General features: G+C 40.4%; 1 protein-coding gene, 1 non-coding gene and 1 pseudogene across 2 annotated transcripts; all 3 read left to right on the top strand.

Moving 5' to 3' along the window:
* On the top strand, positions 34,316–36,599 carry LOC109238691 (annotated as a pseudogene).
* Positions 40,330–45,179, top strand: LOC109230786. The gene is made up of 4 exons (XM_019396225.1): positions 40,330–41,111; positions 43,338–43,538; positions 44,110–44,187; positions 44,272–45,179. The coding sequence occupies exons 1-4, from the start codon at positions 40,599–40,601 to the stop codon at positions 44,995–44,997; spliced, it is 1,518 nt and encodes a 505-aa protein (XP_019251770.1). The 5' UTR covers positions 40,330–40,598; the 3' UTR covers positions 44,998–45,179.
* TRNAV-AAC lies at positions 47,688–47,761 on the top strand. Its single transcript has one exon. It is a non-coding gene; the product is annotated as a tRNA-Val (tRNA).

Here is a 72,089-nt window from a genome sequence, read left to right as displayed (position 1 = left end):
ATATTACAATCGGAAAGCTCATCTTAGGTACTTCAAGATTGGGGACTTCATACTCAATTTTTTTTTTCAATCATCAAAAGCGGCCAATGCAGGAAAATTGAGCCCAAATTGGGAAGGACCTTACAAGATTCGAGGTATTGCTGGAAAGGGCGCATATGAATTGGAAACAATGGAAGGCAAAGTAGTCACATCAAGATGGAATGTTGTTCATTTGAAGAAGTATTACTTCTGATAGGGAAAACCCCTGGTTAGGTATCGTTTATGCAAGGTTGAGATTTTTTTTTAATTATACCAACCATTTTAGATGATAGGCACGAAGCTAGCCCACACCAAATGATGATTTGAGAACTAAAAGACATGTGGGATGCAAAATCATCCTCGGTCTGGGTTGCAACCTTTCTGATGGAAATAAAAAGGGTTAAGCAGTCATCATCTAAAATTATACCTCCGAGTTCCGTATGTATTTTCCTTTTAAGGAAATGGACCAAATGGAACGAATGATCAAGTGGTCAAGATTTCATATTTCAAAGCTCTAACACTTGGGGGACTATAGATAGCAGGCAAAGAAGACTGCAAGTCAAAGAAGAAAGAAGATTGAAAGTCAGTTCAAGCCTGGATTGACCCAAAAATCAAAAGTTAAGAGCAATCAAAAGTAGAGCCAATCAAGATCCATGAAAGCAAGTCTGAATCAAAAACCTTTTGTATTAATCTTTCATAAAGTGTAAACAATAAATTATAAGATCCTATGAGTACTAAGGTTAAAGGCAATGTTTAGTTATGGGTTGCAAAAACTACCCTAGAATGTTAGAAATCTGTTATAAGAAAGACACTTATGAAAGAGTTGTAGATGTTAATTAAATAGTTGTGAAAGTACTATGTAATTTGAATGTTCAAGATATGAAACTTCCTCAAATTATTCATGAAACTCCTTCAAAATATGTATTTTCCTACTTCTCTTATATATTTACACCAAAATGAAGTAGAGACGTCTTCTTCATTAGTGTCATCTATAAAAGTTCCCTCTTTTATGAAATTCATGTCTATGCAAAAATCACGAAATATTAAAGCATTTTTAAATGCAAATTAAAGAGTTTAAACAAAAAACTCATAATATACAAAAGATCATATATTTGCTAAAACTAAGTATACACTTAGTTGAAACCAAAATGTTCAAACAAACCCCAAAAACAAACCAGGGGTAAAAACTAACCATCCGTTCCAAAAAAAAAACTTCTTATCAAGAGTTCCAAAAACAAACTAAGAACACTAAGGAGTAGAGTCCAACGCGACATTATCAACAGCGGGAGAGGTAGGATCCAATAAGGCATCATCAGTAGCGGGAGATGGTTCAACTTGAGTAGAAGAGGCTTGAATACCAACTTTAACAAGAGTAAGTTCATCACCTTCGGAAACACCGACCTTAGGTGAATAAAAGTCTTGACTTTGCTGAGTTTTCTCGATTGCTTCTTTAGCTTTAGTAATCTCAGCATTGAGATCAAAACCTTCCTGGCTAGCCTCCATCAAAGTCTCAAAGTGGGTATTCAAAAAAGCCCAACTTATATCAAGTGTCGATTTGTCTTCAAGGGCTTCACAATTTTTCTCCCCACTGGTCAATTTTAGCCTTCAACTCTTTTTTCTAGATCAAAGAGGCATCATAAGAGGTCTTCAGAGGCGTGAGGGAACTCTCCAAGAATTGGATCTTATCAGAAGAGACACAGAGATCTTCTTGAGCCTGAGTAAGTTTTTGAACCAGCTCCCCGACATAAGTCTCCTTCTGATTAAGGAGTTCTTTCAAACCCCTTATCTCCTCGATAGCATTAGAAAGTTGCTCTGCAAACGAAGACTCAGGGATGTCTTTATCTCTGCCAACTTGATTTGAAGAGGCCTTTCCAACTGCCAATTCCGCTGCCATCATCCTTACTTGTTGTTCCAAAGCACACTTCTCTTCAGCTAAAAGTTCTTTCTCTATCAGGTCCAATAGTACACACACACACACAGTAGTAATTAAATGGCAAGAGGAATTTTACGTGGAAAATTCCTAGCTCAATGAGATTAAAAACCACGACCTACCCTTGTAGGATTTCAACTTTACTACTGAGCAAATTTTAGATTACAACCTATGTAACCTAGGAATTAACCTCTTAATCCCTCACTAACTTGTAATACTCTATTACAAGCCACTTTGTAATAACTCTATTATAAAGACTTTACACCATGACTAACTCTAGCCAAGACTCAAACACACTAGTTTAAGGTTTACAAATGGGTTCCTATAGAATGTTTCTAAACAAGCTAGATAGGAATTACAATTAAAGAACTATTACAAAGTTAAAACTCAACTAAGGACATACAATAACTCTATGTGGGAACTGGTCTGTAGTTGTTTTGTTCTTTGTTCTTGAAGCACTTTGAAACTTGCTGGATGGTCACATTAATGAGCTTGTCAAAATGTTCAAGTGATTGTTATACCTCCCTTGCATGAATATATACATGTGTGACATCACTTACAATGATACAAGCAAGGTAGGTGAAAAGTATTCCTGGAAGGTTGACTGTAGAACTGTTCTGCACAGTAGCATGTGCAGGCAGCAACTTTCCAGCTGGAAAGTTGACTTCGTGTAGTCTCCTCGGGAACTGGTAGGGACCTGGTCCCTCAGCTGTTCCTTCCACTTCTGAAGAGTTGAATCATGTTCCCGGCTGAATCCCATCCTGGGATCTTATGAACTTAAGGTCTTGTGAATGTGTATCAGGTTCCTTATCTGGTTCTGGATAGTAAGTTTGTTAGATCATCAAAACATAAAGTGAAGTACTTATAACCAAAGTACATGTAACCTATCAATTTCCCCCTTTTGATGATGACAAACTTATAATTGAAAATCCTATAAGGAGCCAAAAAGGAACTAGATTGTAAACCAAAAAGACCTCAAGTTCCCCCTGAAGCTCTGCATTCCCCCTTAATCAGTGCAATTATTATTTCCCCTTTTGGCATCATAAAAAAGATCAGAGTCAGTTAAATAAGAAGGAAGTCTAGTTATAAGTTAACTCATGCCACATATGTGCACACAATCATGATTAAGAATAGAGCATAAAAGCACAATACAAACAACAACAAGGGAAAAGTTGGCATTAACAAAGTTTTGGATTTTACAGCAGGAGCAACATCAATGTTACTACTACATCCACATAGTAGAACAAACAAACAAAAGTACCACGAGATATCATCAGAAGAACTGACACTGAGAGACTGGACACTGAAGGGATAGAACCTAAGAGGCATTGGGAGGAGAAGGTTTGGAAGCAGAGGAAATTGTTTGGAGGACTAGATCCATACGAGCATTTGCTGACATTTGCTCATTGAGCAGTCTTTTTTTCAAGTTCTCCACTTGTTTCCTGAGATCAGTGTTCTCCTTAGTCAGGCTAGCAACCTCTTCATTCTGAGAATGACTGGAACCAGGTGTCTCTTGCAGCTGACTTATCTGAGTCTCAAGGATAGCGTTCCTTGCTTTCAATTGCCTTATCTCAGTAGTAGCACTGTTTTGAGCATTGATCAACTGAGAAATAGTTGAAGTGCTTACAACCCCTCTAAATTTTTCTATACATTCATATTCTTCAAGAGTGACTTTTGAGAAAGTTTGCTTCTTGCCACCCAGTTTAAATAATCCGAGAGGAACCTTGAAGTGTTCGAAGATCTTGGTAAGAAGAAACCCATATGGTAGCCCATGATTACCGTCTTTAAACTCAGTCACTTTGTTCATGTGCTCTATTATGATCCCAGGAAAATCGATGGTAGTAAAGTCATAAAGTGCTTCCATGAGGAACAGGTCTGCACGAGTGATGATGGATCGTCGCTCAGCTCGAGGCAGCAACACTTTGTTTACCATTTCAAATAGCAATTGGTAAACAGGAAGGAGGGCCTTCTTCTGAACTCATTCCCCTGCTGAACCACTCTGTCCTTCAAGATTACATTTTTGAAGTTCTGAGTACACATTCCTTGAATACTAGATAACCCTTCAGTGGGCACACCAAGAATAGATTACAGAAAGGCAACGTCCAATACCATATCAACACCATTTAACAAGGCGCAAATGTGAGCATCCTCAACCGTGTACAAGTTGGCATAAAAGCTTTGAACTTCTTCCTCATACACCCTAGCAGCATCACCTGTGAACAAGTGTGTCCATTGTTGGAAATCACATATTTCAACCAGTTGTCTCATACCAGCCTCCTCCAAGACATCATAGGCGAATATACGCCCCCATAGTACGTTTTGACTTCTCAATCTTTCTTTCCAAGCACATTCTGAATCATCAGCCTTGGCCTTTTTTGAGGAACCAGGTTCATCAGTAGTATCAGCCTTTCTCTTAGTAGTGTTGCGGATACCCTTCTTCTTGTTATCAGACTTTGTAGCTGAGTCTTTCTCCATAGTCTTAGTTGCAGTAGCATCAATAAGTCTAGTCCAACATTTCAAAGACATCCTTTTTTGGTTTGAGAAGACCATGCTTTTGTGACAACTTCCTAGTCAACTTACTAGGCTCACCCTCTTCTTCTTCATCCACACTCACAACAGGAACTAACTCCTCATTTACAGCTTTGTCATCTTTCACTAATTGTCTCCTCCTTGATTTAGTCTGACTGTTCTTAAGAGCAGACTCAAGAGCCTCTTTCTTTTGCAACCTTGTGTGGGTCGCTTAGAAGTGGTCTCGTCACCAACAGCTACTCTTCGCCTAGGTAGACTAGCGATTGGTAAGTCATCAAAATTTTCTTCACTATTCTCTTTTTGATTGTTAGACGCAGGACCTGTCTCAGGCATGATTACATTCGGAGTCTCAACGTCTAAATAAGGAGAGGGAGCAGGGTCAGTACTGACCTGGGGTTCCTGAACTGAAGGCGAATCAGGTCCTTCAATAGGTTCCCCAGTATTCCCCAGTATTTCCCCATGAGTCTTAAGACCATCCTCACTTCCTCCGACAAAAACCCCTTTATTTGCGATGTACAGCATATTTTGGATTGCTTCCTTTTCTTGCAGATTCATGAGAGGCTCAGAAGAAATAGGAGAGGCACCTGGGGACTGAGGTTCGGGAGCAGTCTCTCTTGAGTCGGTGACTTTATTACCCCCAGCTTGGTCTGCTTTTGACTTTTCTTCTATATGAGACTGGAGATTTTTTTGATTTCCTTCATTCTCAGCAATATTCGTGACATCCTTCTTTTCTGCGAGGTGACAGATGAGCTATGGGCAACACCTCCTGCGAGTGTTGATGCTGGGTAACTCTTGAGAGAGCAGGAACTTGGATGGGTAGGAGAGGAGATGAAGGGTGGGAGTGACTCTATTCTAGGGTTTTGGTCATCAATAGTGTGAGGAAAAGAGAGTGGTGCTGGTGCTTTGACTGGTGAGGACTCGATAGTACTAGAGATCGATTGATCTTCAGCCATGGTGATAGGAGGAGAAGATTTGGTGACCTGAAGAGAGGGTGAACAAGGAACAAGTTTGGAAGTGTTGATGTGTGAAGTGTGGTGACAGAGATGGATGTATTTATGATGACAGAGGGATTGGTTAGAAAAAGGGCGGCAAGTCTTGGGGGGTGGGTCGATCTTATAGCTGATGAGGCGTTTGGGTTTAAAAGATGCAAACTAAATGCTGACAAGCTGATGATGTGGCACTTGTTTTGATTGTTCAGAATTGTGCATGAGAGAACATAGAAACTACTAACCTGTGTCAGGAGAACCAGGTTCCCTGACTGATCTCTTGTTTGTAAACTTTACCCTTTTTACCAGTGTACAACTTCAACTGCTTATTTTCTCTGTAATCATCAAGCGTGTCTACCTGTAACTTTATAGAGATGAGTTAGACTTTACCAGAAAACACCTTTTATCTAAGTTTACCTGAATCTTTCTTTCATAGCCAATCATTGAGGGACCGGGTTCTTAATTGGGTTTTATCAACCCCAATGCCAGACAATTTTGCTCAAAGTGTTCTCTGCTAGGGCCTTGGTAAATATATCTGCAATTTGGTCTTAAGTGCTGCAGAATTTCATGCATATAAGCCCTTTCTCAACATTGTCTCTAAGGAAATGGTGACGTACATCAATGTGCTTTGTCCTCTTATGTTAAACTGGATTCTTCGCCATGTTGAGTGCACTAGTATTATCACATAGGAGAGGAACACAGTCTGAGAATACTTCGAAATCTTCCAATTTTTGCTTGATCCACAAAAGTTGAGAACAGCAAGAGGTAGCTGCTACATATTCAGCTTCTGCAGTTGAAAGTGCCACAGAATTTTGCTTCCTTGCACCCCATGAGATTAAGCAGGAACCTAGGAAGTGTGCCATCCCAGAAGTGCTTTTCCTATCCACCAGATATCCAGCATAATCAGCGTCAGCATACTCAATAAGATCAAAACTGTCTCCTGAACGATAATAGAGGACCAGGTCCTGTGTTCCTTTGAGATATCTCAGTATTCTCTTGGCAGCCTTCAGATGAGATTCCTTTGGATTGGATTGAAACCTTGCACAGAGACCCACGCTAAAAACAATGTCTGGTCTGCTTACAGTGAGATACAATAGTGACCCTATGATTCCTCTATACATGGTCTGGTTTACAGGGGAACCAGGTTCATCCATGCCTAGACGAGTAGCTGTTGCAATAGGCATGTTGATAACTTTTGAGGCTTCCATATCAAACCTTTTTAGCAGTACCTTGATGTACTTTTGCTGACTTATCAATGTTCCCTTCTTAGATTGCTTCACTTGAAGTCCTAGGAAGAAATTCAGTTCTCCCATCATACTCATCTCAAATTCACTCCCCCATGAGTTTAGCAAATTCTTCGCAGAGAGAGTCAACTGTGGCTCCAAAGATGATATCGTCAACATACACCTGAACAATGAGTAGTTTCCTCCCTCGTTTCTTTAGGAAAAGAGTGTTGTCAATCTTCCCTCTTGCAAAGCCATTTTCCAGAAGGAATTTTGACAATCTTTCATGTCAAGCCCTGGGAGCCTATTTTATCCCGTATAATGCCTTATCTAGTTTAAACACATGATCAGGGTGTTCGTGACACTCAAAACCAGGAGGCTGCTTGACATAGACTTCTTCTTTTAGATAGCCATTTAGAAATGCACTTTTGACATCCATTTGGAATGGAGTGAAATCCATATGAGATGCAAAGGCAATCAGAATTCTAATGGCTTCCGTTCGAGCTACACGAGCGAATGTTTCATCATAATCAATCCCTTCTTCCTGATTATAGCCTTGAACCACAAGTCTTGCCTTATTTCTTGTTGTATTTCCAAACTCATCAAGCTTGTTTCTGAATACCCACCTGGTTCTTCTAATGGTTCGATTAGCAGGTCGAGGAACCAGGTGACATACCTTATTCCTCTCAAATTGATGCAGCTCCTCTTGCATGGCTGTGATCCAGTCTGCATCTTTTAGCGCTCCTTTATATTTTTGGGCTCTATTTGGGAAAGAAAAGCTGAGAAGTCATGTTAGTTCCTTGATTTTGATCTGGTTTGAACTCCTGAGTCAAGAGGAGTGATTATGTTGTCAAGAGGATGTGAACTTTTGAACCTCCAATTTGGTGCCTGAGTCTCATTGGTAGAGGAACCAGGCACCTCTGACAGGGATTCTTGAGCGTTTCTTTCTTCACAGAGTGGGGTTCCTTGGACTGCATCGACAACTCTGTTTTCAGCTTCAATTGTTGTAATCGGGGGACCAGGTTCCTCTCCACTTGATGGAGAAGTATTTGCATCTTCTTCACTGGATTCCTTGACATGGCTCATTACGTCTGCCTTTCCATTTGCTATGTCAATTACTTCACCTAGCACAGATAAGGGCTCTCCATCTTAAGGCTGGCATGTGGGCCGGTTAGGCCCGGGATCGGCCCAGGCCCTCGAGCCCATATGGGTAGTGGGCCTAACCGGGCCTAACCATTTAAGCCCGAGACCAAGGGGTGTGCCTGCTAAGTGGGCCGATTACGTTCAATAGCCCGTTAGGACCGGACCGTTTAGTCCCGGGACCGGGTGCTAACTGGGCCGGTTCAACCGGTCCCAAACGGTCTCAAACGGGCCTAACAGCTAAATTTGAAAAACAAAATCCAAAAAATATTCTGACCGTTGGGGGATTTAAAATATGGTCGTTGGCCTGCAAAAATAGTCGTTTGGGCTTTGTAAAATAGCCATTTAACCTCCCAACTTTATTTTAACCCCAAACTTTTTATAATTATATTTTTTTCCTTTTTTTCAACTATAAATACCCCCTCATTCTTTCATTTTTCTCACAAAATCATCAATCTCTCTCTAACTTTCTTCTATAATTGGTTACTTTATTGTTGTAATTTGTGTGAAAAATTATGAAGTTGGTGAATTGAAGTATTCAAGTCTTCAAGTCTTCAACAATAAATAATTTTCAACAAGTTGTTCGTCAATTCGATAAACTCGTTCCAACTCTTTAGTTTTAATATTATAGTTTTGTTTGTTTTATTTACTTTGTATAATTATAATTAAGATAGCCTATTCCTTAAAAAAAGTGTTTACTAAAAACAAGGGAAAATTCAAGAGTGGTGAATCTAGTGGCCAATCTATTCCTCCTCTAATTCTCCGGGCTCCCCTACCCAAACCCCATACCCGCCCTCCATCTGCTCCTATTCTTGATAGTGATAATACTTTATTACAATTTACTGAGAGTCAATATGTGCATAATGTTGGAGGTGGTGAACACTTAGATCATGAATATATGAATTCTCTTTATGGTAATCCAACTATTGATGAAAAAGATGAGCAGGAAATAGATTTGGATGAAACGCAACCGGATGACGATACACCCACTAGTCCTGTTGCTGAAGTTAACCCAACTAATCCAAATGATACCCCGATTGACCCCCTGTTACTATCCCTACTTTTTCTAGACAACCTTCTAAGCGGGCCGAAACATCTCTTGTTTGGCCATTTTTATTCAAATAAGAGAAAAAAATAAAGCTAAATGTAAAACTTGTGGCAAAGAGTTAGCTTTTAACTATGCTACTCGGGGAGGGAGGGGGGGACGGGAAGTTTGAGGAGACACATAATGATACACCCTCAAGATAAAGTTAAATATTATCAAATGAAAGTTGCGGCCGGGGGGACAAGTCTACCTAGTCAGCCTGACCCTAGTACCGGGTCAAATCAATTTCAACCGGGAATTAACACCGTTACCGGTGGTATGTTATATTATGATCCAAGAAAAGATAGGGAAGAATTGGCAAAAATGGTTACTGTTATGTGCTTACCCTACAGTTTTTCGTCTAACCCTCACTTTGTGCATTGTATTAGAAAAGTTTTTAATCCTACTTATAAAGGATGGCCTCTCACAACCGTAAAGAGCGATATTTTTAAATATAAATATGAATATGAACAATATTTGCGCTATTTATTTACTCGTATTAATTGTCGTGTTGCTATTACTACTGATATTAGTAGAAGTGGTAATGACTGTGATTATCTTACCGTTACAAGTCATTGGATTGATGAGGATTGGATAATGCAAAAGCGCATTATTGCTTATAGAATAATTAATTCACGTCACGCAGGGCAGTTTATTTCTAGCACGGTTACAGATATTTGTAGATATTTTTGCATTAGTGATAAAATAATGTCAATTTTAATGGATAATGCAACTAGTAACACTAATGATGTAGCCTTGCTTACCACTACACTAAATCCTGCATTTAGTAACATTTTTCATGTTAGATGTATTTGTCATATTTACCATTTAATTGTGGGTGATGGTATGAGAATTTTAAATGTTGAAATTGAAAAGGTTAAAATGGCTCTTAACTGGCTTTTTTATTCAAACCGTAGAAGTAGACTTAGAGAATATTTTAAAAGATGCGATGAATTTGGCCTAAGAGAAAGAAAGGTTCCTAAAGCTTGTCCAACTAAATGGAATTACATGTATGAAAGTTTAGTTATTGCATATGAATATAGAAACCCCATAAACTCAACGTTTAATGCTAATGTAAGTGATGATGATGAGCACCTTACAAATGCGGATTGGGATAATGTTAAAATGCTTGTAGATTATTTAGAAAGATTTCATGTTACTACAAATGAATTTTCTGGGCAATATTATCCTACTATTCTAATTGCTTAGTTTATCTTGCAGAACTTGCAAATTTGTTTGCTTATTTTTCAGAGGGTGGGAAAATTTATGAAGAAGCTATTGATTCTATGAGAAAAAAATTAAAAAATATTTTTCCCTTTTCCCCCTATTTATGGTGTCCATCTTGATCAACATGTCTGTCTTTTCACAGGGGAGGTGAGCTTCATCAAAGATCACATGAATGCTTTCTTCAACACATTGAGTCCTTTTGTTGTAGACCTTGTAAGCTTTGGTTTGATGAGCATCCCAGGAAGATTCCTTCATCACTTTTGGCATCTAACTTCAGAAGATCTTCCTTACCATTGTTATGAACAAAGCAATTACACCCAAAAGTTCTTAGATGTGTCAGCTTGGGCTTCCTTCCATTCAGCAGTTCATATGGAGTTTTGTTCAGAACTGGACCGGATCATGCACCTGTTTACCAAATAGCACGCAGTATTGATAGTTTCTGCCCAGAAATATTCTGCTATCCCACTGTCAATTAGCATTGTTCTTTCCATGTCTTCAAGAGTTCTATTCTTCTTCTCCACAACACCATTTTGTTGAGGTATTCTTGGAGCAGAAAAATTGTGAGTGATGCCATTTTTAGTGCAGAATTCATCGAACTTGGCATTGTCAAACTCCATCCCATGATCAGACCTGATGCAGGCTACTTTATTACCCATATTCACTTGGATCTTTTTGACAAAGGCAACAAACACTTCAAAGGTTTCATCCTTGGTCCTAAAAAATAAGGTCTAGGTGAATCTGGAATAGTCATCGACTATTACAATGATGTACTTCTTTCCTCCTCTGCTTGGCACCCTCATAGGTCCACATAGATCCATGTGAAGGAGATCGAGTGGCCTTGCGGTGCTGACTTTCTTTTTGGGCTTGAACGAAGATCTGACTTGCTTCCCTTTTACACATGCATCACACACTTTGTGATCCTTGAAGCTTGATTTTGACAGACCACGAACCAGGTCCTTCCTTACTAATTTGTTCAACAGTGTGAAGTTTGCGTGACCTAACCTCCTGTGCCATAGCTCAGTATCATCATCAACAGTGCTTAGGCAACTTAAATCGCCATTCTTCAGTGACTCAAAATCAGCTACATAGATATTACTGTATCTTTTTGCCACTAGCACCACCTCACCCGTGACCAGGTTCGTCAATGTGCAAATTTTTGACACAAACTCAACCGTGTTTCCCTTGTCACAGATTTGGGAAACGCTTAGTAAGCTGTACTTCAAATTGTTCACGTAGTACACATTTTCGATTGAGTTAGAGAGAGACTTCCCGATCCTTCCAACTCCCAGAATGTATCATTTCTTGTCATCCTCAAAGGATACACTCCCTTCTTGTAGGGCCTTTAGTGAAAGGAAATCATTTGTACTTCCAGTCATATGCTTTGAGCAGCCACTATCCATATACTATTGTAGGTTTCTTCCTTTCACTGTTCCCTGCACAAGAAGATTAGGAGTTAGCTTTAGGAACCCAAGCCAATTTGGGTCCCTTGTAATGAGGAAAGGGGTGAATAAGGGATCTTTTGGTCCGTGCGGGCATTATGAGTTTTTTAAATGAGGGAACAAGTTCTCGACTAGTAGTTACTTTTTAAGCAAAGGTTTTGTTTTTCTGCTGTGATTGACATCTGGCCTTATAGTTTTCTTTAAGGTGCCCATTGTTACCACAATAGGTGCAAAGCCAATTGTCAGGTATAATAACGTACTTGCTATGAGGGTTGTAAGGGATCTTTTCCCTTTGAAACCCAATCCCCTGCCTATTTCCCCCATTGTTGGAGTACAAAGCAGTGATAGCATCAGAGGACCGGGTTCACTTGAGTGATTTTTCAAGATCACTCTTCACTCTACCTAGGTCTTCATGGAGTTGTTTGTTTTTCTCAAGCTCAACACACAGACTATACTGCACTGTTTTAAACTCATTTTCAAGCTTAATTTGTGCCTCGCTTGCAACTTCCTTTCCTTTTTGATAATTTTCATCCCTACTTTCCATTTTAGGTTTCCCAATGGTTTCTTTTAAGTCCATTACTATCCCTAGGAGGTCATCTCTTTCTTGTTCTACATTTTCAATCCTTTTCTTTAAGACATTTCTTTCCTTCTTCAGGTTCTCAATTAACTCTCTTAAATCGACTGAAACTATTACTAGGTCATCTCTAGATTGTTGTGCTTCTCCTAGTTTAACTGTTATGACATCTCTGTCATTTACAAGACTATGATAAGCATTGATTAGCACATTTGCCAAAGACATCGGTTTCTTAGGAGAATAATATTTAAGATTTCTTTGAACATCCAGAAAATTTACCTCATCATCATCGTCAGACTGAGCCATCAAAGCAAAAATTGAATCATACTCGGTTGATTCACTTTCTACTGCCATCATAGAGTTGTTACCTTGTTCATCATCTTCTCCAGATTCACTTGATGAATCTCCCCATGTAGCAAGAGCTTGTCTCACAATATTGTCAGCGATATTTTTTCTATTGAAGCGTCTGTCAGGAACCAGGTTCCTATTGGCTGCTTTGTTAGAGTTGTTCTTGTACTGATCCTGCTTTAGGAGAGGGCAATCCTTGATGAAATATCCTGGCTTGCCACATTTATGACAGAGATCATAATTCTTTGGCTTGCTAGAACTTCCCCTTTTTGGAATGCCTCCATTCCTGCGAACTATATTCTGGAATCTTCTTGTTAGGTATGCCATATCACTATTTTCACCACTTGAATTGTTGTTTTCTGCTTTGCGGACCATGTTCTTCTCCTTCTTGGACTCTCTTCTTTCACCGTCTTTCTTCTTTTTCATCTCATATGTTTTTAGATTGCCAACAAGTTCATCAATAGTTAGCTCATGCAAGTCCTTTGCCTCTGTAATGGCATTCACTTTGCTTTCCCAAGAACTGGGTAGCACACTTAGGATCTTTCTAACCAGCTTGTTTCTTGGAATAGTTACACCAAGAGAGTGAAGCTCATTAATGATGGAGGTGAACCGGGTATGCATTTCTTGGACAGATTCATTGTCTTGCATCCTGAAGAGCTCTTATTCAGTTGTGAGCATGTCGATTTTGGATTGCTTGCCCTGTGTTGTTCCTTCATGAGCCGTTTGCACGGCTTCACAGATTTCTTTGGCTGACTTACATGCTGATATCCTGTTGTATTCATCCGGTCCAAGACCACATACCAGAATTTTCTTAGCACGAAAGGTCTTCTCTATGGCCTTTCTATCTGCATCGTTGAATTCTTTCATTGTCTTGGGAATAGCTACTGGTGGGTCGCCAAGGTTTTTGGTAGGAATAAATGGTCCATCACATATGCATCCTATAGCTCAAAAATCTTCAGCCATGATGAAGTCATGCATTCTAGTTTTCCACCATCCATAATATTATCCATTGAACCTAGGTGGTCTGTAAGTAGACTGGTCTTCTTCAAAGTTTGGAGGAGCAGCCATGAGGATCCTTTCTAGGTGTTAACCGGATAGAAAGAACTTACTCTGATACCAATTGATAGAATATATGGGTCCACCAAACTCTATGGAGAACCAAGTTCTCTATCAGGTCCACCAGTACACACACACACAATAGTAATTAAATGGCAAGAGGAATTTTAGCTCAACGGGATTAAAAACCACGACCTACCCTTGTAGGATTTCAACTGTACTACTGAGCAACTTTTAGATTACAACCTATGCAACCTAGGAATTAACCTCTTAGTCCCTCACTAACTTGTAATACTCTATTACAAGTCACTTTGTAATAACTCTATTATAAAGACTTTACACCATGACTAACTCTAGCCAAGACTCAAACACACTGGTTTAAGGTTTACAAATGGGTTCCTATAGAATTCTTCTAAACAAGCTAGATAGGAATTACAATTAAAGAACTATTACAAAGTTACAACTCAACTAAGGACATATAATAACTCTATGTGGGAACTGGTCCGTAGTTGTTTTGTTCTTTATTCTTGAAACACTTTGAAACTTGCTGGATGGTCACGTTAATGAGCTTGTCAATATGTTCAAGTGATTATTTTACCTCCCTTGCATGCATATACATGTGTGCTATCACTTGCAATGATGCAAGCAAGGTAGGTGAAAAGTATTCCCTGGAAGGTTGACTACAGAACTGTTCCGCACAGTAGCGTGTGCAGGCAGCAACTTTCCAGCTGGAAAGTTGACTTCGTGCAGTCTCCTCAGGAACTGGTAGGGACCTGGTCCCTTAGCTATTCCTTCCACTTCTGAAGAGTTGAATCATGTTCCCAGCTGAATACTATCCTGGGATCTTGCGAACTTAAGGTCTTATGAATTTGTAACAGGTTCCTTATCTGGTTCTGGATAGTAAGTTTGTTAGATCATCAAAACATAAAGTGAAGTACTTATAACCAAAGTACATGTAACCTATCATTCAGTATGATAATCATTGACTAGTTGTTCAGTGTGAACAATTCTTTTCATAAGCTCCTGGCCTATCAAGTTGATCTACAAAGGAAAAGAAAGAAGCGGTTGTCAAACAAAAGTAGATAACCACGAGGAAGAGGAAAAGGGGAGGGAAAATTTAAAACTCAAACCTTCAAAGATGAATGAACAATATCATTAATCCACGTGCAAGATCTATGGCTTTCCAACTTAGACTTCTCAACTGGGCCAATTAAAGGTTTTAACCATGCGTCGGCTTGACCAGATTTTTTCAACAGATTACCATCTTCAGGGACTTCTATGGTAACCTTTTTCATCACCCTATTACTACTAGAAGTACCAACTTCAATGTGAGAAGTAGTAACAACAGGTATGGTTGAGGAACAGACAGGGACTGGCACTGGAAAAGAAGCAAGGGGTAATTCCTCAGAAACAGGACCAAAATCACCACTATCAAAACCACGGGAAAACAGCTGATTAGTACATTCACTAGGAGGAGCATTCAGCTCATCATCAAAACTCACTAAAGTAGCATCTTCGAGTTCATTTACAGGAACTGAACTTGGAGGAGGTGTGGCTTCATCATCTGAAATAACGCGCCTCCTGACACGAGGTCTACGAATTAAAGAACCTTCCTCTGGTTCTTCTTCTCCCTCTGAGCCACGGGTTCCATCAACTTTCCTCTTTGAAGAAGAGCTTAGAATCCTTTCTTGAACAAGACTCACCGTAAGTCTTGTAGACGAAACAGAAGCAGGACTAATACCATGAATGGCAAATCCTAACAAAAGGAAAATAGTCACGGTGAAAAACTCTTAAACAAGCAAAAGAGAAAAAAAGGAAGAAGATCAAAACAGGAAAAAAATACCGTATGTTTTGACTTTCCACCCAATTCTTTGAGAAAGGTACTTCCAAGACCTTCTCTTTATAGGAGCAACAGATAATAACTTTCCTACCCAAGCACAAAAGTCAGGAATCTCTTCAAAGACTTCCATAGTTGCTGAAAAAGTAGGCACGAGAATACATGAGAATCTATTTTTAATAAAGAAAAAAGGTGAGATACAAATACTTACGTGCAAAATTCCACTTCTCGGGAGAAGGCATATTTTCTTCACCCACCAAACCACTAGTGGGAGCAGCAACGAAGCGAGCATACCAGCCTCGATCTCTGTTATCTTTAGGGCTAACTAACACTCTCTTACTTTTGGCCACAAGGGAGAAAACTCCATCACAAAATAATTTGGGAGAGTAGAGATGAAGTAAGTGAAGAAAAGTAAAAAGCATAGAAGCCAAGTTTGATAAATAACGGAGGCATGCAACAGCTCTCCAAATAATAGGACCAATTTGTCCCAAACATACATTGAAGTAAAGACAGAACTCAATGATTACCCGGTCAATAAGAGGTTTAAAGCCTAAGGTAAAAGGATATGTATAAACGAAGGAATAGCCAGCCTGATATGAAGTTATTCTTTGGTTAGAACCAGGTATTAAAATTGGGAAGTCGGGTTTCCAGTTACATTCTCTTCGAACCAGAGCAAGAAGACCGGGTGGTAATCAAGGTTGGGTAACGATCAGCACGGTCAAGAGAAACAGCCATGGAAGAGACTTAACTCTTCATGGATTCACTGTCAGTCACAAAGGATAGCTCCTGAGGGACAATCTCATCAACAATAGGTTCATGAAGGGCTTCGGATAAATCTTTATCTTTAGAAAAAGACCTTGGGGGTGCAAAAATACCAGGTCTAGAAGAAGATGGTTTGGAAGCACTACCTTGAGAGGAGGAACCACGATTAGAAATTGAGCCAAGGCTACGTAACCTTCCGCCTCTTCTACTCCTAACAGGGGTAATTGAAGGGGGACGTTCATCAAGAATTACTACTTTACGAGGATCTAGATTTGATGAAGCCATGATCAACTAGAGAAGCACAAGAAAAAGATGCAGAATGAAATAAGAAGACTGAGAGGGAAAGGCTTTAGAAAATCGGAAAAGAAAGAGGTTAAGTATTTATAGGAAGGCACGACTATTGAGGCCATCATGAAGCGTCATAATGGAACCGTCACTTCGTGATTGATGCGGTTGCAGGAAAATCCTAAAAGACGCTGAAAAATTGCAGAACCAATTGTCAAAATCCACGTGGCATGGACATTTAATAAAGGTGATGAACGTCACATCCATTCAGAAAAGGGTATGATTATATTCGGAAACGGCGGCAAAGGATTCCCGCCATAAAAACCTTCCACTTCCCCAAATATTCAATAGAGAATATTCAACACGTGGAATATTAGATTGCTGACATGTCATAACACGTAAGAGCAATGATACACGTGACAGTCTTATTTGATAAAATAAGAGAAGGCACGGGAGGGAAACACCCATAAGGAAGAACCGAGCCTAACAGCCGGAAAAGACTGAATCAAGACAGCAAAAAGAGAAGATTCGTGAACCATCAATTAATGAGGAGGGGAATCAGAATCGTTAAAAAAACTCATGGACAGTTACGATTACCAATTATAACGAATCATTAATACCATTAAAGCTCGTAATGATTTAGCCATAAATGGAAAGAAACGTTATAGGTGTAAACCTCTATATAATGAGAGAGAATTTCACTTGTAAAGACATCTGAGAATATCTTGGAACATATTCACTTTACTTTTCTACCATCTTGTCTTTGCAATAAATTATTTCTTTACTTATTTTTGTCTTTTCCTTTCGTATAATTGAGAAAGTACGGAATTTCTTGGCTATCAGTAACCCGAGTTCTTCTAAAAATAAGCTTTGACCGAAATACACATTTTTTGGTTAAACACTTATAGGTTTTTCCTTGGCCGAAGACGGAAGTGAATCTGCAACAACCACGACTTGTGTCATCGGCCGCCGAAAATCCTCAAGAAATAGATGAACTCTCTTTATCCATAACATGTTAATTCATTCTAAGATGGAGGGAAGATTTTCTCGTAGAAAACCTTAGTCATCATATATTGATGGGAAAATCTATTTTTTGCAACACCTTTAGAGATTTGGTAGGATAGATAAGCAAAAATAACTGTGGGATAAAAATTTAGTACTGTCTTGTTCCTTTTTGGTTAATACAACATACCAAACAGTCAATAAGAAATAATTTCAGGATAATTAATTCCAGAATAACTAATCCTAGGATAACTCATAGCTTGTCTTCAAACCAAGCATAACTAATTCACGCATAGCTTGTCTTCAAACCAAACGACTCCTTAATGGTGTATATCATACTATATTATAAGCGGGGAGCTCCAAGTTTAAAGTTAAAATACGAAAATACCCATTAAAAACTAAACGACTATTTTGCCCTCCACTTAAAGACTACTACTCCAACATTTTTTTGAACCAAATAGTAAAATTACCTTAAAAAATACTGCTTTATCATTAATGTATGAAGCCATAAATTTATTAAAATTCTTCTCGAAATATAGACCATTTAACCGGTCATTTTAATTTCAATAAATGATTAGGAAAAATGGATGACAATAGCCAAATGATTATAGTAGATGAGTGTAGCGAAGAGTTATAGTAAATGTAAAAACGAAAAGTCCTACCAAAGACATTCCCCTTCATCTCTCTATATTGTATCGCTTATTCTTTTACTTCGATTTTGTATCTTCATTCTATTTCCTCGGTTAAGTTACTAACTATATATGGCCACCATATTGAAATCACATATTGCAGAATCTCAAATTTTTTTTAGAGTTCTGTCTAACTTTAAATAAGTGATGTTATTTTTTATGATGGTTGCCACTTAAAAACTTACATTAAGGATAGGTAATTTAACTCCATTTGCTTGTTTCTTCCATGCATATGGAATATTTTTGTAATGAAGAAAGCTATTTCTATCCGAAGCAACTCACTATATTGATGTCGAATAGTCGAAAAGCTTGATTGATGATGTGGTGTCTCCCGGAACCCATTGTCAATGTCATAGATATTGTTTTCATTTTTATAAAAATATTCATTTTATATGTTAATCAAGTATATTTTTCTTTTTCAATGATTTTATGTGTTCAATCCATTTACAATCCACCATAACTTAGATTTTACGCGCGACGAGCGTGTTTAAAATCTAGTATATATATATGATACAAGTAAGATTTAGGAGGAGGACAAGCTATCATGCTAATCAGCACCTCTTATTGGTAGACCGGACCGAATAGCAATATATATATATATATATATATATATATACTAAACATTTACTTCATTCCACTGCATAACCAATGTAATTTGTAACAGTCGAATTGACCACCGTTGATCTACCAACCGCCATTGCTATCTATAATTGACCAGAGAGTCAATGTATGCGAATGTATACTGTTGAAATGTCATTGGAAATGGGGACAATAATTGGACGGTTATCGTTTATAAGGCCCTCTTTTGTTGACCAAGTTCTTCCTTTGTGTGTGACTCGTGTCCCTCAATTTTGACATAGCCCCCCCGTATATTTGTGCCATTTTTTCTTCTTCTCTTCCACCTACTCGTTGTTCGTTTCCTTCAATTAGGTAACGGAACAAATGTTCGGAGTAATTTGCGAGCATCAATTTTTGGTCCCCGCGGAAATAATATTCAGCTATTATCATTTTGTATTTTGTCACCTCCTTGATATACTAGGAAGGAAGCTTTACTCAAATAATATTGCAAAGAGCCTTATAAGTTTTCGCTCAACCGAAAGTATGTAACACGTATGAGTGGGCTTAGCTCTTCGCCGGTGGACCCTCCAAAAAGTTAAGGGCTCACAGAGAGTTAGAAGCAAGCAGTGTAAAAGGCGGGTAAAGACTCATCATTCATAAAAAGTGAGAAGCCGGACTGCAAAAAATTCACTAGAAACAAATTGAACTCAACTAAAATGTATGAAAGAACAATTCAATTACATTAATCTGAAGAAAATATTGTTGAGTAAGTGAATGATATTCAGAAGAGCACGTCACATTGTTGAATAAATGGACAAATATTCAAAAGAGCACGTCAGGACTATACTTGAATTTGTCTTCTACTGTCCTAAGTTGTGTGATATAGTAGGACACTCATGAAAATTTATAGAGTGAGGGGAGTCTAAACTCTAGTGGAATATTTGTCAGTCCTCTAAAGAGCCTACTACTGAGATTTTTTCAAGATTTGTTAGCAGTTGCCAGGAATCTCTCCCTGCTGCTCAGTGCTCACCAGCCACAGCCGAAAGTTATATGAACTTTTTGGTAATTTTTTGCACCTATGATTCACCATTAATTCTAACGTATCTTGGGATTGAAAATTAGTGGATTTATTTAATGTGTTTCGAATTAAGTGTCAGTAATATTCTCTTGATTTCATTTCAATTAATATAATTTGACTGAATGTGTAGTTTCACATACTTATTTGACTTGTATATTATATATATAATAAAAAAATTAAAATTAATTATTGAAACAACATAGTACTTACAAAAGATCGTTGCTTGAGATAGAGCTTTGGCAGAAATATACAAAATCGTTAGCATGTATTTTTGTATAGAGAATATTACATAATAAAAAAGAAGGGGTCACTTTCTCCAAGAAGAATTAGAATATGTAGTACTCTATGTTTTATTAATTTGTTACAATCTCGAAAGATTTATGAACATATTTTTTCGTCTCTATAGACATGGGCGGATGTAACCCTATACAAATGGGCTCAATTGAACGCATAATTTTTGATACGGAATACAAATTTATGTCCAAAAGTTCACTAAAATCCCAACAAATTGTAGATGTGAACCCACAATTTTAAGAATATAATGAGTTTAATATTAATAATCTTAAAGATTAAACCCGTAGAATTTACATTCCGGATCCGCCTCTATAGACGATAAGTCTTCTTCCATGATAACATTTTGGCACCATTTTTCGTAACTTTGTTTTAGATTTAGTACTAGAAAAGAAAAGACATTGTAAAGTCTTTTTACGTTATTATAATACTCCTCCGTTTCAATTTATATTAACTTATTTTCTTTTTAGTCCGTAGTAAAAAAGAATGACCCCGTTCCTGATAAAAACTGAGGGTCCACCAAACTAATAGAGAACCAGGTTCTCTATTAGTTCCCACAGAACACACGCACACTGCAGTAGGTAAATGACACAATGGAATTTTACGTGAAACACTCCCGGCTCAAGGGATCAAAAACCACGACCTACCCTTGTAGGATTTCAACTTCACTACTGAGCAAACTTTAGATTACAACCTATTGTAACCTAGGAATTAACCTCTTAATCCTTCACTAACTTGTAACAACTTTATTACAAGCCACTTTGTAATAACTCTATTACAAAGACTTACAACTCGACTAACTCTAGCCAAGACACAAACACAAGGGTTTATGATTTACAAAGATTTCCTATACAATGCTTCTAACTAAGCTAAGTAGGAATTACAAGTAGAATGCTTTAACAAAGGTGCAACACAACTAAGGACATGTAATAACTCGATACAGGGAACTGGTCCGTTATTATGTTATTCTTTGTTCTTGATGCCCTTGAGAGTCACTTGCAAGATTGATAGATGACTTGAGAAAGAATACTTGATCAATTCTTGAATGTGCGAGTATTTTGTTTTACCTTTGCTTGATGTTAATAATTCATTTGTGACATCACTTGAATGATGTAAGCAAGTTAGGTAAAGGTCATTCCCCATAAAGTTGATTGCTGCATTGTTGCGTGTGCATGCAGCAACTTTACAGCTGGGGGATTGACTTGTACAGTCACCACAGGAACTGGTAGCTATATGTTTCCTCTGTTGTTCCTTTGACTCTGAAAAGTTGAATCGTGTCCCCGACTGGAGACTTGTTGATTTTAAGTTCTTGAGGATGTGTAATAGGTTCCTTATCTGGTTCTTAACAGTAAGAGTTTGTTAGATCATCAAAACATAACAGGGATACACATATAACCTATCAATTTTCCCCTTTTTGATGATGAAAAACTTATAATTTAAGTTCCCTCTAAGAACCAGAATGACATTCGCATTTCTTGTATTCCCCCAGAATCTGTTCCCCATCCTGTTCCCCCTCAATTATTTTCCCCTTTTGGCATCATAAAAAGATCAGTAGCAGGCCTTAAGCAAAAAACAAGTCTAGCTTTAGTTAACTCATGTCACATGTGTACACACAATCATGACTAAAAACAGAATAGACGAGCAAGGCATACACAATAAAAAGACGAAACTTTCATTCATTTTGGATAATTAAGCAGGGAGAAGTACCATTGTTTCCAAACACATCCACAAAATAAAAACAACAAAAATAAAAGTACCTGTCATAAACATCATCAAAACTAAAACAGAGGATAGACACTAAGAACTTGACACTTGGGAAGGGGACACTGTTTAGGGAGCACTGGAAGGGGAAGGCCTAGATGAAGAGGCAAGGGCTTTAAGAAAGATGTCCAGTCTCTTTTTCAGGTCCTCAACCTGTTTCCGGAGGTCGGCATTTTCTTTTGTCAGACGGGCAACCTCTGTGCTTGAGAACTGCTTGGACCAGGTGCCTCATGAACCTGACTTAGCTGACTTTCGATAATGGTATTCCTTGCCTTTAGCTTCCTTATCTCTTCAGTGGCACTGCTCTGAGCATTGATTAGCTGAGAGGTAGTAGAAGTGCTTCCAACCCCTCCACTCTTATCAATACACTCACATTCCTCGAGGGTGGTCTTGGAGAAGGTTTGCTTAGGAGTACCCGCTTTAGCTTTTCCCAAAAGGGACTTTGAAGAATTCAAAGACCTTAGTGAGGAGGAACCCGTAAGGCAGGCCATGATTACCATCTTTGTATGTTGCTCGCAATTGCGAACATTTCTATCGCAATTGCGATGCCCGGTTCGCAACTGCAAACTTTTTTTCGCAAATGCGACCTTTTCCAGCCCTAAACTTGATCGCAATTGCGAAGGCTTCTTCGCTTTTGCGAGGGTTCGCAATTGCAAACCCTGGATCGCAAATGTGACATCTGCAGCTTGTTTGAAATGTGTAATTTGGGTTTTTGCTTTATTTTGTGATATTTTTCAACCCTAGGTCCGAGTGTGGGCGATTTTGAGAGAGGAATTTCACCTATAATTGTTAGGTAAGTGCCCTCGATCAATTTCTAAGTATACTTCATGATTTTATTTGAATTTTAACATCAAAATGGTGAGAATCAAGAAAAATTTGGAAAAAATTGTAAAAACTTTCAAAATAAAATAATGATGATTTGATGGACCAAATGGTGTCGGAATTTGATAATTTTTATATGGTTGATCTCGTATAGGAATGAGTGTTCGGATTTTGTAAAATTTGTCGGGTTCCGAGGTGTAGGCCCGGGGGTCGACTTTTGGGTTGATTTTTAGTTTTTGATAAAGATTGAGGCTTTATGATCTGAAATAGTTTCTTATGAGTTTTATTTATGCTTTGATGTTATTTTGGCTAGATTTGAACTGTGTTCCGTTCATTCTACTGTGTCATTATTATAGTGTTCCGCTGTTAGTTGTTATTTTCCTTTCTTGCTGTAATTTCCGTATCATTTTGTCATTATGCGTAGTCTTTATATAGATATCGTACTCTGTTGTTTCTCTACTTATACTTGTTCAGGTTATTTAGGCCAGTTGGTGTATTGACTGTTCCTCGTACTACTCCACAGAGGTTAGTCTTAATACTTGCTAGGTACCGCCGTGGTGTACTCATATTACACTTCTACATACCAGATCCAGGTATTGCGGAGTTAGTTGATCGTTAGCTAGCTGTACGGATTTTGTGGTGGAGACTCAAGGTAAACCTGTTGCTGCATTCGCATACTTCGGAGTCACCTTCTTATTTTGTATTTACAATGTTTACTCTTATTTCGAGACAGTTGTATTATAATGGTTTCCTAGAAAATTTTGTAGAGCTTATGACTTGTACTAGCGGTTTTGGGATTGTAATACTTGTATAGAGAATTCTAAATTTGGAATTGCTAATCTTTATTTATGTTGTTATTATTTTCAGAACTTATTAGGTTTACCTAGTCCCTAAGGCTAACTGCAATCACGACACCCAATTGAGGAAAAATTGGGACGTGACAAGTTGGTATCAGAGCTTTGGTTCATAGGTGCTACGAGTCATAAACGAGTTTAGTAGAGTCTTGCGGATCGGTACGGAGACGTCTATACTTACTCGAGGGGCTACGAAACTATTAGGACAGTTTCACTTCATTCATTCCTATCGTGCGAGTTTATTGATCTCAAAGTTAGAGCTTTTATCATTCCATTTTCTCACAGATGGCGAGGACACGAGCTCAGTTACTGATGATGCTACCCCCGGAGCAGGTGTCTCTAGGGGCAGAGGCAGAGACTGAAGAGGAGCACGTGTCGTAGCTAGGACATCTACTAGAGCAGCTGTTGAGGAGCCACTAGTAGCTCCGGTTAGGGGACGGGTACCGGAGGCGTCGGTTGTAACCCCCGGACTTCAGGAGACCTTAGCACGGTTCCAAAGCATGTTTGGTACATTGTCTCAGGTGGGGTTGATTCCGGTAGCACCAGCTACCTGTAACGACCCGGCCGGTCGTTTTTGGAATTTACGCCCCGATCCCCCATTAAGTGCTTCCCCTAAGTTCATTTCTGCTATTTTGGTTTGCCGGGATGTTCGGTGTTGGGATTCGGAGTGTTTTGGGACACTTAGTCCCTAAATGGGAGCTTAAGAGTTAAAAAATGGTCCGTAATCGAAACAGTGTGAAGACGACCTCGGAATGGAAATTCGATGGTTCCGTTAGCTCCGTTAGGTGATTTCGGGGTTGGGAGCGTGTTCGAAATGTATTTTGGAAGTCCGTAGCTCATTTAGGCTTGAAATGCCGGAGTTTGTATGTTTGAAGTTTCCGGTCCGATAGTGAGTTTTTGATCCGAGGGTCGGATTGGAATTACGGAAGTTGCAATAGTTCCGTCATGTCATTTGGGATATGTGTGCAAAATTTCAGGTCATTCGGACGAGGTTTGGTTAGGTTTTTGATCGAAAGCGTGTTTGGTTGGAATTTAAAGTTCTTAGACTTGAATCTTTGATTAATTCGGGTTTCCGGCGTTGTTTTAGGTGTTTTAAGGATTGGTACAAGTTCGAATAAGGTATTAGGTGGTATTGGTGCTTTTGGTTGAGGTCCCGGGGGCCTCGGGATGATTTCGGGTGGTTCACGGAAAATTTTGAAGTTGAATGAATTGCTGAAGGTTCTGTCATCTGGTATTTCCACTTCTGCGGCTTGGGAAGCGCAGAAGCGGAGCCGCAGAAGCGGCTAGACCACCGCAGCAGCAAAATTCGAGTGCTTCTTCAGTTTCCGCAGGTGCGGAAGTTTAACCGCAGAAGCGGTTACGCACCTGCGAGATGGTAGTCGCAGATGCGGTCCTTGGAATTTTGTTTGAAACGGCAGAAGCGGTAATGAATCCGCATAAGCGGCAACCGCAGGTGCGGTGAAGGGCCGCAGAAGCGGAAATCTTGACTTTAATGAAGAACCGCTGAAGCGGCTCGTTGTCCGCAGAAGCGGGACCGCAGAAGCGGGACCGCAGAAGCGGTCCCTTGTCCGCAGAAGTGGAAACCCCTGGACAGAAATAGAGATGTCGAGGGTTTGAGTTCATAAGTTGCAAAAATCAATTGAGAGCTCGGTTTAAGGAGATTTTGAGTGGGATTTGAAGTGAAGATCACTGGGTAACGTTTCTTTGGTCCCTTCTTGTTATATTTCATCATTTTATAGTTAAATACACCATTGGAATTCGAATTTAGGATCAAAAATTGGAAGAAACTTCATAGACCTAATTATTGAGTTTTGAGTGGGCAATTGACCTCCGATTTGGGAGATTTTTATATGGTTATACTCGTGAGAGTACGAGGGTTCTGAAAATGTGAAAATTATTCGATTCCGAGACATTGGCTGGAGGGGCATTTTGGTCATTTTACCTATTTTTGCGCCCTAGATGTAAATTTAATAGTGGAATCAGTTGTTTGCAATATTACTTATGATATGTAATTGAATTGAATAGATTTGGGCCATTTGGAGTCCGATACTCGTGGCAAAAGTGTGATTTCGGGTTGATTTTGGTGTCGATTCCAGGTAAGTGGCTTGTCTAACCTTGTGTGGGGGACCTTTCCCCTTAGGATATGATATGTGGTAATTGAGTGCCTTGTACGTGAGGTGACGAGCGCGTACTTGAGCTAATTGTTGAAAAATCCGGTTTTTACTTAAGAATATTGAGACTAAGCTTCTTTCATATTTGCTTTATTCTACTTGCAACTATAACCTGTGCTAGATTAGGAGAGCATGTTTAGTTGTTTTAACTTGCCTACTTGCTTAAGTTGCCTTGACTGTATTACGTGAAGCATGCTAGGCTAGTACTACCTGATGTTTGTCTTTTGTACTTCATTTCTGAATATCTTCTGGTTGTGGTTGCGCATTTACATTGGGACTACGGATGTGGGATTCCGGTAGCTCCCCCCCTTGTTTGTTTACTTTGGGACTGCGAGTTCGATTCCCGATAGATCCCCCTGCACATTTACTTTGGGACTGCGGGTTAGATTCCCGATAGATCCCCCTGTACATTTACTTTGGGACTGCGGGTTAGATTCCCGATAGATCCCCCTGCACATTGATGATTGGACTACGGGACAGTATCCCGGGAGATCCTTCGGATATACACATATGATGGACTACGGGACGGTATCCCGGGAGATCCACTGGACAGTTGAGAAAAGGGCTACAGGATGGTATCCTGGGAGACCCTCATTGTTATCATTGATATTGAGCTGTATTTATTCTGTGTTTACTCTGTTCTTTTGTAGTTGTTATTGCCTCGTTGACCTGCCTTATCTCGCTGCTGTACTCATTATTTCTGTCAGATTTTCATACTGTTAATTATTATTATTATATTTTACCTCAGTAGGGCCCTGACCTTCCTCGTCACTACCCAACCGAGGTTAGGCTTGGCACTTACTGAGTACCGCTGTGGTGTACTCATGCCCTTCCTGCGCATGTTTTTCATGTGCAGATCCAGGTACCTCTTCTCAGGCGCACTATCCTTGGGGCGAGGAGATACACGGAGACTTCGAGGTATATCTGCAGCGTCCGCAGACCGAAGAGTCTTCTTCCTTATTCTAGTTGTAGAGATGTTATCCTATCATACTCTTGATGTAGATATTCTGGAGATTAGAGTACTTATGGTAATTCTATTAGCCTGTGTTTCCCGTGAGTTTCCGTGTTTTGGGATTGAGTTGTAGACTTCCGCATATCTTTGGAGTCGTATAGGCCGGGCGGCCTTATATTCAGTTGTTATTTTCCATATGTTCGGTTTTAATTGATTATTCCTCAAGTTGAATTGTTATTTCCGCACTGTTAGGCTTACCTAGTTGTAGGAACTAGGTGCCATCACGACATGTTCATGGAGGGTGAACGGGGGTCGTGACACTACTTCACAGATTGTGGCAGGAACCCAGACTCCCGCCGCCCACACCCCAGAGCAGCGAGTTCACGTTGGTCAGGTTCCAAGTGTCATGGCGACACAGCCTGTAGTTCCAGTTCAGCCCGTGGTTGGGGCAACAACATATGAGGAAGAACAACTTAGACTTGAGAGGTACAAGAAGTACCACCCTCCTACTTCAGTGGATTGGCGACATATGATGCTCAGGGTTTTCCGGAGGAGTGTCACCGTATTCTCCGTACTATGGGTATTGTGGAGACGAGCGGGGTTGCTTTTACTACGTTCCAGTTTAGGGGAGCGGCTTATCAGTGGTGGTGGGCGTATGAGTTGGGTAGCCCAGCTGAGGCAATTTCACTTTCATGGGTTCAGTTTTCGGAGATGTTCCCGAGAGAGTTTGTACCTCAGTCCCTTCGAGATATATGGCGTGCGGAGTTTGAGCAGTTGTGCCTAAGGGTGTCTAACGGGTCGGGTTTAACGTAACCGGACCGGCCCAGACCGATTAAAATCGAAACCGGCTCGGACCGGTACAAGGGGGCCGGGTGGGGCTGGGTTAGTGGGGTGAGGGGGTTGGTCCGTTTACGTTGGGGCTACCGGTTAACCGGCCCGGTCAACCATTTTTACTGTAGAACCGGTTAACCGGCCTGGACCGGACCGGCCCAGACCGGTATAACGGCTACTTAATTTTTTTTATAGTGGGGCCTTTTTCTGACTGTTGGCAACGGTCTTCTGGCCTTGGAATCGTTGCCCAACGGCAGATTTGCACAAATAGCCCATTTTTGGGCTTTTTTTTAAAAAAATAAACACTTTTTGTAATTACCTAATTAGCCCTTTGAGAAACTATAAATACATCCCCCCCCCCTCTTCTTCATTTCTTCTCTCTTCTCTCATTTCTCAAACTCATATTCTTAATTATCATTCTCTCATTCTTCACCTAAAGTGCAATTAAGTATTTGGCTCTTTTTTTTTGGAATTTCATTTATCGTATTATTTAATATTTGAAGTTTAAAGTTTGAACAATTGACGTTTCTTCATGGTAATATTGGAGTTGCGAAATCATCAAGTGTTCATTTTATTGCTAAATTCGGTGCACTCCCTCCAACTCTTTCTCTTATTTACTATTTTATTTGAATATTTAATTTTTGTTGGTAGTTAAATTTTCACAATATGTTTAATGCTGCAAAAAGAGTTTGTAATAAGGTTACTAATCGGGGAAATAAAAAAAGAGGTAGTACTTCTGCTTCAGCATCTGGTAGTAATTTAAATGACTCTACACATATTCCTGAAACATTACCTGATAATAATATAGATTATGAACAATTACAGGAAGATTTCTGTATAGAAGATAATGAATTAAAAATGGAAGATGAGATACCACTTACACCTAGTAGTGTTGGAGCTGGTAGCAGGGGTGGTGGTCGTGGTGCTAGTAGTAGACCACCTGTGGCCCCGACTAGTAATGGGAGAAAAAGAAGTAAGGTTTGGCTATTTTTTGTCGAAATAGAAGGTACTGATAGAGTTAAATACAAACTTTGTAATGATAGTTTTAAACATAAGACTGGAGGACAATTAGGGGGGACTGGGACACCTAGTAGACATATGAGAATTGAGCATCCTATAGAATGGGGCTCTGATGGAGATGGAAATCAAGCAACTCTAAACCCTACTACTGGAGGTCTCATGAGATATGATAAAATGAAAGATCGTGAGGAGTTAGCAAAAATGATTGCTTTGGATTGTCTACCTTTTTCTTTTACTTCTTCATCATATCTTATTATGTATATTCAAAGGATTTATAATCTTTTATTTAAAGGTATCCCTAGAAGTACTTGTAGATCTGATATCTTTAGACTTCATGGACAATATAAAACATACATACATTATTTGTTTGGCCACCTTCCTTGTAGAGTTTCTCTAACTTCTGATATTGGCCATGCTATTAATGGAAATGATTATTTGACAATTACATGTCATTGGATAGATGATAATTATTGTATGCAAAAACGTATTATTGCCTTTAAATATGATGAAGATCAGAGTCATACTGCTGTGTTTATAAGTACTACTATTTGCGAAGTTGTTGAATTTTATAATCTCAAGCAAAAAGTATTGTGTATGTCTTTTGATAATGCTTCTAACAATAATGCAGCAATTTTAATATTAAAACTGTATTTGCAACCACCACTTGACGAAATTTTTCACGTTAGGTGTGCATGTCATGTTTATAATTTAATTGTTAAAAGTGGCCTTGATTTATTTTCAACCGATTTACCTAATTGGTGTTGTTTTAAATCCTTCTCTTAAGATGTCTGATTGTCACCAATTAATCAATGCATTATATACTTACATGGAGATTGGACCAACTGAAACCCCAAATATATATGTTTATATGAACAAGCTAAATGATTCTTTACAACAATTATATAATTATTATGCAAATATAATTGATGATGCTGCTCTTAATGTAGCCAATGTTAATCCCACTATACATTGTACCACTTCGACTACTGTGGATGATGAAGAAGACCTTGATAGTTTTAATATTTTTTCTACATTTTCTAATACTCAGACCAGTAGCAGGAACATTGATGAACTTCAATTCTACTTGCAAAAGCAAAAAGAGCCTCGCACAAAGGAATTTTCACCGTTGGGATGGTGGCATGAGAATGGAAAGCAATTTCCTGTTCTTTCCGCTATGGCTCGGGACGTGCTGAATGTGCCAATTTCAACTGTTGCATCAGAGAGTGCATTTAGCCAAGCAAGATAACAACTTGGAGACACCCGTCACTCACTGGGAAGCAATGCTTTGGAAGTTTTAGTATGTTTCAGAGATTGAATTAGATCGGAACGAAGAAATCAAGGACGTGAAGATGTTGATAGCCCAGAAGACGAGGAACTTGGAGATATATTGACACATGGTAACCCATATGAATTTAACACTCAGAAGAAGGCCACTAAGTTCATATTGCTTATGACAAACTTACTAAGGAAATGCAAAACCTTTGAATTTACTCTTTTTTCGTTAATTTACTTGTTAAATGTAAATCTTTCAATTTGTAAGTTTGAATTTTGAAAAATAAATGTAGCACTTGAAATTTATAAGTACAATTTTTCCCATCTTCATTGTATTCTTTATATTTTTACTTTATATTAATATAACTTACAATAGTTATACAAAATACAAAAAAAAAATTAAAAATTACACTAACCCGGCCCGGACCCTTGTACCCGTAACCCGTACTGTTCATTTTTTACCCGGATGAACCCGAACTCGTTAAGTCCGGTAACCCCTAACCCGTAACCGGCCCAGTTTCCAACCCATACGTTTCCAAATATTTCCTACCCAGCCCGGTCCGGCCCACCCGTTAGACACCCATAGTGTGCCAAGGCACTATGTCAGTATCAGAATATGCCATTAGATTCAGTGATTTGGCTAGACATGTACCTGCTTTGGTCGCTACAGTTAGAGAGCGTGTCCGTAGATTCATTGAGGGGATCAGGCATGATATTCGGTTCAGCATGGCTCGGGAGTTTGAGTTGTAGTCGGATGTTTCATTTCAATAGGTGGTAGGGATCGCTCTCCGATTGGAGGGCATGTGGGCCCGGGAGAGAGTGGACAGGAAGGGCCAGGAGAGAGAGGACATACGAGGTCAGGAGAGAGAGGACAGGGAGGCTAGGAGGCCTCGTAGACTGGAGAGATCAACTGGTCCTTATTTTGGAAGTAATGTACGGCATGGTAGAGGTTATGTGGGTCAGTCAGTTCAGTTTGCACTTCAGGCTTCGAACTGTGTTTCAGGTACTCATGGGTTTCAGAGTACATATACCGCACAGTCCCTACAACCATGTCAGTAGAGGGGTTGCTTTGAGTGTGGATATACCAGCCACACGGTGAGAGGTTGTCCCAGACTCCGGACAGATGTGTCACATCAGAGTATTCAGGCGAGTAGAGGGCGCCCAAGAGAGGGAGGCCCGGCCCGTTGATGTGTTTCATATAGTAGGCTTGAGCCGCTGCACCAGATGATGTCATACATGTATGCTTTTGATTTGTTACAGAGGGGAACCATTCATATTCTTTTCGTTTTTGCTTATCGGGGTGAGTTCCCTTATTTGTTGCTTCGTTTATGGGTGAGTTTCATGATTAGTACTCTGCTTATGTGTTTACCCCTGTTGGGAGATTCTATGAGTGGTAGCCTGTGTCTTTCGTTTATTTTTATTCATTATTGAGAGTTACGAGGCTAGAATTGAATTCATGTTGTCCATTATGGTAGGTTTTGATGTGATTCCTGAGTAATTTGGTTACTATTTGTAATTTGGATGATCTACTGGGGTGAGAGTTCAGTAAGTATTGTGATCTTATTGGCAGAATTGAGTTAGTGCAAGGTTTCAATTGGTATGATGTGTATTCGACTTGTGATTCAGAGTTGAGGGTGAGAACCTCACGATTCCATGTGATTTGATATGTTTGAGCTGGGCTGCATGCCGCGGTGGAAGTTATATCAAGATGAGATCCTTGTGATTTGTTCATATACTTTAATTTTTCCTTTTAAATTGATTCGTAGGATGTTACTGATAGAGAGTTGTGCCTGCCGGGCTTGTTTGATATTTCTCTTATGTGTTTCTCCTTACATGTTCAGTCATTTTTGTTATGTGCTTCCTGAGTTTTAGCTTGCGTGTTGTGTGCCCGAAGACGTTAGTTATGACTTGTTGATCCAGGCGTATAGTTATGAGGTCTTCGTGTTTCTTGCATCATTGTCAGCATTATGGAAGTTTGAAAGAAGGTTCTAACGGATATGAGGCTAATTGCTTGTGCTGGATTTGATTACGGGAAGCTATTGTGATCAGAACTTATATTATGGGCCTATGTGTGATGTGTCATGTTGTGTGGTTGTACTCTATAGGTGTAGGCATAAGTGGTTGCAGCTAGTTGAGACGGATACCGGTGTGTATTTAGAATCCAGTCTTTTGAAGACGAGCGGATGATGGAAATATTGACTCTAAGGCTTATTGATATTGGTGGAAGGGATAAATTACAGTTGAGATGGTGTCGTTAGGCTTATGTGGATTGAGGTGACGTGGGGTCACCCACGGGTGTATGTTGGATGTGTGCGTTCAGTGATTTGACGGCTTCGAGGCGATTTTTGGCACGTTCGAGGACGCGCGTTTATTTAAGAGGGGGAGGATGTAATGACCCGGCCGGTTGTTTTGAGAATTTAAGTCCCGTTCGGCGGCATAAGGTCTTGAGCAGCTTCGTATTATGCTTATTGACTTGCGTGCGTGGTCGAGTTCAGTTACCAGATGATTCGGAGTCAAATCGGAAGAAAAATTCTAGTTTTGGAAGTTTAAGCGGTAAGAGTTGACCGCAATTTGACTTTTGTGTAAGCGGCTCCGGAATGGGTTTTGGATGACCTCAACAGCTTCACATGGTGATTTTACACTTAGGCGTGCGTCCGAATTTAGATTTGGAGGTCCGTAGGGTAATTTGAAGCATTTCAGCAAAAGTTGAAGTTTGGAAGGTGGAGAGGTTTGACTAATAGTTGAATTTTGTGATATCTGGGTCGGAATGCAATTCTTGGAACAGCTCCGTTATGTCATTTGGGACTTGCTTGCAAAATTTATCGCCATTCCGGGTTGATTTGATAGGCTGCGTCACGAGTTTTAGAAGTTGGAAGATTTGAAAGTTCATAAGTTCGATTCTTGGTACGATTCATAATTTTGACGTTATTTGATGTGATTTGAGGCCTCGAGTAGGTTCGTGTTGTGTTATGGGACATGTTGGTATGTTCGAACGAGGTCTCGATTAGCTTGGGTGAGTGTCAGATAGGTTTAGGTTGTGTTGCGCTTGTTTTTTATGCTTCGTCGTCGTTTCTTCAAGCATAAATGGTACCACATTAAGCAAATAAGCTCCAAATTCAGTTTTTATTGAACCATTAGATCCGTATCGTAATTACGGAGCCATAAAAAAATGAATCGTCGAATTTGGACATCGTATGTGGGAGTTATGCTCATTTTCGTTTCAAGGAGACTGCTCGTTTCTAGTGTGCTCGCAAATACTGTTGCGTGTGCAGGCAACAACTTTACAGCTGGGGAGTTGACTTGTACAATCACCACGGGAACTGGTAGCTATCTGTTCCCTCTACTGTTCCTTTGACTCTGTAGAGTTGAACCATCTCCCCGACTGGAGACTGTTGATCTTAAGTTCTTGAGGATGTGTAACAGGTTCCTTTTCTAGTTGAGTAATTAGAATGGAAATGTATATAGTAGTGTAGAATCTTCTAGAATCAGTTACGTAGTTGGATAATTAGTTTAAGTGGTTGGTTAGTTAGCTGATACTCTATATATGTATGTATGAGAATACACAGTACATATGGGTGAATAGAATTTTCATTTCATTCCTCTCTTCCAATATTTCTCTCTCTACATTTCATTCCAGAATCTTCTCTACCGAGTTAGGGTTCACCATTTACCCCAAAATCAACATGGTATCAGAGCAATTGATTGCGATTGCGAGTCCACAGCATTGATTCTGGGAGACTCTGTTATTTCTATAATCCAATTGATAGGTGAGCTGCAAAATGGAGATTCAACAATGGCGGCAAAGACACATTTGGACCATAACCATCCGCTGTTCCTTCATCCTACAGATAGGACTGGAGCTCCGATAATTTCGATTCACTTGACTGGTTCTGACAATTACATCACTTGGAGTCGAGCGATGGAAATCCAGCTGCTTAGGAAGAACAAGCTAGGGTTAGTCGATGGGACTCTAGAAAAAGGGGATTTTGATACAGCACTAGGTCATCAGTGGGATCGATGTAACGCTATCGTCTTAGGATGGATCATGAGCTCAGTATTGAAGGAATTGATAACAGGGATTGTATATGCGAAGAATGCTAGAGCTGTTTGGGAAGATCTGAGAGAACGATTTGATAAGGTAAACACCTCACGAGTGTATCAGCTGCATAAAGCAATAGCTATAATTACTCAAGGAACTGATAGTGTATCAGTGTATTTTTCAAAACTTCGAAATCTCTGGGATGAGTTTGACAACATGGTGACACCTCCATGTGATTGTGCGAAGTCTAAGAACTTCATTGAATTTATGCAAAAACAGAAGGTCTTACAGTTTTTGATGGGATTGAATGAAACCTATGAACAAGCTAGAAGCCAAATCCTGATGACTAGCCCTACACCAAGCATTAATAAGGCATATTCAATGCTGGTTGAGAGGGAAAGTGAAAGATCAATGGCCAATATCATGACAGCAGGGGATGCAAATGACTCTGCAGCCCTTTTAGCTGTTAAAGGTAATACGCATAAGAACTATCCAAGACCAAAGAGGAACTGGAATGTGTAGTGTGACTATTATAAAATGAAAGGCCATACGAAGGAAGGATGCTACAAGATTATTGGATATCCTGCAAGTTTCAAAGGAAAGAAGAAAATGAACATTGCATATAATGCTTGTGCTGAAAACAATCATCCAAATGTAATTGTAGGAAATGAAGGAGGCATTTGTCAACCTGAGGGAGTTAACAAAGGAGTGATGGCCAGAACACCACAATTGACTACAGAGCAGTATGATCAGATCACGAAGATGCTGAATCTGAATGCTAATCGAGAACAGCAACAGGAAGACACAACCAACATGGCAGGTAATGCTTATTCATTTCTTGTTGATATAGCAAAAGCATACTGGATAATAGACACGGGAGAGACTCATCACATGGTTGCTGACATAAGACTGTTGAATAATGTTAAAGCAGTTAATACCAAAGATACTAAGAAGGTTAATCTACTAAACTTGGAAGTAGTACATATGACACATATTGGGAATTGCAGAGTCACAGGAACAAGGGAAATCAAGGATGTACTGTTTTTACCTGATTTCCAATATAATCTTATGTTAGTGTCTAAGGTGACAAGGGATCTTAAATGTCTAGTTGCATTCTACCCTGACTTTTGCCTGTTCCAGGACCTCTTCAAGGGGGAGGTGAATGTGATTGGTAGAGAGAAAGATGGACTTTATCTACTGGTACCACAATTAAATAAAGCAACTGGAACAGAATCAAGGGAAGTCACAAAAGGATTAACAACACAAGGAAATAAAGAAGAAATGAAGGTGTGGCACAAAAGGTTGGGGCATGCATCAGGAAGAGCTTTGGAGAAACTGCTAGGTCACAACTTAGAGATGTTCAAATCTGTAATTGATAGATGTGATGTATGTCCATTAGCCAAACATCACAGGTTACCTTTTCCTTTAAGTACTAATAGGGAAAATAAGGTGTTTCAATTGTTGCACTTGGATGTCTGGGGACCGTATAATACACCAACCTTTGATGGAAATTAGTACTTCTTAACGATAGTAGATGACTATTCTCGTGTAACATGGATTTTTCTGCTGAAATTTAAATCAGATGTCATCATAGTACTTAGAGATTTTCTTAAAAGGATAGCAACACAGTTTACTGCAGTGGTTCAGACAATAAGGTCTGATAATGGAGGGGAGTTTGTGAACTTAGAAATGCAAGATTTGCTTAAATCCTTAGGAGTCATACATCAAAGAACCTTTACCTACACATCCCAACAAAATGGGGTAGCAGAGAGAAAGCACAGGCACCTCCTTGAAGTTGCAAGGTCACTCAAATTTCAAGGTCATATTCCTATCAGGTTTTGGGGACATTGCATACTAGCTGCAGCTTATGTGATCAATAGACTACCATTAGTAGCTCTTGAAGGCAAATCTCCTTATGAGGTATTTTTTTCATAAAAAACCTTCTATAAGTCATTTGAAGACTTTGGGATGTTTATGCTTTGCTGCTGCCTTGCCAAGGGGAGATAAGTTTGGAAGCAGAGCAATTAGAGCAGTGTTTATGGGGTATTCCAGTGTAACCAAAGGTTACATTCTATATGATCTGGAGAAACATCTGTTTTTTATGAACAGAGATGTCATTTTTAGAGAGGACACCTTTCCATTTCAGTTACAGGATACAGAGATGAATCAAACAATGGATCATTTCCTTGTAAGTGATGATGATCATTTGCCATCAGAAGGCTCAGTACCAGCATGTTCACCCATATTGGAATCCACTCCAGGAAGCATATCTGAAGTTGATCTAGTGATAATGACAGAAGCAGCTCCTGTCACTGAAGTTCCACAGGATAATTCAACCTTAGGGGGAATTCCGGAGAATGAAGCCTTGCAACATATGCATGCATCTGCAGAGTCAGCTGATCATAATGAAGACATACAGAACATTCCTGATATAGATGAATCAATAATGCCAACTGACAATCTTGAGCAGGTTTTGCCATCCACAAGTAGCATTGACAATGCAATTCCTCTTAGAAGATCTCAAAGAGGATCCAAAGAGCCAGTGTGGATGACAGACTATGTTACTCAGAAGTCATCTACCAATTCAGTTTTATATCCTATTGAGAATGTTATCAGCTATGACAGGCTGTCCTCATCTCATCACACCTACCTTGGAGCTTTCTCAGCAGTCACGGAACCTCAAAGTTTCCAGCAGGCATCTCAAGATAAGAGATGGGTTGAAGCTATGCAGACTGAAATTCAAGCTCTTCAGGAGAGCAACACTTGGGAACTAGTTAAGCTGCCACCAGGAAAGAGACCTATAGAATGCAACTGGGTCTAAAAAATGAAGCTTAAAAGAGATGGTCAGATAGAGAGGTTCAAAGCTAGACTAGTAGCTAAAGGGTATAACCAAAGGGAGGGGTTAGACTACAATGAGACATTCTCCCCAGTGGTTAAAATAGCTACTGTCAGGACTGTTCTATCTCTTGCTGCTGTCAACAATAGGTTCGTTCATCAGCTAGATGTCTATAATGCTTTCCTCCATGATGAAGTCTATATGGAGCTTCCACAGGGTTTTACAAGTCAGGGGGAGCAGGGTATGGTTTGCAGACTTGTTAAATCCCTTTATGGACTTAAGCAAGCTAGTAGAAAATGGAACCTCAAGCTAATAGAGGCACTTCTGCATTCTGGTTTTCTTCAGAGCAGCCTAGATCACTCTTTGTTCATCAAACAACAAGGGTCAGACATTGTAGTAATTCTAGTCTATGTGGATGATATGTTAGTAACAGGTAGCAGTTTATATCTGACTGAAGCCACCAAGAACTCTTTGCACCAAGAATTCAAGATTAAAGACTTGGGAGAATTGAAGTTCTTCCTTGGAATGGATTTCAACAGATCAAAGAGGGTATACTGATCAACCAAAGAAAATATGCTTTGGAGATAATCTCTGAGTTAGGGCTCACAGGTGCTAAGCCAGCATGGACTCCTCTAGAGCCAAACGCAAAGCTAACCGTGCCAGAATTTGATAAACTGACAAAAGCTGTGAATGATACTTTGTTAGCTGGCAGTGGACAATATCAAAGGCTCATTGGAAAGCTATTGTATCTGACATTAACAAGGCCAGATATAGCATTCTTAGTACAAACACTAAGCCAGTTCTTACAAAGTCCTAAGAAGTCTCATTGGGGTGCAGCAATGGGAGTGGTAAGATATATTAAAAGAGAGCCAGGAATGGGGATTCTATTAAGCAGCAGCAACAACAACAAGTTAAGTGTATACTGTGATGCTGAATGGGCTTCATGTCCCAATACAAGGAAGTCAGTATCAGGTTTTCTGGTGAAATATGGAAGTTCCTTGATCTCATAGAAGTCAAAGAAGCAGAACATAGTGTCAAGAAGTTCAGCTGAAGCTGAATATAGAAGCATGGCAAGCGCAATATCAAAAGTAGTATGGTTGACAGCACTGCTAGAGGAGCTGGGGACAAATGTAGAATTACCAATTAAGGTGTACAGTGATAGCAGGGCTGCTTTGCAAATTGCAGCCAACCCAGTATTCCATGAAAGAACGAAACACATAGAAATAGATTGTAAACTTTATCAGAAAAAAGATTCAGGAGGGCTTGATAAAGACAGAACATGTGGGAACTAGAGATCAAGAAGCTAACATTCTAACGAAAGGATTAGGAAGACAACAACATGAATATCTCGTAAGCAAGCTAGGTGTGCTGAACATTTTTGCACCACCTAGCTTGAGGGGGAGTAATGAGAATGGAAATGTATATAGTAGTGTAGGATCTTCTAGAATCAGTTACGTAGTTGGATAATTAGTTTAAGTGGTTGGTTAGTTAGCTGATACTCGATATATGTATGTATGAGAATACACTGTACAAATGAGTGAATAGAATTTTCATTTCATTCCTCTCTTCCAATATTTCTCTCTCTATATTTCATTCCAGAATCTTCTCTGCCGAGTTAAGGTTCACCATTTACCCTAACAATAAGTTTGTTAGATCATCAAAACATAACAGAGATACACATATAACCTATCAGTTCCATATTAAGAAACAATTTACCTTTATGCAATGATTTAGAGTCACACAAAATATATGTGCCTCATTTGCATCACAAGTTCAAAAGTCTTCTCTTTTTTCTTAAACTCCGCATTCATTCTCACAAAAATTAAAACGGAGGGAGTATATCTTAATCTGTTATAGTTTAACTAGATACTGTAGAATAATTAAGTACTCCATATAATATTAATTAGATAATTAGAAGTATAAAATTGGTCAACCTAAGGTCAATGAAGGTACCCCTAACATAAAAAATTTCAAAGAGGCAAGTAACCGTAATTACTCCGTACACGGGAAAAGGGTTTAGAGTTGCAACCTATGGTTAATAATGCTATGCTCCTTTTCCTCTAGCATTAGTATATATAATATAAAACATGTCGCAATTCTTGAACCTTAGCTTCGACCTTTCACTATGTCATTTCTTTAATATTCCTTCCTTAAATTTTTTTGGTCAAATGGGGATAGAGTCTCTTCGACCTGCGTATACACCAATAGTAGTTATGTGAAGATTCTCATATTTTTAGGTCACCTAAACATGAAGGTGTCGGTTAGGGCCTATATTCTAGGTTTAGTGACTTGGTATAAAAAGGGTAGGTTTATCTGTTGCAACCAATCAAGTTACAGAAGTGAATCCAAAATTTTAATTTTATAGGTGCAAGATTTCGATTTTAACCGGTGAAATCATAACCTTGCTTGAATTGTGGATTCATAGCTCGAAATTTTCAGCAATTCTAATGAATTTTATACTAAAAATTCACGTCAAGGATAAAAGCCATGGGTTCAATTGAACCCATATATGAACTATCGAATCCGCCCATAAGTGACTCTACGCGCACAAAACAACAACAAACTTAGTGAATTTTTATAAGTGTGGTATGGGAAGGGTAAGATATACGCAACCTTACCACTATCCTAAAAGGATAAATATGCCATTTTCAATAAACCATCAGTTAAAGAAAAGATGATAAGAAGTAATAGCGAGTTATACTACACGCATAACTATTTTTTTATATATTCAACAAGTTACACTATTCGTATTTAGATTATAAGAATTTTTCTAATAATCTAGTTGGTTGGTTACTTAAATTTTTATCATATTTGTAAGGATTCGATTTCTCACCTTATAATTTTCTCTCCCATTTTCTTGTTCGCCATCCCTTATGTATAAAAAAGAATATGTAAACTATCAGGGGCGGCTCAAGCACATGTGTAGCCTAAAATCAAAGTTTAATATGAGGCATAAAAAGATTGTTGAACACTTGAACTAATGAAATCCTAGAGAAAGAAGGTGAGTAATGAAATCTTGGATCGAAGAAAGAAGATGAATAAAAATATCAAAGAAAAAGACAAAAAAATATATGGGTTTTTGGAATATGAAGAGATTAGGGGAAAAAAATTAACTTGGACAAGTTAAGGAAGAAAAATAAATTTTTTACGCGTTATCTAATAAAAGAGTAAAAAGTTAAATTTCAAATTAACTTAAATTGAAACGTTGAAGAACAATTCAACTACCCATTTTTTTTAGTAAGTCAAAAGATTACTTTATTTATATATCTAAAAAGTTTTATTTTCTTTATATGAAAAAATCTACTTTTTGTATTAAAAAATACTAAATATTATTATTTTTTAAATACATATAAACCTATTATTTCTAAAAATGGAGCCCCCGAAATTTGGGGGCCTAAGGCACCAGTCTTACTTGTGATAATAGTAGAGCTGGCAATGTAAACTATTGGTCTAAGGACTCGTTTGGTACGAGAGACAAAGAATAATTAATCTCGAGACTAAATTTAAGATGAATTTATCCAATGTTTGAGTTGTAGAAAATTGCGATATAATTAATCCCGGTATTAGTTATTCCGGAATAGTAATATTTTCTTTATCCCCATAAAAAAATGGAATAACTAATTCCGGAATAACTAATCTTGTGATAACTTATTTCCAACTGGGAGTTTTTATTAGCGTATCTAGTTGACTAGGGCAATTTGGTCATTCAATTATATAGTACCCAGCATTGGAGTAAATATTACTTCCACTGTTCACAATAAATTAACAGTTTCTAATCCCAAGTAGAACTAGTACACAGTCCTTAGCACATTATTTTGGACTTCTCTCCTATTTTATTTCTCACAAATCTCGCATCTTCTCCCACGTCTCCTTCTTCCTCCTTCCCTTTCACTCCTTTAACTCACTCTCTTCACCTCCATTTCTCTGCAACAAAAAGGAAGAAAAAAATGTTCTTTTTAATACCAAAACTTTTAGTTTAACTAAATGGGCAAAGCATCTAAATGGTTTAGAGGGCTTCTTGGCCTTAAGAAAAACGACCCATCATCTTCTTCCTCTACCCAAAATAATCAGACAAACCCCACTAAGCCCACTAAGAAAAAATGGAGCTTTGTTAAATCTTACAGAGAAAAAGATTCTTCTTTTATTAAACCTGCTGATAATAAATCGAATTATGGTGTCTCAACCGACGCCATTGGCAGTGTTGATCCGACTAAGCGTGCGATTGCGGTGGCGGAAGCAACTGCTGTTGTGGCGGAAGCTGCTATCGCCGCCGCTCAAGCTGCTGCTGCGGTGGTGAAACTCACTAGTAGCGGTAGAGGTACTTCTACTAGTAACGGTGCTAGTGGTCATGGTGCTGCTGTGATGACGTGGAATGGTGTTGCTGTCAGCTCCTCCTCCGCCTCCTCTGCGGCGGTTGTTAACAGAAGTGGCGCAGTCTCCGGCAGCCGTGAAGATTGGGCCGCCGTCGTCATACAATCACATTTCCGGGCTTATCTGGTTAGTTATTACTATATATATTACATTCGGTTTTAACTTTTATATACAATAACAAATTTAAACAAGACTAAGCTAATACATGAACGCTGTACAATTTTTTTTTTTTAATTATTGTCATTGTAGTTTAGCATAATGATACTAGTAGGTTAGAACCTATTTTAAATAGATTTAAATTATACTATATCAATAATGTAATAAATCTTTTACATCAGTGTTATTTAACACTATCAGTGCATAAAGTTTTCTTGATAATTATCTTATAAATCATATGATATTGCAAATAAGGTTATGCTCTGAGTACATATAGCTTAAGCTCTAAAAAATTTCTTTTAACACGTTGGACATGCCTTAATTTTCAAGGTTACTAATTAATGCACATTTTTAAATAAACTAATGCCGTAAAAGTTCTTCTTTTTACTTTGATATTGAGTAAAAACGACGTAGTAGTGGGTGCCGAAGGTTCTGTTGTATAGCAAATGTTGTTTTCTAATGTCCTCTTTTGATGTGCCTTTCCGTTATGAACAGACAGACGTAGCTTAAACAGTAACCAATATATTGTATAGTTTCCAGTGTTCTATTATGCATATTTTTTCCTATTAAAAAAGGGAATCTTATTTGTTTTGTGGGGTAGGGGGGTTAAGGGGGTGGGTGGGTTAAGAGTTAGAACATGGTGAAGGGGAAAGTATGAACCGTGTGGACCTGAAAATCTAAAAATGGAAATAGTGTGGTTAGGTTGTAGTTTTCTAGATTCATTTAATTTAAGGAATGGGCTAAAGTGTACTTTTTTGCAAAAATTTAATGAAACAAATTTGTGTATTCCAAGATGGGTAGTTTCCTAGTCTGTCTGTCTCTTGTTTCTTTTCTTTCTTTTAACTTTGATCATATTTTTGTACGTTAGTGCAACTGTGGTGTTTACTGTTACAGCCAGCAGCTAAGGTCACAGGCACTGTTTTATGATGGTAATGTTGCATGTATTTGGTAATGTAGTACTCTTTTGTTTGTTATATGATGGAAAATGTGAACTAGATTAAATAATAAAATCAAAAGGTAAAATGTAGAATTAGAATAGGAAAATTAGTGTGAAGTTCGTCCCGACTTTGGTCTAGTGGTAAGAGTGCAAAACTTAATGTATTGGATAAGTGTCATGTTACCAGTTTCAGTCATGCTTACAAAAGTATGTGATTTAAGCAGAGAAGTGTAGATGGACGGGTTCATCATCCACCAACTTTCGAACCGTATGTCAATGACTCTCTTGGTTAACAAAAACACCAACATACCTAGTGTAATCTCACATTGTGGGGTCCGGGGAGGGTAAAGTGTACGCAAACCTTACTCTTATTTTGTAGGGGGTAGAGAGGCTGTTTCCGAAAGACCCTCGGCTCAAGAATGTCAACCACTCTCTTGGTTAAAAATTTTTCTTAATGGGAATATGCATCTCTATATGGTTAAGTCATTAATGAACATGCTTTGTTTTGGTGAGTTTTAATCCTTGTTCTTTTATTTGCTTTCCATTTTTGGATATTTTGAGCCCCTTGTAGATGATGACTAGAACCTGAAATTTTCTCTACTTTTGTTAGGCAATGAGATGTTCTTAGTATTAATATCTCTCAATTAATAGAGCTAAGTGTTAGGTAACTTATGTCAGTATAGTTCAACATCATAATTTCTGTGCCCTGAGGCAAAGGTTTAATATTATGAAAGTTCAGCTGTTTTTATGGACCACTTGGTTAATTAGTTGATAATCCAATAGCTGAAATTTTGTGCTAGTATTTTTGTTCCCTCCATTTCCAAGAGGATTATATATAGAGGAAAAATAGAAGAGAACTTTTCTGTAGTACAATTGCTTTGGCTTTAGAGAGTTGAAGTCAGAAGCTTTTATGGTTACTTTTCCTTTCTTTATTAGAAGATTTGGTGAATAGTCATATGTCCTAATCTTCTGAAATGTCAGACTACACTTTAGAAGATGACTTGAGGGGTGTGAAAATGAAGTTTTAAGGCGCCATCACCTTTGAAAATTTCATGCATTTTTGTGCTATGGCCCATACAATAAAACATCATCTAAAACTAGTGCATTTGATACTGATATTAAGTTGTTTCGTTTGGTACAACCTGAATTTAATGTCACCTGACAGTAGGTCTTGTCGCTGTTATACCTTTTGATTGCTAATTAATTACGCGTAACGCGTATTAGTTTACTAAGTTAATTTTTTGTTATGTAATTTGAAGTCGAGGAGAGCTTTACGAGCGTTGAAGGGGCTTGTGAAGCTTCAGGCATTGGTGAGAGGTCACATTGTGAGGCAACAAACTGCTGATTATCTACGGCAAATGCAAGCAATGATCAGAGCTCAGTCGAGGGCTCGTGCTGGGCGATCTCAGGTCTCGGGATCCCCACATTCGAGCACCAAATCTGTTCAGTTTCTTCATGCTGTAAGTGAAAAGATTTTCCTTCCCTCCAACTGTTTAAATTTGAGGAGTATTCTTATTTTCTTAAAACCTCCTATGCTAAAGTAGTAAAGTTTCAGTCTTCAATAGTAGAAGTTATACTTTGATAAAGACTATTCTTCATACTTTAAGCATCCAACTGGAGTCCCCACACCTTTTTCTCATCTATTGTAAAAAGATGGCACTCCTTTTTTCCTGATATAGAAGTCACTCTTTTTGGAAAGTGGATAAGCAAGTCATGTGACACTAACATTCTTTGACATATTGGTGAAATTTCTAAGCATTTCATGTGGGGATTTCTTAAAAAATGAGTTAATTATAATAATGTTTGTAATTCAACAACAACAACAACCCAGTGAGATCCCACATGTGGGATCTGGGGAGGGTAGTGTGTACGCAGACCTTACCCCTACTCCGGAGGAATAGAGAGGCTGTTAATTATAATAATGTTCGTAATTAACATAAGTAATTTTTCCTTAACAGATTATGTTGTCCTAACCTGTGTTACTTTGCTCTGATATGCCTATGGTTGACCAAACGTGTCGATGACTTGTAGGGTCCTACAACTCCTGAGAAATTCGAGCATGTTATCCGTGCAAGGAGCATGAAGCATGATGAAACATTTATGCTCAAGGTATTGGCTGAGTATTTTATGTTTTGGGAAATGTGGCAACTATTTCTATTATTCACGACTTAACGTCAAGTAAAAATATTGCAGAGGAACAGCTCGAAATCAAATTGGAAGGTGATTGATTCGGAAAAGGCACGAATTAGACCCCAAGGATCTTCTGCAAGAACCAATTCTTTTGATGATGAAAAAAGTGACAAGATCCTCGAAATAGATACTGGGAAACCGTATGCCACGCCTAAACAAAGGAACCTCTTCCACTCCTCTCATCTTAGCTTGAATTCTGACCAATACAGCTATAGCTTAACAACATCAAAGGAATCAACAGCTCATCAAACAGTTCCAAGTCCATCGTCCTGTGGAAATCAACCCCTGAGCCCGTTGAAGTTCAACGAAGAACTCGAGGAAGCCTGCTTCTGCACTGCTGATAATAGCCCTCAGTTTTACTTGGCTTCTTCAAAAGGCGGTAGTACAAAGAGAGGGCCGTTTACTCCAACTAAGAGCGACGGTTCAAGAAGCTGCTTGAGTGGTTACTCTGATCATCCTAACTACATGTCTTACACCGAGTCAGCCAAGGCTAAGGTACGTTCAATGAGTGCACCAAAACAAAGGCCACATTACGAGAGATCAAGCTCAATAAATAGGTACTCGATTCACGGGTACAGTGAGTCAAGAACCAACTCACAAAAGGGTTCCTTTGATGCCAGTTTCACTGGTAAAGCTTATCCTGGTTCTGGTCGATTGGACCGGCTTGGAATGCCTGTTATTAGGGCAGATCCATCTGGATTCAGTGGTGGTCTTCGGCACAGATATTAAGCTAATTGTAGTTGAAGTTTTCTGTTTAATTCTATAACTGTTCATCGACTCTGATTATGCTAACTTATGTAGCTAATTAATTATGAAATATCCTAATGTCTTACCATAGGCATTTTCCTTGTTGGAACCACGGTGCTAATGTGAAGCAATTTATGTTTAGTTCTAAATCTTACTTGGAAAAAGATGCAATATCTTGGTTATAGCTTTAACTCTATTTCTTGGCTGCTTGGCCCTTTCCCGAACTCTGCGTAATTGGGGATGTTTTATGCGCCGGGATGCTCTTTTATTTGTTTGTAAATTAGTGTAAATCAAAATGACTTTTCTCTAAAAATCAGTCCGTCTGCCCTTCAATCACCTTTTACAAAATATATTTATATTTCAATTTTTTTTTTTGGGATTTTGAATGATTCAACCCTCCAACTAGGGGTATTCATGGTTCGGTTTGGATCGGTTTTTTCCTAAAAAGAAACCAAACCAAGTAAGTCGGTTTTTCAAATATTAGAATCAAACCAAACCAATTAAGTCGGTTTTTCTCGATTCGGTTTATGTCGGTTTTTCGGTTATTTGTCGGTTTTTTCTTAAATATAAGACATACACTACCAAACACATATTCCGGCGACCACATCTATCAAATCAATTGCCCTTTGAGAAATCTAGTATTTACCAAGATATATTGATGATAATTGAATCAAAAAGTGATGAATAATTTAAGGACTCAATTAAAAATATATTATTTTTAACACAAAATGGATTCTTACACTAAACAAAAGAAAACTACCAATCAAACTAATGTAAAGGTAAAGAACTATATTAAAAGTGCAAACTATTAACATTTACCATAAATTTTTTGAAACTTTGTATAACAATATATATATATATAGGTGTAATAATAAATTTGAAATAACTACTCCTATAGTCGGTTTGGTTCGGTTTCTTTCTGATTATAACCAAAATCAAACCAAATTTGATCGGTTTTTAAAATTCAAAACCAAAACCAAACCAAACAAAAAAGTATTGGTTTTTCTGGTCGGTTTGGTTTGGTTTTCGGTATGGTTCGATTTTTCGAATTTTTATGAATACCCCTACCTCCAACAATGAACTGAATTCAACACTGGCTGGCACCAGCCCATTTAAGCATATCTTCCATTTTCCCAGGAAGATCTTTGTTTTTGTAATTTAAAACATCAGATTTGTGGGGCCCGCATAATTAACAATTTTTGAAGAGATAAGGGTTTGTTTTGGGACCATGGATGTACTTTGGCGTAGACGTGTTCTCAATCTTTGATTAAGACTTCTTATTTTCACTCTGCATTGTGTTAATTCCAGCTTTGGCTCTATATATAATCTTGACGACTGCCATATTATACTTTTTGTTATGTTTTGCATAACTTTTGTGCACCGACAATATGTATATTTTTTATATCATCAAGTTAAGCTGACCTACAACAATAGATAACTTCTCACAATAATCTGATATCATAACTCAGCCAAGGGCGAAACTACATTATCCTAAGGATTGTCAATTGACCACCATTCGTCGAAAAATTACACTACGTATATAGGTAAAATATTAGACTTTAGAGGTATATAGCATATATTGAACATCTTTTGTCGGAGAATTTTGTCTACTTCTTTCAAGTTTGAACACCCGTAGAAAAATTCCTAGCTTCGTCATTGCAATTAGCTATATCCAGTTAAATTATACTTAATAGTGTAAAATCCGCCAACATAAGTTATATATCCTTTTGGCATTAGGGTGGTATTTTTTTATGTCACACTAATGGGAAAAACAGCGGATGGAGCTGCTCCTCCCTTTAATTAGAGATTCGGGTTCGAGCTTTGGGTCTGGAATTTTTTTTGGTAGGGAGCATTTATCCTGAATGGGTCCCTATCCGACGCGAAAACGAATAGACTCCAATGCGGATAGTGAACATCGGATGATAAAAAAAAAAAAAGGGTAAAACAGAAAGTAGGAGAAAGTCCTTGTTGTAGTTAATGTCGGACAGATAAAATGTTCATTTGCCGGTCTGTTTACGCTCCTTTGCTGTTAATTCTATGTTGTAAAAGAACCATGAACCAATCAATTATCATGGCTTTTCAGCCTCTCTTAGTAGTAAATTAAATGTCCGCTTTTATTTTGTCAACCAACAACTATGAATTTTAAAATTTTGAATTTTTCTGTACTTAGTGCATTAGATGATCTAGACTTGACACTTGAGTTGAATTTGAGTAGCTAAGGTCTTTAATGTCTTTTAGATGTATAGGCTCAAATTATTGCTTGCAAAGAACATCAATAGGGAACATAATCTTCACATATTAAATACTAAATTTGCATTCTATTGTAGACAAACATGTTCATTAGACTTTTAAATTGCAATAACAATGGTGAATAATTGAATGGACAACACTATCATAATGTAGTGATTGGGTGGCAGCTAAAAAGTCATACTCACACGTCTTAAAATTCTACTATATAATTCTTCGTTCTTGTCTTTATTATTATCTTGTTGAATTCTATTTGTTTATTGAGTAACTTTAGGTTAGTGATGAAGAACCCTGTCTGTAATCTGTATAGCATACGGTATTTTGTTTTATGTCCATCATATCTAAAACATAGACCAAATCTTAAAGGAGCTAAAGTATTTTTCTATAAATGTGATTTATGTTAATAACACAAAGAGAAACAAGAAGGTGTCGTGGTGTAGTTGGTTATCACGTCAGTCTAACACACTGAAGGTCTCCGGTTCAAGTCCGGGCGACGCCATCTGCGTGCGTTTAAAGCATTTTTATTTCTTGTTTCTTAATATTTCTGTATCCATTTTGTAGTTTTGTTATAAGAAATTATTTCCATGGTTTTGAGTATTACCTAGAGAATTTGTCCGCACTTCGCAATTATAATAATTATCATATAATTTAATTATTATAAATTTAATCCAAAACAGAGGGAACATTAGTTTAGTTATATATTATATTTAGATATATGAATGTATTATATGCATTTGAATTTGTTCTTTTGACTAAATAGTAAAATATTTAATAAAAATGAAGTGAAAAGTAAAAAAACTAAAAATAGAAAAGAAAATCGCTCTACTATGCTTTCTTTTATTGATCTTCTTTTTCTTTCCTTGTCAATTCCCAAATGTCTCTGATATTTTTCTTTTCTTTTTCTCTGAATTCCTATCTTATACTGTCTCTACAAACCATTTTTTCTTTCCTTTCCTTTTCTACAATTGCTATTTTAGTTTGCCTCGCTAGATTTAGCATTTTAGCAATATACTATTCAAAAACCTTACAGATGGGAAGACTTTTTTTCTTTTTTGTACCACGTTCAATCCAATTCTTGGAGTTACTATATATACAAAACCTGAAATAAAAGAATTGAAAAGAATTAAAATTGTTACACTTTTAATTGGACAGGATAAGAGAAAAATGCCAAAAAAAGTGATAAAAAATAATTGGTCATTTTAGTTCTAAAGAAGTACTACATTAATATCTGTATGTCAGATACAAATTGTATTCTTCACACACTGACCAATAATCTGTTAGTAAAATCCAGCAAAATAAAAAAAAAAAAACCTTCAGTATCATGTATTTTCTACTCTCCCCCCCCTCCCCCCCCAAAAAAAAATCAAAAAGTTGTAACACCAAAGTCACCATTGCAGCACCATGATCCATATATAACACACAAAAATAAAACAACAAAAATGACTTGAAAATAGAAGTGGCATACGAACTACAAAAATAATGAAAATTGATAGAAAAGATTGCCATAATTAATCATGTATCATTAAATAAAAGCTTGCCAAATTTCTCACCAGCTCTTGGAAATTGATAGAAAGATAATTTTAATATTATCATCAACATCACCTTAGTTATCACGATCCTAAAACGGACCCGATCGTGATGGCGCCTATCGTGAAACTAGGCCAGCCGACACAAACCTCAAAACCAACCAGACATTTATAATAAGTCATTTTAAGTCATTAATTAGCTAAAATCCCACAATATAAGTTAAAATAAACAGTGCGGAAATATAGCTCAGCCTGGTATCGGGGTGTCACCAGTCATGAGCAACTACAACTCGTCTCGGAATAAGAAAGGACAACATAGTCTAAAAACAGATGCTAATACAAAGCTGAATAAGATAGGAAGGAGAAGCACTGGGCTACATACGCCAAGCAGCTACCTAGTCAACTCCGGAGACCCGCTGGAAGGCTAATCAGCACTCGCTATCGCGACCCGAGACTCCTGGATCTGCACACAAGGTGCAGGGAGTAATGTGAGTACGCCAACTCAGTAAGTAATAAAAGTAAAGGCAGCTGAGCAGTAAGAAAACACGTAAACCACGTCATAACGCTACAACAAAACAGTATAAGTCCAAAAAATGCAGTAAAGCAATCAAACTCGTAAAAACAACTCAGTTTAGTAAAACCTTTTAAAACATCTTTCAATAGTTTCAAACGAGTGATGAAAACAATGATTAAAAGGATAGAAACGTAAACAGCCCCTTGGGCAAAACAAGTACCATAAATCGCCCTCGGGCATAATATCAGCAGAACCAGCCCCTCGGGCTACCTCACAGTCACTCGTAATCAGCCCCTCGGGCAACAACATGAAATAACAACAGCCCCTCGGGCAATATCACATCACACACACTGGGTACCCGCGCTCACTGGGGGTGTACAAACTCCGGAGGGGCTCCTACAACCCAAGCGCTAACATAAGCCATCTCGTGGCATAACAAATCAGGCCCTCGGCCTCTCATATATCACAAATCAGTACAACCTGCTGCGGCGCGCAGCCCGATCCTATGATATCCTCACAACACAGGCCCTCGGCCTCACTCAGTCAGAACTCACTCAAACTCCTCGGGCTAACAGTAAAACAGGTACTCGGCTCAAAATATTATTTATTAAATCAAAAGGAGTAAATAAAATGCGAGTTATGAAATCAGTGAAAAGATAGCATGACCGAGTGTAAATATTATCAAACAGTGAGGAAACAGTAGTAAAAAGATCCTAAGGTTCCAAACTGTCGGCACAAGGCCCAAACACGTCATTCAGCCCCAAACATAGGTAATAATTTTCAAAACACAATAATATTAAACAGTGTTCAATCAAATACGCGACTTAACAGTCGTACGGGACGGACCAAGTCACAATCCCCAACGGTGCACGACCCCACGCTCATCATCTAGCGTGTGTGTCACCTCAAAATAGCACAACGATGTGAAATCCGGGTTTTCTTACCCTCAGGACAACATTTACAATCATTACTTACCTCAATCCGGTCCAAACTCTAGCCCGCGATGCCTTTGCCTCTCGAATCGGCCTCAACTCGTCCCGAATCTATTCAAAATCAGAATCATAACATCAAAATAGGCTAAAGGAACAAAGCCCACGCAAAATAACCAAATTGCATCAAAAATCCCGAAATTGGCCAAACCCGACCTCCGGGCCCACGTCTCGGATTTCGATAAAAATCACCTCATAGAATCCTTATCCTCCCACGAGTCTATACATATCAAGAACATCAAAATCGGACCCCAAATGGCCCCTCAAATTCCCAATTTACACTCTCCAATATCAAGCCCTAATCCCCCAAATTTAACCCTTATTTTCCATTAATTTCAAGCCTAATCAGTGAAATAATACCATAGAATCGAGTATTGAGTTCAAATATCTTACCTCCAAGCGTTTCCCTTCGATTCCCTCTTCAATCCCTCTCAAAAAGCTTCAAACCCGGCCAACAATGGTGAGAAATGGCCTAAAATTCGCGAAGATGGCTATTTAAACATTCTGCCCAGGGATTTAAATTCCTTAATCGCGATCGCGGAAAGAACCTCGCGATCACGAAGAACAACTTTTCTGGCTCCCGTTGACATGTGATTTTTGACCCTCCCCGAAATTTTACCCATTTTTAGCGTGTAAATATTTAATGTAGGCCTAATATAGCTATTTCAACTATTTTTGACTTCTTTACTTTATTTTATTATCTGAAATGAAAATTACAAAAAAAAAAAAAAAATTTTAGTTTATGTATTTGTCATAAATTTGAAAGAATGCAAAAAATAGTACCCTATTTTTATCTTTATATAATTTCGAAAATACAAAAAATAGTTTCATGTTTAGTTTAATTAATTAGGATTAGTTTTGACATGGTATAGTATTTCTATCTTATTTTTAAAAGGTATTGTGTAGTCTAGGGACCCTTCTAGACTCTTCTTTAGGACAAAAAAAATAAATAAAAAGACCCTAAGGACTTAACACAAAAAGCCTAGGGACTAATTGGCAAAATACACAAAATATAACCCTAATCCCTACCCCTATATAATAGTACCTACACCCTATACAAAAAAGAGGGAGAGACTCTAGACTAGAGACAGCCGCAATACACCATACAAGGATCTCCCCTCACGACTTCTTCTTCTTCAGCTGAAGAACCAAAAATAACAGACGATATACACAAAAATACACCTGGAAAAAGGATACAGTAGCGCCGCAATTTCAGCAAGCAAAAACCAAAAAAACAAATGGTTACCTCCACCCCTTGACTTCATCTTCTCCAAGGGACCCCCTTCCCCTACCGTACTGCTTCGTCTTCAACTAAACCAGACGACCACCCAGACTCCATCTTCTTCGTCACCCTCACAACCAACGGCCCTGTGTGCTCTCTTCAACCACACACGGACCCTCATGACCTCACTCTGATTTGGACACACACAAACTTCACCGTCCACTCGCCGGAACTCACACCGACAGACACACGAAATCCAGAACACACACAACACCACGTTCTTCTACTAAGCTGCGTTGGAGTGAGATGCCGGAAACGATTTGAGGTCGTTGTCCAGTTGCCGATTCGAGTTTCGCTGTTGGTTCGCGGTACCAGTTCGATTCTTTGTTGCTGTATTTCATCTTTCCTTTCGATTTCAAAGCAGTGAGACGAGCTATATTGAGGTCTGTCTCCATGTTGTTTCTACTATTTTTTATAGCTTGAAATTTATGTATTTGTTATCATGTTGCCTTAGTAATTGTGATTGGTTATATTTTGAAGCTGATTTCTACTGATTTGCATACCCTTTTATTAAGCTTATTTCAAATGGACACTTAAGTAGATATGTGTAATATCTGTGTTCTATTTAATCACCTTTATAGTCTCAAGTTTCAGTTCTACCATTACCTTGTGTTTATGAAGATTTTGGGATAATTCTGATGACAGAAGAAACGAAATGAGAAAGGTTTTTTTTTTTTTTTTGTTCATTCATGCTTGCTGCGCCAGTTATATGCCCATGTGTAATTTTGCTTGTTTCATATTAATTTAAAAACCATGATATCCCTTTTGGATTCCTTTCCGTTAATGTTGTCCTCATTTTAGTTTATTTTTTTTTTTAGTTTTTGTTTTCCTTATAGTTAGCCTTTCATGTAGTTAGATATGGTTTAATTCATTACGAAATGCCATTGAATCGTGTAGGTGAGCTGTTACCGTCATATGCGTAATAAACAGTGATCCTTTTGCTTAATTGATGTACTAGCTTACTAGTGAAAGAATTCAATAATTTGGCCTATGAATATGAATATTCGTAGTTTGTTTTAAATATGAATATCCGTAGTTTGTTTTAGTTGAGTAAAGCCTTTTAGAATAATTTGGGGTGCGCCATGCCAAATAAAATCTTAAAATGCATGGCCCTCGCTTGTTTAGTATTTTAAATCCTTAGAATTCGAGGCGTGCCATTTAGTTGAATTTCCATGGCCCTTGCAAACTTGAAAGTGCGGAGTTGCTTTAGGCGCGCAATTTTAAATTTACCTTCCTAAACTCGGGTGTGCATTTCATGTGACCCAAATCCAAATCTCAACAATGTTAAATAAAATGTGTCGTGGACCGCGGGTGCATTTCATGTGGCGTGGTTCAAAGACGTGTTTTAGATAACGTTAAATCTTCCTAAAATTAATTAAAAGCGATTAATAAAGTTAAAATTGTACCATAGGCTAAAACATGTATTAAAATCAGATAATAGGCCAATTATAATAATTTAAGCGACCGTGCTAGAACCACGGGATCCGGGGGTGCCTAACACCTTCCCTCGGGTCAACAGAATTCCTTATTCAGAATCTCTGGTTCGCAGACTCCAATTGGGAAGTCGAAATTTTTCCTCGATTTGGGATTCAAAATTAAATCGGTGACTTGGGACACCAAAAGCCAATCTTATCCCAAGTGGCGACTCTAAAAATAAATAAATAATCCCATTTCGAATAATGTCACTTTAAATGGAAAAACTCCCTTATACATTATCCTTTGGGGTAGGTGTAGGAAAAAAGGAGGTGTGACAGCTCCTGAAATAACTTTACAGGAACGCGTCCCTCTCCATGCGAACGCGATGCTCTGCCCCTCACTCCTACGCGATCGCGGACCACTGACCGCGTTCGCGATGAACAAACGCGTGGCCCCAGCTTTGGTCCACTTAAACTTACGCGAATGCGACTTAACCCACACGTTCGCGATGCTTTACCTGAACAACTCCCGCGATCGCAGCCCCAAATACGCGAACGCGAAGAACAACATGGACTGCCTCTACAACTGCTCTACGCGATCGCAAGCCTCCTCACGCGATCGCGAAGAAGAAACTTCTGCAATAGAACTGAAGGAAAATCTGCAACTTTCAAAACAAGAATTTGATCCGTTTAACCACCCGAAACTCACCCGAGGACCTCGGGACCTCAACCAAACATGCCAACGCATCCCATAACATCATTCAGACTTGTTCCAACCTTCGGAACGCTCACAACACATCAAAACATCAAATCATCATCGGATTCAAGCCTAAGAAATTCCAAAATTTCCAAATTCCACTTTCGATCAAAAAGTCTATCAAACCTCGTCCGAATGACCTGAAATTTTGCACACACGTCCCAGATGACACAACGGACCTACTCCAACTTCCTGACCACTATATCAAAATTTCCACTACTAACCGGAAAACGCCAAAATTCCAATTTCGCCAATATAAGCCTAAATCTACCCCGGACCTCCAAAACACATTCCGATCACGCTCCTAAGTCCCAAATCACCTCACGAAGCTATCCGAATCATAAAAACCAAATTCCGAGATCGTTTACTCACAAGTCAACTTCCGGTTGACTTTTCCAACTAAAAGGCCATCTTAAGAGACTAAGTGTCTCATTTCTCTACAAAACCACTCCGAACCCAAACTAACCAACACGATGCGGTGAAATACAGCTGAACAACACATAAAGAAGCAGAAATGGGGGATACAGAGCGGTAACTCATGAAACGACCGGCCGGGTCGTTACATCCTCCCCCTCTTAAACTAACGTTCATCCTCGAACGGGTCAAGAAACATACCTGAAGCCTCAAATAGGTGAGTATATCTGCTCCGCATCTCCCGCTCGGTCTCCCAGGTAGCCTCCTCCACGGGCTGACCTCTCTACTGCACTTTCACTGAAGCTATATCCTTTGATCTCAACTTTTGAACCTGACGCCCCAAAATAGCCACTGCTCCACATCATAAGTCAAATCACCCTCTAACTGAACCGTGCTAAAATCCATAACATGAGGCGGATCGCCAATATACTTCTGGAGCATAGAAACATGAAAGACCGGATGCACACTCGACAAGCTGGGTGGCAAAGCAAGCTCATAAGCCACCTCCCCAATCTTCCGAAGCACCTCAAAAGGCCCAATGAACCGAGGACTCAATTTACCCTTCACCCCAAATCTCATAACACCCTTCATGGGTGAAACCTTCAATAGAACCTTCTCCCCAACCATGTAGGATACATCACGAACCTTCCTGTCAGCATAACTCTTTTGTCTCGACTGCGTTGTACGAAGCCGCTCCTGAATCACCTTCACCTTGTCCAAGGCATCCTGCACCAAGTCTGTCCCCAAAAGCCTAGCCTCACCCGGCTCAAACCAACCAACTGGAGACCTACACCGTCTCCCATACAAAGCCTCATATGGAGCCAGCTGAATACTCGACTGATAACTATTGTTATAAGCAAACTCCGTGAGCGGTAGAAACTGATCCCATGAACCACCAAAATCAATGACACAAGCGCGTAACATGTCCTCCAATATCTGAATAGTGTGCTCGCACTGCCCGTCCGTCTGAGGGTGAAAAGCTGTGCTCAACTCGACCTGAGTACCCAACTCTCTCTGCACGGCCCTCCAAAACTGCAAAGTGAACTGAGTGCCTCTATCTGAAATGATGGAAATCGGAACACCATGCAAGCGAACAATCTCTCGGATATAGATCTCTGCCAACCGTTCTGAAGAATAGGTAGTACAAACAGGAATGAAGTGCGCGGACTTGGTCAGCCGATCCACAATCACCCAAATAACATCGAACTTCTTCAAAGTCCGTGGAAGTCAAACCACAAAATCCATGGTGATCCGCTCCCACTTCCACTCTGGAATATCCATCTGCTGAAGAAAGCCACCTGGTCTCTGATGCTCATATTTCACTTGCTGACAATTGAGACACCGAGCTACAAATCCCACAATATCTTTCTTCATTCTTCTCCACCAATAGTGCTGCCGCAAATCCTGATACATCTTCGCGACACCCGGATGGATGGAATACCGCAAGCTATGGGCCTCCTCCAGAATCAACTCCCGAAGCCCATCCATATTGGGCACGCATATCCGGCCCTGCATCCTCAATACCCCATCTTCACCAATTGTCACGACCCGAATTTTCCACCCTCGGGGAGTCGTGATGGCGCCTACTAGTGAAAGCTAGGCAAGCCAATTATTCCAATTATTTAACCATTTTCATTTTTAATCCCTTAACAATTTCAAAACAACATAACAAAAACAGCAAAAATAAAAATAACACAAACAATGCGGAAGACAAAATTTGATAATTTAGATTAATACAAACTGCGGAAGTCTAAGTACAACTCTACCCAGAATTTGGTGTTACAATGTCACAGACCATCTATGAGTACTACAAATAAAGTCTGAATAGAAATGCACGAATCTGTCTCTGAATAAGTAAAAACAGAAAGGAAATGATGGAAGGAGACGCCAAGGCTTGGGGACGCCTGCAGGACTACCTCGGGTCGCCTGATGAACTGGAAGCAGCAACCTCACTGTGGACCAAAAGCTGCAGCACCGGGATCTGCACACAGTGTAGAGTGTAGTATCAGCACAACCGACCCCATGTGCTGGTAAGTACCTAGCCTAACCTCGGCGAAGTAGTGAGGAGGCTAGGACCAGACTACCAAACAAACCTGTGCAGTTAAATCATATACAGCGGAAAAATAAAGGTAGAAATTTACAGGTAAGGATAGGAGGGGGAAAACGTGCTGCGGGGGAATCAAGTAACAACAAAAAATCATAAATAAACGTAAAGAACACCATAACTCAATTATCAGCAAGAATCAGGAAAATTAAAGATAAGTGCACGGCATCACCCTTCGTGTTTTTACTCTCGTCCTCACCATAAGAATAAATCTAATCCGCACGGCATCACCCTTCATGCTTTTACCTCACATAATCGTGGCACGGAATTATCCTTTGTGCATTATCACTCATATCATGGCACGACATTGTACATCGTGCGGCACGGCATCACCCTTCGTGCTTTAACCTCACAATATCGACACGGCATCACCCTTCGTGCATTAACACTCTCTCACAAATATCATGCACGACATTACCCTTCGTGCTTTTACACTCTTCTTTACCCAAACAACAATCACAAAGCAATACGGGCAAGGGAATCAATAGAATCACAATAGAATCTCGGCAAGGGAACAATAGCATAACAACAATATCGCGACAAGGGAAATAATATCAAAAGCAATAACATCCCGGCAAGGGAGATAATATCAAAAGCAATAACATCCCGGCAAGGGAAATAATATCAAAAGCAATAACATCCCGGCAAGGGAGATAATATCAAAAGCAATAACATCCCGGCAAGGGAGACAATATCATAACCACTTCTCTTTTCCACAATTACTTCACAACTCAATGCACAACTTGTGCCAACGCTCCACAATGTTCAATTACCAATAGTACTTCCACAACTCAATTCACAACTTGAGCCAACGCTCTACAATGTTCAATTACAAATAATACTTCCACAAGCCTTGTTCAACAATAGATATCATCATATAAAGCATGAACAATACGAAACGGAGTCACATTTATCATAGTATAAGAATCACGGGCGTGCTTGACACCGACGTATAGATACTCGTCACCATGCATATACGTCGTACTCAATAATTAACACATAGCAAATAAGACACAACTCCTAATCCCTCAAGCTAAGGTTAGACCAAACACTTACCTCGATGCCACGAACTCAATTCAAGCCTCAACTACCGCTTTACCTCTTGTTTCCACCACCAATTCGCTTTTATCTAGCCACAATTTACTTAACGATATCAATAAATGCTAAATGAATCAATTCTAATGCATGAAAATAGGTTTTATAAAGATTTTCCCAAAAAGTCAAAAATCGACCACGGGCCCACGTGGTCAAAACCCGAGGTTCGAACCAAATCCCGATTACCCATTCACCCACTAACTCAAATATATAATTTGTTTTGAAATCGGACCTCAAATCGAGGTCCAAATCCCCAAAATTTGAAAATCCTAGGTTCTACCCAAAACACCAATTTCCCCCGTGAAAACCCTTGATTTTGAGTTGAAATTATGTAAAAAGATGTTATAGATTAAAGAAAATGAGTTAGAAATGACTTACAATTGGTTTGGAGAAGAATTTTTCTTTAGAAAATCGCCCAAAAGTGTTTAGGGTTTGAGAAGGTTTGAAAAATAAAGAAAAATGCATCTAAGTCCAAATTAACCGGTCTCAGATGTCGCAATTGCGACCAGGGGTTCGCAATTGCGAACCATTAAGAAACCTGCTATCTTCGCAAATGCGAAGAATCTGTCGCATTTGCGACCCACGGGAAAATCCTGTAAGCTTCGCATTTGCGAGAAAACAGTCGCACTTGCGACCTCGCATTTGCGATAGAAGGGTCGTATTTGCGACCAAGGCCTGCCCAGGCTAGGTTCGCAATTGCGACACCTGGGTCGCAAATTCCCATGCCTGAGAACTTCACAAATGCGAAGCCTGATCTCGCAATTGCGAGATCAGAGGCCTGGGCAAAATATCAGATACCAGCAACTTTTTCCTAAGTCCAATTTCACTCCGTGGCCTATCCAAAACTCACCCGAGTCCTCGAGGCTCCAAACCAAACATGCACGCTAGTCCAAAAGCATCATACGTACTTGCTCGTGTGATCAAATCATCAAAATAACATCAACATCTATGAATTGAACCTCAAATTCATGAAATCACTCAAGAACATCAAAATTACTATTTTCTCAACTATAGGTCCGTTTTATACCAAACCAATTCCGATCTTTACCAAATTTTACAAATTCAACTTAATCATTATTTCAAACTTGTACCGGGCTCCGGAACCAAGATACGGGCCCGATACCATCAAGAAAATGCATCAATTCACTTCTAAAAACCTTTATATTTTCCAAAAAATAATTTTCTTTAAAAATTTATTTCTCGGGCTTGGGACCTTGGAATTTGATTCCGGGCATACGCCCAAGTCCTATATTTTACTACGGACCCTATGAGACCGTCAGATCATGAGTCCGGGCCGTTTACCAAGAATGTTGACCAAAGTCAACTTTTTTCAATTTTTCCATAATTTACCTAGTTTTCACATAAAAGCTTCCCGAAAACGCGCCCGGACTGCGCACACAAATCGAGGTGAGACAAAAAGAGGTTTTTAAGGCCTCGGAACATAGAATTTACTTTCAAAACGAGTGACCGTTCATCCTCGAACGGACATAGAAAAGAAGTACCTGAGTCGGGGAAAAGATGGGGCTCCGCATATCGGACTCGGACTCCAGGTCGCTGCCGCAACAGGCTGACCTCTCCACTGAACATGAACTGAAGGGAACTTCTTCGATATCAACTGACGAACTTGCCGGTCTAGAATAGCTACCGGCTCCTCCTCATAGGACAAGTCCTTGTCCAACTGGACAGTGCTGAAGTCTAACACGTAGGATGGATCGCCGTGATACTTCCAAAGCATGGACACATGAAACACTGGATGTACGGCTGATAAACTCGGCTGCAACGCAAGTCTGTAAGCCACCATTCCCACTCAATCAAGAATCTCAAACGGGCCAATGAATCTAGGGCTAAGCTTGCCCCTCTTCCCAAATCTCATCACGCCCTTCATAGGCGACACCCGAAGCAACACCCGCTCGCCGACCATGAATGCGACATCACGAACCTTACGGTCGGCATAACTCTTTTACCTAGACTGAGCTGTACAGAGCCTATCCTGAATAATCCTGACCTTGTCCAAGGCATCCTATACTAGATCCGTACCCAATAACCGAGCCTCTCCAGGCTCAAACCATCCAACCAGCGACTGACACCGCCTACCATATAAAGCCTCATAAGGAGCCATCTGAATGCTCGACTGGGAGCTGTTGTTGTAGGCAAACTCCGCTAAAGGCAAGAACTGATCCCACGAGCCTCCAAAGTCAATAACACAAGCTCGAAGCATATCCTCCAAAATCTGAATAGTATGCTCGGACTGCCCATCCGTCTGAGGATGAAATGCTGTGCTCAACTCAACCCGTGTGCCTAACTCTCGCTGAACTGCCCTCCAGAAATGTGAGGTAAAATGCGTACCTCGGTCAAAAATGATAGACACGGCCGCACCATGAAGACGAACAATCTCCTGGATATAGATCTCAACTAACCTCTCAGAAGAATAAGAAACCGCCACAGGAATGAAATGCGCTGACTTGGTCAGCCTATCAACAATAACCCATACTGCGTCGAACTTCCTATTCCGTGGGAGTCAACAACAAAGTCAATAGTGATACGCTCCCACTTCCACTCAGGAATCTCAATCTTCTGGAACAAACCACCAGGTCTCTGATGCTCGTACTTTACATGCTGACAATTCAAACACCGAGCGACATAGGCAACAATGTCCTTCTTCATCCTCCTCCACCAATAATGCTGCCGCAAATCCTGATACATCTTAGCGGCGTCCGGATGAATAGAGTACCGGGAACTATGGGCCTCCTCTAGAATCAACTCGCGAAGCCCATCCATATTAGGCACACAAATACGACCCTGCATCCTCAAGACTCCATCATCTCCAACTGTAACCTGCTTGGCACCTCCGTGCCGCACTGTGTCCCTAAGGACAAGCAAATGAGGATCATCATACTGCCAACCTCGGATACGCTCCAATAATGAAGAACGAGCGACTTTGCAAGCTAACACACGGCTGGGCTCAGAGACATCCAACCTCACGAACTGATTGGCGAAAGCCTGAACACCAAAGCAAGCGGTCTCTCACCGACCGGAATATACGCAAGACTCCCCATACTGGCTGACTTTCTACTCAAAGCATTGACCACCACATTGGCCTTCCCCGGATGATATAAGATGGTGATATCATAGTCTTTCAACAGCTCCAACCACCTCCTCTGCCTCAAATTTAGTTCCTTATGCTTGAACAAATACTACAGACTCTTGTGATCCGTGAACACCTCATATGACACACCATATAAATAGTGCCTCCAAATCTTCAGCGCGTGAAAAATGGCTGCTAACTCCAAATCATGAACTGGATAATTCTTCTCATGAATCTTCAACTGCCGTGAAGCATAAGCAATGACCTTGCCATCCTGCATCAACACCGCACCAAGTCCAATACGAGATGCGTCACAATAGACTGTATATGGCCCTGAACCTGTGGACAAAACCAACACTGGCGCCGTAGTCAAAGCCGTCTTGAGCTTCTGAAAGCTCGCCTCACACTCGTCCGACCACCTGAACAGGGCACCCTTCTGGGTCAACCTGGACATCGGGGCTGCAATAGATGAAAACCCCTCCATAAACCGACGGTAGTAGCCCGCCAAACCCAAGAAACTCCGGATCTTTGTAGCTGACGCGGGTCTAGGCCAGTTCTTGACTGCCTCTATCTTCTTCGGATCCACCTAAATACCCTCTGCTGAAACAACGTGACCGAAAAATGCAACTGAACTCAACCAGAACTCACACTTCGAAAACTTAGCATACAACTGACTATCTCTAGAGTCTGAAGAACGACTCGAAGATGCTGCTCGTGCTCCTCCCGGCTGCGGGAATAGATCAAAATATCGTCAATAAAGACAATCACGAAGGAATCCAAATAAGGACTGGATACTCGGTTCATCAAATCCATGAAAGCTGTTGGGGCATTTGTCAGTCCGAATGACATCACCAAGAACTCATAATGCCCGTACCGAGTGCGGAAAGTTGTCTTAGGGATATCGGATGCCCTAATCCTCAACTGATGGTAGCCAGATCTCAAGTCGATCTTAGAAAACACTTGGGCACCCTGAAGTTGGTCAAACAAATCATCAATCCTCGTCAATGGCTTCTTGATTATGACCTTGTTCAATTGCTAATAATCTATACACATCCTCATCGATCCGTCCTTCTTCTTAACAAACAATACCGGCGCACCCCAAGGAGAGACACTAGGCCTAATAAAGCCCTTATCAAGCAAGTCTTGCAACTGCTCCTTCAATTCTTTCAACTCAGGCGGGGCCATACGATACGGCAAAATAGAAATGGGCTGAGTGCCCGGAGCCAAATCAATGCAGAAGTCAATATCCCTGTCGGGTGGCATGCCTGGCAGGTCCAAAGGAAATACCTCAGGAAACTCACGAACAACAGGCATAGAATCCATGAAGGAACCTCAGCACTAGAATCACGGACATACACCAAATAGGCCAAACATCCCTTATCAACCATACGTCGGGCTTTCATATATGAGATAACCCTACGGGTAGAATGACCAGGAGTCCCTCTCCACTCTAGATGAGGTAAGCCCGGTAAGGCTAAGGTCTTAGTCTTGGCATGACAGTCCAAGATAGCGTGGTAAGGTGATAACCAGTCCATCCCCAATATGACATCAAAATTAATCATATCCAAAAGTAAATAATCTACTCGAGTCTCAAGACCCCCAATCACAACTATACAGGAACTATGGACACGATCTACCAGAATAGAATCACCCACCGGTGTAGACACATATATAGGAGCACTCAAAGAATCACTAGGAATGATCAAATACGGTGCAAAATAAGATGACACATAGGAGTATGTAGACCCTAGATCAAATAGCACTGAAGCATCCCTACTACAAAACAGAACAGTACCTGTGATAACTGCATTGGAGGCTTCAGCCTCAAGCCTGGCTGGAAGAGCATAACATCGGGGCTGGGCCCCACCACTCTAAACTACATCTCTGGGACGGCGTCCTGCTGGCTGGCCTCCACCTCTAGCGGCCTGACCTCCACCTCTAGTACCTCTACCTCCACCTCTAGCACCTCTACCCCCCCTCTAGCTGGATGAGCGGGCGGTGGAACACTCGGTGCCTGAACCTTGGCACGTGAACCTTGATACTGAGAGCTGCTCGGTGCTCGAGGGCAAAATCTAGCAATATGCCTCGTGTCGCCACAAGTATAACAAGCCCTCGGCTGTTGAGACTGCTGACCTTGACGGCCTGAATGACCACCCTGAAAACTCTGGAGCGGCGGAGCACTGATAGGAGCTGGTGGTGCATTGTAGGACTGCTGATCAGAATACTGCGTGTGAGAACTACGGCCACTTGGAGCACCGTGAGAAGCCTGAAGTGCTGAATGAAATGGCCTGAAAGGATGGCCTCTACCAAAAGAATCTCTGCCTCCAGATGAGGCACCACCGAACCTGCTCGAATTACGAGGCCTCTTGTCAGACCTTGACCACTCCCCTATGATAGAACCATCTCCACTCTCCTAACCACATTGGCCGCATCCTGAAAAGAAATCTCGCTCCCCGTCTCCTTAGCCATCTGCAGTCGAATAGGAAGAACGAGTCCCTCAATGAACCTCCTCACTCTCTCTCTCAGTGGGAAGTATAAGAAGAGCATGACGGGCCAAGTCAATGAATCTGGTCTCGTACTAAGTGACAGCCATAGAACCCCGCTGGAGACGCTCAAACTGCCTCCGATAGTTCTCTCTCTGAGTGACAGGAAGAAACTTTTCTAGAAATATCTGAGAGAACTGATCCCAAGTCAAAGCTGGTGACCCAGCCGGTCTAGCCAAACAATAATCTCTCTACCAAGTCTTGGCGGATCCAGACAAACGAAAAGCAGCAAAGTCGACCCCATTGGTCTCTACTATCCCCATGTTCCGAAGAACCTCATGACAGCTGTCCAAATAATCCTGGGGATCCTCAGAAGATATACCACCAAAAGTAGTAGTGAACAGCTTGGTGAACCTATCCAACCTCCACAAAGCATCGGCAGACATAGCTGCTCCCTCACCGGTCTGAGCTACCACACCCAGCTGAACTGCTCCAACTGGCTGAGCTGCCGGAGTCTGGAACTGGGGAGCCATCTGCTCCAGAGTGCGGGTAGCGGGAGTATGTGCTCCTCCCCCAGCCTGAGAGACAGCTGGTGCTACAGGAAGTAAGCCTGCCCGAGTGACACTCTCCATAAGGCCCACTAGACGGACCAGAGTATCCCGGAGTACTGCGGTAGTAATGAACCCCTCTGGGACCTGAGCTGGCCCTGCTAGAACTGTCCGGGTTGGAACCTCATCGTCAAACTCAACCTAAGGCTCCGCCACTGGTGCTGCTGCTCTGGGCTGAGCTTTACCCCTGCCTCAGCCCCTAGCACGGCCTAGGCCTCGCCCTCCGCCCCTCGTAGATGCTACCGCTGGGGGCTCGGGTTGCTGATCAGCGGATGAAGAAGCGCGTGTTCTCGCCATCTGCGGAAGAACAGAGTAGAAGTTCAATTAGCATTGAGAAACCAAATCGCACGATAGGAAATAATAGATGTGAAGTTTTTCCTAACTCTGTAGACTCTGGGGAATAAATACAGACGTCTCTATACCGATCTCTCAGACTCTACTAAGCTTGTCCGTGAATTGTGAGACCTAAGCAACCTAGAGCACTGATACCAACTTGTCACGACCCGGATTTCCTACCCTCGGGAGTCGTGATGGCGCCTACTAGTGAAAGCTAGGCAAGCCAATTATTCCAATGATTTAACCGTTTTCATTTTTAATCCCTTAACAATTTGATAATTTAGATTAATACAAACTGCGGAAGTCTAAGTACAACTCTACCTAGAATTTGGTGTCACAATGTCACGGACCATCTATGAGTACTACAAATAAAGTCAGAATAGAAATACATGAATCTGTCTTTGAATAAGTAAAAACAGAAAGGAAATGATGGAAGGAGACGCCAAGGCCTGCGGACGCCTGCAGGACTACCTCGGGTCGCCTGATTAACTGGAAGCAGCAACCTCACTGTGGACCAGAAGCTACAGCACCGGGATCTGCACACAGTGCAGAGTGTAGTATCAGCACAACCGACCCCATGTGCTGGTAAGTGCCTAGCCTAACCTCGGCGAAGTAGTGACGAGGCTAGGACCAGACTATCAAACAAACCTGTGCAGTTATATCATATACAGCGGGAGAAATTTACAAGTAAGGATAGGAGGGGGAAAACATGCTGCGGGGAAATCAAGTAACAACACAAAATCAATAAATAAACGTAAAGAACACCATAACTCAATTATCAGCAAGAATCAGGAAAATCAAAGACGAGTGCACGGCATCACCCTTCGTGCTTTTACTCTCGTCCTCACCATAAGAATCAATATAATCCACACGGCATCACCCTTCGTGCTTTTACCTCACATATTCGTGGCACAGAATTATCCTTCGTGCATTATCACTCATATCATGGCACGGCATTGTACATCGTGCGACACGGCATCACCCTTCGTGCTTTAACCTCACAATATCGGCACGGCATCACCCTTCGTGCATTAACACTCTCTCACAAATATCACGGCATCACCCTTCGTGCTTTTACACTCTTCCTTACCCAATTAACAATCACAAAGCAATACGGGCAAGGGAATCAATAGAATCACGATAGAATCCCGACAAGGGAACAATAGCATAATAACAATATCCCGACATGGGAAACAATATCAAAGCAATAACATCCCGGCAAGGGAGATAATATCAAAAGCAATAACATCCCGGCAAGGGAGATAATATCAAAGCAATAACATCCCGGCAAGGGAGACAATATCATAACCTCTTCTCTTTTCCACAGTTACTTGACAACTCAATGCACAACTTGTGCCAACGCTCTACAATGTTCAATTACCAATAATACTTCCACAACTCAATTCACAACTTGAGCCAACGCTCTACAATGGTCAATTACCAATAATACTTCCACAAGCCTTGTTCAACAATAGATATCATCATATAAATCATGAACAATACGAAACAGAGTCACATTTATCATAGTATAAGAATCACGGACATGCTTGACACCGACGTATAGATACTCGTCACCATGCCTATACGTCGTACTCAACAATTAACACATAGCAAATAAGACACAACTCCTAATCCCTCATGCTAAGGTTAGACCAAACACTTACCTCGATGCCACGAACACAATTCAAGCCTCAACTACCGCTTTACCTCTTGTTCCACCACCAATTCGCTTTTATCTAGCCACAATTTACTTAACGATATCAATAAATGCTAAATGAATCAATTCTAATGCATGAAAATAGGTTTTCTAAAGATTTTCCCAAAAAGTCAATCGACCCCGGGCCCACGTGGTCAAAATCCGAGGTTCGAACCAAAACCCGATTACCCATTCACCCACGAACTCAAATATATAATTTGTTTTGAAATCGAACCTCAAATCGAGGTCCAAATCCCCAAAATTTGAAAATCCTAGGTTCTACCAAAAACACCCAATTTCCCCCCATGAAAACCCTCGATTTTGAGTTGAAATCATGTAAAAAGATGTTATAGATTAAAGAAAATGAGTTAGAAATGACTTACAATTGGTTTGGAGAAGAACTTTTCTTTAGAAAATCGCCCAAAAGTGTTTAGGTTTTGAGAAGGTTTGAAAAATGAAGAAAAATGCGTCTAAGTCCAAGTTAACTGGTCTCAGATGTCGCAATTGCGACCAGGGGTTTGCAATTGCGAGCCTTTAAGAAACCTGCTATCTTCGCAAATGCAAAGAATCTGTCGCATTTGCGACCCATGGGAAAATCCTGTAAGCTTCGCATTTGCGAGAAAATAGTCGCATTTGCGACCTCGCATTTGCGATAGAAGGGTCGCATTTGCGACCAAGGCCTACCCAGGCTAGGTTCGCAATTGCGACACCTGGGTCGCAAATTCCCATGCCTGAGAACTTCGTAAATGCGAAGCCTGATCTCGCAATTGCGAGATCAGAGGCCTGGGCAAACAATCAGATACCAGCAACTTTTTCCTAAGTCCAATTTCACTCTGTGGCCTATCCAAAACTCACCCGAGCCCTCGGGGCTCCAAACCAAACATGCACACTAGTCCAAAAACATTATACGGACTTGCTCGTGCGATCAAATCATCAAAATAACATCAACATCTATGAAATAAACCTCAAATTCATGAAATCACTCAAGAACATCAAAATTACTATTTTCTCAACTATAGGTCCGTTTTATACCTAACCAATTCCGATCTTTACCAAATTTTACAAATTCAACTTAATCATTCTTTTAAACTTGTACCGGGCTCCGGAACCAAGATACGAGCCCGATACCATCAAGAAAATGCATCAATTCACTTCTAAAAACCTTTATATTTTCCAGAAAATAATTTTCTTTAAAAATTTATTTTTCGGGCTTGGGACCTCGGAATTCGGTTCCGGGCATACGCCCAAGTCCCATATTTTACTACGGACCCTACGAGACCGTCGGATCACGGGTCCGGGCCCGTTTACCAAGAATATTGACCAAAGTCAACTTTATTCAATTTTAAAAGCCAGTTTCCATATTTTACTTAGTTTTCACATAAAAGCTTCCTAGAAACGTGCCCGGACTGCGCACACAAATCGAGGTGAGATAAAAAAAGGGTTTTTAGGCCTCGAAACACAGAATTTACTTTCAAAATGAGTGATGACCTTTTGGGTCATCAAACCAATAGTCACATCTCTGGCATCGTCGTGCTGAACTCTGTCCTTAAGGACAAGCAAGTGAGGGTCATCATATTGGCGCTCTCTGATGCGATCAAATAAGGAAGACTGAGAAATCACATAAGCTAAGACCCGACTAGGCTCCGAAATATCCAACCTCACAAACCGGTTGGCCAAGGCCTGAACATCAACTGCGAGAGGTCTCTCCCCAGCAGGAATATATGCCAAACTACCCATACTCACCGACTTCCTACTCAAAGCATCGGCCACTACATTGGCCTTCCCTGGATGGTACAAGATAGTAATATCATAGTCCTTTTAGCATAACCAAACATCTCCGCGCCTCAAATTGAGATCCTTCTGCTTGAACAAGTGCTGGAGGCTACGATGATCAGTAAACACCTCACAAGACACGCCATACAGATAATGCCTCCAAATCTTCAGTGCATGGACAATGGCAGCCAACTCTAGATCAAGAACAGGGTAGTTCTTCTCATGGGGCTTCAACTGACGAGAAACATAAGCAATCACTCTAACCTCCTGCATCAACACACATCCAATACCCACTCTCGAAGCATCACAATACACTGTATATGAACCTGAAGCTAAAGGAAAAACTAACACTGGAGCTGTGGTCAAGGCTGTCTTGAGCTTCTGAAAGCTCACCTCACACTCATCCGACCACATGAAAGGCGTACCCTTTTGAGTCAACTTGGTCAAGGGTGATGCAATAGATGAAAATCCCTGAACAAAACGACAGTAATAACCCGCCAAGCCAAGAAAACTGCGAATCTCTGTAGCTGAGGACGACCTGCGCCAACTCTGAACCGCCTCTATCTTCTTCGGATCAACCTGAATACCCTCGCTGGACACCACGTGCCCCAAGAAAGCCACTGAACTGAGCCAAAACTCACACTTGGAGAACTTTGCATAAAGATTCTCCTCCCTCAATCTCTGCAACACAACTCTCAAATGCTCCGCGTGCTCCTCCTGACTATGCGAGTACACCAGAATATCATCTATGAAAACAATAACGAATGAGTCGAGATAAGGCCGGAACACGCTGTTCATCAAATGCATGAACGCTGCTGGGGCATTGGTCAGCCCAAAAGACATCACAAGGAACTCATAATGACCTTATCGGTCCTAAAAGCTGTCTTAAGAATATCCGAGTCCCTGATCTTCAACTGGTGATACCCTAAACAGAGATCAATCTTGGAGAACACCCTCGCTCCCTGAAGCCGGTCAAATAAATCATCGATACGAGGCAAAGGATACTTGTTTTTGATTGTGACCTTGTTAAACTGCCTGTAATCAATGCATATCCTCATAGTTCCATCCTTCTTCTTCACAAATAGCACAGGCACACCCCACGGCGACACACTAGGCCGAATGAACCCCTTATCAAGGTGTTCCTGAAGCTGCTCCTTCAACTCCGCTGGTGCCATACGATATGGAGGAATAGAAATGGGCTGAGTGCCCGGCACCAAATCAATACCAAATCAATATCCCTGTCCTGTGGCATGCCCGGCAGGTCTGCAAGAAACACATCGGGAAAATCCCTCACTACTGAAACAGAATCAATGGTAGGAGTCTTTGCACTGACATCCCTCACAAAGGCTAAGTATGAAAGACAACCCTTCCTAACCATCCATTGAGCCTTCAGAAATGAAATCACCCTACTGGGAACAAAATCAATCGAACCTCGCCACTCAATCCGTGGCACACCCGGAATCGCCAACTTCACTGCTTAGCATGACAGTCCAGAATAGCACGGCATTGGGATAACCAATCCATGCCCAAAATCACATCAAAATCCACCATACAAAGTAACAGAAGGTCCACTCGGGTCTTAAAACCCCCAATAGTCATCACACATGACCGATATACGTGGTCTACAACAACAGTATCGCCAACTGGAGTAGATACACGAACAGATGAAACAAGAGACTCACGGGGCATATCCAAATAACGAGCAAAATATGATGACACATAGGAATAAGTGGAGCCAGGATCAAATAAAACAAAGGCATCTATGTGGCAGACTGAGACAATACATGTAATCACAGCATCTGAAGCAATAGCATCGGGTCTAGCTGGAAGTGCATAAAAACGGGCCTGACCGCCACCTAATCGACCCCCCCTCTAGGGTGACCCCTAGCTGACTGTCCTCCACACCTAGCTGGCTGGGCGGGTGGTGAAGTAACTGGTGCTGAAGTCGAGGGCTGACTCCTCTGCTGAGATGAACCCCCAAGATGACGAGGGCACGTCCTCCACATATTCCCCAACTCCCCACACTCATAACAACTCCCTGGTGCTGGAGACGGGGACTGAAGGGAACCCCTAGCACCGGGATGACTAGCTGAAGAACCTGGAGTAGAAGAGCCCTGAACTGATGGAGCACGGGACGAACTCTGGGCTGGAAGGGCACTGAGTGAGGAATGACCCTGATGAGAAATGTGAGAACCATGGCCTGACGATGCCCCATGATAACCTGGGCGAGCTGACTGAGCATGCCTGAATGGGCGGCCTCTGCCATGGTGAAACTGGTCCCCATGATGAGTACCATTGAATCCACCTGACCACGAGGCCTCTTAGCCTCCCTCTCAAACCTCTCCTGACCACGAACCATCTCAATTTGTCGCGCTATATCCACAACCTCATCGAAGGAAGCACCTGACACACTCTCTCTAGTCATAAGCAACCGAAGCTGATAACCGAGGCCATCTATAAACCTCCTGATCCTCTCTCGATCTGTGGGAACCAACCAGACCGCATGACGAGCCAACTCGGAGAACCGCATCTCATACTGTGATACAGATCTGTCACCCTGACGAAGCTGCTCGAGCTGCCTGCGCAGCTCCTCTCAGCGAGACTCAGGTACAAACTTCTCCAGGAAGAGAATGGAGAACTGCTGCCAAGAAAGGGGCGCTATGTCAGCCGGCCTACGCCTCTCGTAAGCCTCCCACCATCTAAGTGCAACCCCTAAAAACTGGAAAGTAGTGAACGTGACCCCACTGGTCTCCAAAATACCCACGGTCTGAAGCATCCTCTGATACTTGTCCAAGAAACCTTGGGCATCCTCGCCCTCTGCACCACTGAAAGTTGGAGGTTGAAGTCTCCCAAACCTCTCCAATCTGCACTGCTCGTCCTTTGGCATAACCGGAGCTACATAACCCTGAGCAGCTACAACCGGCTGGGCTGGAGGTGCCCCCGGTGTCTGAAGTCCCTGCACGACCTGCTCAGGTGTGCGAGCGACGGGATCTGAGTGCCTCCCCCGACCTGAGAAGTAGCTGCAGCCGTAGTAACTAAGACCGCTTGAGCTAGGCCAGTCCACACTGATAGAATCTGGGCCAGGGCCTCCTGAAGGCCTGTAATCGCAATAGGCATAGCCGGTGCCTGAGCTGGTGCTGCTGGAGCGTCCACAACTGGGACCTGATCCTAAACTAGGGCTGCTGGTGGATCTGCAGGTGCTGCCCTAGCTGCTGTGCGGGCTACACCTCTGCCCCTACCACGGCCTCGATCGAGTCCTCGGCCTCTAGTGGCCCCAGCTGGTGGTACTAGTGGTCGTCCATCTTGACCGGTAGCTAATAGAATAACAGAAGTTTAGTACTAGAATCAACAGATTCGCACGACAGGAATTCAAGAATATGAAGTTTTCCTACAGGTTCTGCAGCCTCGAGGATAAATACAGACGTCTCCGTACCGATCCGTGAGACTGTACTAAACCTGCTCATGACTCGTGATACCTATGTAACCTAGGCTCTGATACCAACTTGTCACGACCCTAAAACGGACACTATCGTGATAGAGCCTATCGTGAAACTAGGCCCCAAAACCAACCAGACATTTATAATAAGTCATTTTAAGTCATTAATTAGCTAAAATCCCATAATATAAGTTAAAATAAACTGTGTGGAAACATAACACAGCCCGGTATCGAGGTGTCAACAGTCATGAGACTCTACAACTCGTCTCGGAATAAGAAAGGACAACATAGTCTAAAAATAAATGCTAATACAAAGCTGAATAATATAGGAAGGAGAAGCACTGGGCTACGAACGCCAAGCAGCTACCTAGTCAACTCCGGAGACCCGCTGGAAGGCTAATCAGCACTCGCTATCGCGACCCGAGACTCCTAGATCTGCACACAAGGTGTAGGAAGTAATGTGAGTACGCCAACTCAGTAAGTAATAAAAGTAAAGGCAGCTGAGCAGTAAGACAACACGTAAACCACGTCATAACGCTACAGCAAAATAGTATAAGTCCAGAAAAATGCAGTAAAACAATCAAACTCGTAAAAACAACTCAGTTCAGTAAAACCTTTTAAAACAACTTTCAATAGTTTCAAATGAGTGATGAAAACAGTGAGTAAAAGGATAGAAACGTAAACAACCCCTTAGGCAAAACAAGTACCATAAACCGCCCATTGGGCATAATATCAACAAAACCAGCCCCTCGGGCTACCTCACAATAAGAAATAACAACAGCTCCTCGGGAAATATCACATCACACACACTGGGTACCCGCGCTCACTGGGGGTGTACAGACTCCGGAGGGGCTCCTACATCCCAAGCGCTAACATAAGCCATCTCGTGGCATAACAAATCAGGCCCTCGGCCTCTCATATATCACAAATCAGTACAACTTGCTGTGGCGCGCAACCCGATCCCATGATATCCTCACAATACAGGACCTCAGCCTCACTCAGTCAGAACTCACTCAAGCCCCTCTGGCTAACAATAAAACAGGTACTCGGCTCAAAATATCGTTTATGAAATCAAAAGGAGTAAATAAAGTCCGAGTTATGAAATCAGTGAAAGCATAGCATGACCGAGTGTAAATGTTATCAAACAGTGAGGAAATAGTAGTAAAAAGCCCCTAAGGGTCCAAACAGTCGGCACAAGGCCCAAACACGGCATTCAGCCCCAAACATAGTAATATTTTCCAAAACACAATAATATTAAGCAGTGTTCAATAAAATACGCGACTTAACAACCGTACGGGACGGACCAAGTCACAA

This window comes from Nicotiana attenuata, chromosome 1, assembly GCF_001879085.1.
Source record: "Nicotiana attenuata strain UT chromosome 1, NIATTr2, whole genome shotgun sequence".
Taxonomy (NCBI): domain Eukaryota; kingdom Viridiplantae; phylum Streptophyta; class Magnoliopsida; order Solanales; family Solanaceae; genus Nicotiana; species Nicotiana attenuata.
The sequence above is the reverse complement of the archived record's forward strand: the minus strand, read 5'-3'. Positions and strand labels throughout refer to the sequence as shown.

Coding starts and splice junctions, on each gene's coding strand:
- LOC109230786 (XM_019396225.1), top strand. CDS start 40,599: ATGGGCAAAGCATCTAAATGGTTTAGAGGGCTTCTTGGCCTTAAGAAA. Junction 41,112..43,337: donor CACATTTCCGGGCTTATCTG/GTTAGTTATTAC, acceptor TGTAATTTGAAG/TCGAGGAGAGCTTTACGAGC. Junction 43,539..44,109: donor CTGTTCAGTTTCTTCATGCT/GTAAGTGAAAAG, acceptor GATGACTTGTAG/GGTCCTACAACTCCTGAGAA.